Consider the following 71,417-nt stretch of genomic DNA (forward strand, 5'->3'; position numbering starts at 1 on the left):
CATATGGGTTGTAATGCATATTACTACGGTAACAATCATATTGGTTGTAATGCATATTACTACGGTAACAATCAAGTTCCCTTCGGTTGGAAAACGTTTGGGTATATTTGACGCTGATACGAACAATTCACATCTGATACTTGACATTTATTCATTATGTTCAATGCATGAAGGTACCTGGACTTATTCCTGTATCTGGCTTTGTCACATGTGCACCGGTTCACATTAACATACAGTATCTCTCATAAAAACAATGTCAATATGCCAGTTAGTTAAAAAATCTGATCTGAAATTATCAACATGTGTTTATCAAATCATATGTTATGTACAGCTAGCTACATTTATCAACAAGACCAAATCATATATTATGTACAGCTAGCTACATTTATCAACAAGACCAAATCATATATTATGTACAGCTGGCTACATTTATCAACAAGACCAAATCATATATTATGTACAGCTAGCTACATTTATCAACAAGACCAAATCATATATTATGTACAGCTAGCTACATTTATCAACAAGACCAAATCATATATTATGTACAGCTAGCTACATTTATCAACAAGACCAAATCATATATTATGTACAGCTAGCTACATTTATCAACAAGACCAATAAAGTATGGAATGGACCAGTTGAAAGATGAAACAGTAAATATTTGACCCTTGAAACATAGGTCTATTAATAAGATACTGTAGTTACTTCCCCCACCCCCCAAAACTTCTAAATCTGACTTTTATTTTTTTTATTTTTTAAAGGAGAGACAATAGATGTATTCAAATGAAGTAGCCTATACCTTTTGCCATTGGAAAAACAGACTGCAATGAAATGAACATTTATTTGAACAATAATGAGATCTTCAACAACAAATAGTTGTAACTAAGTGGTAGTAGTACTATCAACTCCAAATAAACAGCAATAATATCAGTAGCAGCATGTGTAAATATACTTACCTCTATCCAGGTAACTTACAGTACACACATCCTCTTCCAATGCTGAGCCGTGCATTGTGGTTCCTCTATCTGACAAGTTGTAAATGACAGCAGATGGGAGTTCTGGTAGCAGTGCACCTAGTCCTCCCAACCAGCTAAGTCCTTGAAAGTCTGCAAGCATATACGTGAGCAATGTAATACGTTTTGAAATTCTCTGTAACAAAGCAGTGGAGTTCCTCCCTCTCTTGGCTGCCTGCCCTAATCTTGTGGCCCAAGTGGAGGAGGTAAGGTCAACGTTGTAGCTCCTAAGACCGTCAGGTGCCTGCCCTAATCTTGTGGCCCAAGTGGAGGAGGTAAGGTCAACGTTGTAGCTCCTAAGACCGTCAGGTGCCTGCCCTAATCTTGTGGCCCAGGTGGAGGAGGTAAGGTCAACGTTGTAGCTTCTAAGAGTGTTCAGGTGTGTCATCTTTTTACCAGTTTCTCACAGCAGGAAATTAATCCTACATCAACAGGAAATGGGAATTATAATGAATGAACATTTTTGTAAGGGTTGATAAAAAAAATTGTTAGGGTAAATCAAGTCTGATATTTTAAAGTAGAAATTACAAACTTTGGTAGCCTCTTTAAAATGTTGAATAAAGTACAAGTTTGCATTTCCTGCTGTGCAGTGACCAAATTAAGATAGCACATACAGATAGGTATTAGCACCCTTGATAAAGATGAGCAAAAAAGACAGTATAAAATAACAATAAAAATACTGAGATAAACTATATATACAGAAGTATGTGGACACCCCTTTAAATTAGTGGATTTGGCTATTTCAGCCAAACATGTTGCTGACAGGTGTATAAAAATCAAGCACACAGCCATGCAATCTCCATAGACAAACATTGTCAGTAGAATGGCCTCACTGAAGAGTTCAGTGACGTTCAACGTTGCACCGTCATTGGATGCCACCTTTCCAACAAGTCAGTTTGTCAAATTTGTGCACCTGCTAGAGCTCCGTCGGTCAACTGTGTTGTTATTGTGAAGTGGAAACGTCTAGGACCAATAACGGTTCAGCGAGTAAAAATCATCCGTCCTCGGTTGCAACACTCACTACAGAGTTGCAAACTGTCTCTGGAAGCAACATCAGCACAATAACTGTTTCTCTGGAGCAGGAATCCTCACCGCCGACCCCGGACTAGAGGACGCCACTGGACTGATGGTCGAGTCTGGAGTGAGTGGCGCCTCCGGACTGGAGGGACACTCTGGCGGATCCGGACTGGAGGGAGACTCTGGCGGATCCGGACTGGAGGGAGACTCTGGCGGATCCGGACTGGAGGGAGACTCTGGCGGATCCGGACTGGAGGGAGACTCTGGCGGATCCGGACTGGAGGGAGACTCTGGCGGATCCGGACTGGAGGGAGACTCTGGCGGATCCGGACTGGAGGGAGACTCTGGCGGATCCGGACTGGAGGGAGACTCTGGCGGATCCGGACTGTGACCCGTCGTAGGAGGTTCCGGTCTGTAGACTGTCGCCGGACGCTCTGGACCGGGTACTGTCGCCGGACACTCTGGACCGGGTACTGTCGCCGGATGCTCTGGACTGGGTACTGTAGCCGGACGCTCTGGACTGGGTACTGTCGCAGGACGCTCTGGACTGGGTACTGTCGCAGGACGCTCTGGACTGGGTACTGTCGCCGGACGCTCTGGACTGGCGAGGCGCATTGTAGGCCTGGTGCGGGGTGCCGGCACTGGTGGTACCGAGCTGGGGACACGCACCTCAGAGTGAGTGCGGAAGCAGGAACAGGACACACCGGGTTGTGAAGGTGTACTGGAGACCTGGTGTGTATAGCCGGCATCAATTCTTCCGGAACTTTAACACAAGTTTCAGGCTGAGTACGAGGAACTTACACAGGTGGCATCGGACAGCTAACACGCTCCTCAGGGCGAATGCCGTGCATACTACGCCAAACCAACAGCTCTCTCTCTTCACTCTCCTCCAATTTCGTTAACAACTCCTCGAATGTCTCATAATCTCCCCTCTGTTCATTCTCCTCCAATCTGTCCAATAACTCCTCGACAATCTCAGACTCACCCCTCAACTTCGCCGACTGCTCCATGTGCCCCCCAATTTTTTTTTTTGGGGGGGGGTTTCTGTGGCCTACCTCCCCGACGTCATTGCTGTCCTCTCTTGCACCTAGGCAACTCCTCAGCCTGCGTCCAGGGTCCTGCTCTGTCCAAAATGTCCTCCCAGGTCCATTCCTCCTTAACACGCTGCTTGGTCCTTTTACGGTGGGTTATTCTGTCACGTTCATGGTATGGAGGAGACCAAGGCGCAGCGTAAGATGAATACATACCTTTTTAATGAAGACAAAGAACACTTAAACTATACAAAACAACAAACCTGTTACGGTTTTCTTCTGGTGAAAGAGAGGAGGACCAAAATGCAGCGTGCTTATCTTTATACATCTTGAATAATGAAAGATCTTACATAATGAAAGATGAAAAATACGAACAATTTACAAAACAAGAAACGTGAAAAACGAAACAGCCCTATCTGGTGCAACAAACACAGAGACAAGGAACAATCACCCACGAAATACTCAAAGAATATGGCTGCCTAAATATGGTTCCCAATCAGAGACAACGATAAACACCTGCCTCTGATTGAGAACCACTCTAGGCAACCATAGACTTTCCTAGACTACTATACTACACCACAATCCCATAACCTACAAAAACCCCAAGACAAAACACACCACATAAATAACCCATGTCACACCCTGGCCTGACCAAAATAATAAAGAAAACACAAAATACTAAGGCCAGGGCGTGACAAAACCAACCGTGAAGCTATATAATACTAGTGCAGACACAGGCAACTAGACAAAGACAATAACCCACAAATTACCCAAGGAATATGGCTGCCTAAATATGGTTCCCAATCAGAGACAACGATAAACAGCTGTCTCTAATTGAGAACCAACGTAGGCAACCATAGACATAAAAAACACCTAGACTAGAAAACCCCATAAACATACAAAAACCCCTAGACAATACAAAAACACACATCACCCTAGTCACACCCTGACCTAACCAAAATAATAAAGAAAACAAAGAATACTAAGGTCAGGGTGTGACACCCGCAGCAATGTTCCAACATCTAGTGGAAAGCCTTCCCAGAAGAGTGGAGACCGTTACAACAGCAAATGTGGAACCAACTCCATATTAATGCCCATGATTTTGGAATGAGATGTTTGGTCATGTAGTGTATATTGCAAGCAAAAATAAAAAATTAATGATTTTATTTTATACTAATACAATTGCTTGGAGAAAGACATTTTATTTAACATATAGTATAATTTCTTCCAAAAAGAGTTATCAAAATTATTGGCACCCCGGTTTCAATAACTTTCAATACCTTTTTTTATGAGATTGGACACATTGGTAGGAATCTTAAACAGAGGAGGCTGGTGGGAGGAGCTATAGGACGGGCTTAATGGAATGGAATAAATGGACCAGAGTCAAACATGTGGGTTCCATGCGTTTGATTTTATTCCATTCCAGCTATTACAATGAGCCCGTCCTCCTACAGCTCCTCTCACCAGCCTCCACTGATCTTAGACCATTCCTCCATACAGAATCTTTCCCGATCTTTTATATCATTCATCTGCACTTATGTCCTGTCCTCTTAAACTCAAACCAACAGGTTATCAATGGGGTTAAAGTCCTGAGACCGAGATGGTCAAATAACTAATTATTTGTGGATTTTGATGTGGAAGGCAGTGCTCTGTCCGTACACTCCACGCTTGATTAGAACCTAGACGCTCCTGGTGGGCTGGCGAGGCAGAGGACAGAGTGCGTCATTAGTGTAGAAAAAATAAAAGTAACAGATGGGACTTTTCTGGGTTTCATTAAAGGAATCCCTTTCTGAGAAGCTGTAGTGGTAGCCTGGCAAGCCTATTAGAAGTGGCTATGGGCGCTAAACTCTGTGACATGATTTCTGACACGTTCGCGAGTTAAGACGGAACTCAGACATTTCCAACTTGCCAACTGGTTGTAGTTATACACGTGCCACGTTCCACCAGTTAGCAAGACTGATTTTTCAGAGTTCCGACTCGTACGTGAACGCAGCAGAAATACCAGGGTTGAATGGTGCATATGTAGGAGTATCGCGTTATTCACAACCCACGCTGTTCTCAGGGCAGGCATGCCGGTTTTGTCTACAATAAGTGAGAGGTTAGGAGATTTTACACAGCAGGTTAAGGATAATTAGGTTAAGGTCAGGCAAAGTTTAGGATTAGCTAAAATGCTCAAATTCTCCCTGAAGCGACTCAGAAATATCTAATTTACAATCAGACCTGTCCTGAAATCACCCTCCGTTTCCACTAATGTGATTATGTGTGTACGTAGCAGACCAGATGTACAGTGGATGATCCCAACACCTTAGCGCCTTAACCCCTTAGTCTACAGGCCATGGTACTACTGTACATCTGTGTTTCTAAGTAACTCTGTCTTAGTGGAATTGGTTTCCATGAAACAGGCTCTGTGGCTTTAATGTGACCAATACTGGACAGAAAATCCTGTGTACTGAGACTCCATCAGGGACTGCCTGCATCCACTGTGCCAACCAGCTACACACACACAGCTATGTCTTACTATACTTGAGGACCAACAATTGATTCCAAATCAAAATCCTATTTTCCCTAACCCCTAAAACAGTCTTTAGAAGTGAGGACCAGAAAAAGTCTCAGTTCTCTGAATTTTAGTTGGTTTACTGTTCTGGTGAGGACTTCCGGTTGGTTTACTGTTCTGGTGAGGACTTCCGGTTGGTTTACTGTTCTGGTGAGGACTTCCGGTTGGTTTACTGTTCAGGCGAGGACTTCCGGTTGGTTTACTGTTCAGGTGAGGACTTCCGGTTGGTTTACTGTTCAGGTGAGGACTTCCGGTTGGTTTACTGTTCAGGTGAGGACTTCCGGTTGGTTTACTGTTCTGGTGAGGACTTCCGGTTGGTTTACTGTTCAGGTGAGGACTTCCGGTTGGTTTACTGTTCTGGTGAGGACTTCCGGTTGGTTTACTGTTCTGGTGAGGACTTCCGGTTGGTTTACTGTTCAGGTGAGGACTTCCGGTTGGTTTACTGTTCTGGTGAGGACTTCCGGTTGGTTTACTGTTCTGGTGAGGACTTCCGGTTGGTTTACTGTTCTGGTGAGGACTTCCGGTTGGTTTACTGTTCAGGCGAGGACTTCCGGTTGGTTTACTGTTCAGGTGAGGACTTCCGGTTGGTTTACTGTTCAGGTGAGGACTTCCGGTTGGTTTACTGTTCAGGTGAGGACTTCCGGTTGGTTTACTGTTCTGGTGAGGACTTCCGGTTGGTTTACTGTTCAGGTGAGGACTTCCGGTTGGTTTACTGTTCTGGTGAGGACTTCCGGTTGGTTTACTGTTCTGGTGAGGACTTCCGGTTGGTTTACTGTTCAGGTGAGGACTTCCGGTTGGTTTACTGTTCTGGTGAGGACTTCCGGGAGTACAGGCTTTACTGAATGACAACAAAGACAAAGAGCAACATGGAATTGTCTCTAATAGTTTGGGGTAGGCCTCGTCTCAGAGGACTGCTGAGCAGCTGGCATCGATCCCCACCCGTCTGGGAGAACATGCATCCGATGACGGGCCTTTAGTTGGTGGTGGAAGGTCGTTGGAAGACTGTTGCTACAAAACAGCAAGTGAGAGACAGGAGGTGAGTTGGCATCAATACTCCCATAGGCTTATGCCCATTGCTTGAAAGAACCGAGTGATTATTGCACAAGTGAGGTCATAGGTTATTCAGGAAGTGCTCATAGGCTGAAGTGAAAAGGCGAGTGACATTCCGCAAGCTTGCTACCAGTGAAGGAGAGATGTGACGTTATGCTTCCAAGGTGAACTAAAAGCTACCATATAAAACACCCGCTCTGCTAATGAGGTAACATTGTAAACACTACCATGTGATTACACGCAATGCCACCGGGATAGGAAACAATGTGAATTATATTGTGCTTACTAGATAAAAATGTGAAAATGACAAGCCATTCAGACCAGCCTTACTTACTGAACTTTCGTAAACCGCATTAAAACGTGTTCACACACACAATCTCTGAGTTCCCTAATTTCAACTAGTTCGTGAAACGCAGCAGAAGTACCTGGGTTGAATGGTGCATATGAAGGAGTATCGCGTTATTCACAACCCACGCTGTTCTCAGGGCAGGCATGCCGGTTTTGACTAGAAGTGACTGTTTGTAGCAGGTTAGGAGAACTTACGCAGGTTAGTATAATTAAAGTGGCAGGTTAGGAGAATTAGGTTAAGGTTAGGAAATGGGTTAGGATCTAGCTACAACCAGGCCTGCCCTGAGAACACCCTCTGTTTCCACTAATGTGATTGTGTGTACAGTCATTGCCAAAAGTTTTGAGAATGACACAAATATTAATTTTCAAAGTCTGCTGCCTCAGTTTGTATGATGGCAATTTGCATATACTCCAGAATGTTATGAAGAGTGATCAGATGAATTGCAATTATTTGCAAAGTCCTTCTTTGCCATGAAAATGAACTGAATCCCAAAAAACATTTCCACAGCATTTCAGCCTTGCAACAAAAGGACCAGCTGACATCATGTCAGTGATTCTCTCGTTAACACAGGTGTGAGTGTTGACGAGGACAAGGCTGGAGATCACTATGTTTATTTTTTACATGTTATTTAACCAGGTAGGCTAGTTGAGAACAAGTTCTCATTTGCAACTGCGACCTGGCCAAGATAAAGCATAGCAATTTGACACATACAACAACACAGAGTTTACACATGGAATAAACAAAACAGTCAATAATACAGTAGAACAAAAGAAAACAAAAAGTCTATATACAGTGTCACGGCTCCTCCTCTGCAGTGCAGGGGCGGTTCCTCCTGCAGGCAGAGGAGGGTCGTTAGTGATTGGAGTCACCTGGGCTCAGGGCATTTAAATGGCTTCTCTAATCACTCTTCTCTCTCTCTGCTCCTCCAGGTATGATCCTGTTTTGTTTGTTCCTTTGTAGTTTTGCATAGGTTTCAATCAGTCAGTCATTCACACACAGATTCACACATCCCTGCACTTTACAAACACCTCACATTATGATACTTTCACACCTCATTCCTTTTTCTTTGTTTAAAGTTAATAGTTTTACAATAAACAACCTTTTTGATTGGCCTTTACCTGTTGTTTGTGTCCCCTCATAGTTTGGTTTATAATAAAGAACCTTTTTGATTGGCCGATACCTGTTGTTTGTGTCCCCTCATAGTTTGGTTTATAATAAACAACCTTTTTGATTGGCCTATACCTGTTATTTGTGTCCCCTCATAGTTTGGTTTATAATAAACAACCTTTTTGATTGGCCTTTACCTGTTGTTTGTGTCCACTCATAGTTTGGTTTATAATAAACAACCTTTTTGATTGGCCGATACCTGTTATTTGTGTCCCCTCATAGTTTGGTTTATAATAAACAACCTTTTTGATTGGCCGATACCTGTTATTTGTGTCCCCTCATAGTTTGGTTTATAATAAACAACCTTTTTGATTGGCCGATACCTGTTGTTTGTGTCCCCTCATAGTTTGGTTTATAATAAACAACCTTTTTGATTGGCCGATACCTGTTGTTCGTGTCCCCTCATAGTTTGGTTTATAATAAACAACCTTTTTGATTGGCCTATACCTGTTGTTTGTGTCCCCTCATAGTTTGGTTTATAATAAACAACCTTTTTGATTGGCCGATACCTGTTGTTTGTGTCCCCTCATAGTTTGGTTTATAATAAACAACCTTTTTGATTGGCCGATACCTGTTGTTTGTGTCCCCTCATAGTTTGGTTTATAATAAACAACCTTTTTGATTGGCCGATACCTGTTGTTTGTGTCCCCTCATAGTTTGGTTTATAATAAACAACCTTTTTGATTGGCCTATACCTGTTCGTGTCCCCTCATTTTTGCCACAGGCTATGAGCCGGCCTGTGACAACAGTGAGTGCAAATGAGGTAAGATAAGGGAGTTAAGGCAATAAATAGGTCATGGTGGCGAAGTAATTACAATATAGCAATTAAACACTCGAAGGGTAGATGTGCAGAAGATGAATGTGCAAGTAGAGATACTGGGGTGCAAAGGAGCAAGACAAATAAATACTGTATGGGGATGAGGTAGGTAGATAGATGGGCTATGTACAGGTGCAGTGATCTGTGAGCTGCTCTGACAGCTGGTGCTTAAAGCTAGTGAGGGAGATATGAGTCTTCAGCTTCAGAGAATTTTGCAGTTCGTTCCAGCCATTGGCAGCAGAGAACTGGAAGGAAAGACGACCAAAGGAGGAATTGGCTTTGGGGGTGACCAGTGAGATATACCTGCTGGAGCGCGTGCTACGAGTGGATGCTGCTATGGTGACCAGTGAGCTGAGATACGGCTGGGCTTTACCTAGCAGAAAGGGCTTGTAGATAACCTGTAGCCAGTGGGTTTGGCGACGAGTATGAAGCGAGGGCCAACCAACGAGGGCATATAGGTCGCAGTGGTGGGTAGTGTATGGGGCTTTGGTGACAAAACGGATTGGCACTGTAATAGACTGCATCCAGTCTGTTGAGTAGAGTGTTGGAGGGTATTTTATAGATGACATCACCGAAGTCGAGGATCGGTAGGATGGTCAGTTTTACGAGGGTATGTTTGGCAGCATTAGTGAAAAACATCAGGGACAGACTGATATTCTGCAAAAGGTACAGGGATTGGACTGCTGAGGACTGGGGTAGTCATTTTCTCTGATGAATCCCCTTTTCGATTGTTTGGGGCATCTGGAAAACAGCTTGTACGGAGAAGACAAGGTGAGCGCTGCCATCAGTCCTGTGTCATGCCAACAGTAAAGCAACCTGAGACCATTCATGTGTGGGGTTGCTTCTCAGCCAAGGGAGTTGGCTCACTCACAATTTTGCCTAAGAACACAGCCATGAATAAAGAATGGTGCCAACACATCCTCCGAGAGCAAATTCTCCCAACCATCCAGGAACAGTTCGGTGACGAACAATGCCTTTTCCATGATGGAGCACCTTGCCATAAGGCAAAAGTGGTAACTAACTGGCTCGGGGAACAAAACATCAATATTTGGGTCCATGGCCAGGAAACTCCCCAGACCTTAATCCCATTGAGAACTTCTGGTCAATCCTCAAAAGCTGGGTGGACAAACAAAAACCTACAAATTCTGACAAACTCCAAGCATTGATTATGCAAGAATGGGCTGCCATCAGTCAGGATGTGGCCCAGAAGTTAATTGACAGCATGCCAGGGTGGATTGCAGAGGTCTTGAAAAAGAAGGGTCAACACTGCAAATATTGACTCTGCATCAACTTCATGTAATTGTCAATAAAAGCCTTTGACACTTATGAAATGCTTGTAATTATACTTCAGTATTCCATTGTAACATCTGACGAAAATATCTAAAGACACTGAAGCAGCAAACTTTGTGGATATTAATATTTGTGTCATTCTCAAAACGTTTGGCCACGTCTGTATGTAGCAGACCAGATGTACAGTGGATGATCCCACCACCTTAGCCTACAGGCCATGGCACCTTACAGTGGATGATCCCACCACCTTAGCCTACAGGCCATGGCACCTTACATTGCCAATTGTTTCAGGCATTATTGCCATTAAGCATTTCTAAGTAACTCCTTGTCTTAATGACATTGGTTTTCGATGAAACAAACTCTTTGGCTTTAGTGGTACCAGTCAGAAGATCCAGGGTACAGACACTTCACCAGGCACTGCCTGCATCAACGGTGCCAACCAGGTAGTCTCACACACAAACGTATTCAATTATAAATGGTTCAGGATGTTTTGTCTGCAGTTTTAGATCCATTGTAGATAAGATGTTGAAACGACATTGGCATCCTGACCACAGTATCTTTAACTGTGCTACAGGATCTGATTTGCTTTCCATACTGATAAATAAACACTGAAGGGATCAACATCTGATGTCATGTTGATATGCTGTACAATTAATCCAAAACCAGTCCAGTTCCATTACAACATTCATCTAAAACCAGTCCAGTCCAGTTCCATTACAACATTCATCTAAAACCAGTCCAGTCCAATTACAACAGTCATTTAAAACCAGTCCAGTCCCATTACAACAGTCATTTAAAACCAGTCCAGTCCAGTTCCATTCATCTAAAACCAGTCCAGTCCAGTTCCATTACAACATTCATCTAAAACCAGTCCAGTTCCATTACAACATCCATCTAAAACCAGTCCAGTCCAGTTCTAATTCATTGATTCTTATTAGAAGCCTGGATGATAAACATAGGTCCATTATGTAGTTGTGAATCATTTCAGTTTCAGATAGAAATGTGAGTTATAGACCTGTCATTCCCATTTAAAGACAATCCGGTAAGCGGTAGATCCGTTCTGTGCATTTTACTTTCAGCTTCAAAAAGCTGAAAATACAAAGTTTTAGGTTATTGGAAAGATATTTCACAACAGTTTAGGTGATACAATGATTCTCTAGAGTCTACAGGGAACGCAGTCAATGAGATGACAAAACAAGACAAAAGGAGAGCTAGGGGTTTTATGGATTTAATGGTCTCGTTTAAAGGTGATAGACAATACATACAAAAATACCTTTTTCCAATACAACTTGTTGCCCTACAAAAAAAAAAACTGATAAATGACCTGTTTAATTGTTTCTCAAAAAGCACAGAGAAAGCTGTTGGAAAACCGAGTGGTGTAAAAGTCATTGAGAGGCTTCAGCTGTTAGAGCAGATGATACAAAACCGTACAAATACACACAAAGCAATAAGAAAACAGAAAGATATGAAGAGAATACACCTGTTATAATACATAGGGTGAGTCCCAAATAACACCCTATTTCCCTATTTAGTGCACTACTCTTGACCAGAGCCCCATGTAGGGAATAGGGTGCCATTTGGGATGCCAGCAGATGCTTTCTGTACACCGAACCAGGGTAGAATGGAGAGAGAGAGAGATCACTGTTTAACGGAGAGCAGGGCTTGTACTCAAAAGGGCCTCAGAGCACCACAGCTGATCTACAGTCGGTTTTGACATTTAAAAATCAGATAAGCTGTGTGGTTCAAGCCCTGAATGCTGATTGGCTGACATCCATGGTATATCGGACCGTATACCACGGGTATAACAAAACATTTATTTTTTACTAGTGTAATTACGTTGATAATCAGTTTATAATTGCAATAAAGCACCTCGGGGGGTTTGTGGAATATGGACAATATATCACGGCTAAGGGCCGTATCCAGGCACTCCTCGTTGCGCATAAGAACAGCCCATAGACGCGGAGTATTGGCCGTATACCACACCCGCTCGTGGCCGATTGCTTAAAACGAACAACATTATATAGACAAGGGGGACCTGATCCTAGATCAGCACTCGTACTCAGAAATTTTGTGAGTACGAGTCCTGAAATTTGATTTGAGAGGTCAACTCCTCGACCAGACCGCATCTGAAATTGCACCCTATTCCCTACAGAGGGCACTTCTATTGACCAGGGCCAAAAGTAGTACACTATATATAGAATAGGGTGCTTTTTGGGACTCAGGCTAGGATGACCCCAGGAGACGCCATGTTTAAGAACCTCCACGGGAGGTGCAGAGGATCAACACCCCACACTGAGGGAATTACAACACACACACACACTAACTCATGTACACCAACATCCTCACACACACACACACACCAGCAAAAGCTTGAAACCCTTTCCGTAACACAAATCCAGCGGTGAACCACTTCACAACCATGACCCTGCTAGCGCAACACAACCGTCCAGTCCCTCATGTTCAGCACATTCCCTGGGTTCTAGAGCTGCCTGGGGAACAGTAGCCTACCGCACGCAGGGTTGTGTTCCAACCCTACTATAAAAACAACTGATTCTACTAATGATCTGCCCCTCAGGACCCTGGTTGGCTGTATCAGGTGTGTGAATCTAGTGCAGGGCTGGAGCAAAAGCCTACAATTACCCAGTAGATCTCCAGGAGAGTTGGTTCTCTATTCTAGTGGGTGTCAAAGCTTGAGAGAGAACATACAGGAGGCCCTTTAACGAAGAGGGAGGATGTACACAGGTCCTTTTAACCAACCTAGAGGGGGGGGGGGGGCATACACAGGAGGTCCTGCTAACCAAGAGGGAGCGATATACACAGGAGGTCCTGCTAACCAAGAGGGAGGGATATACACAGGAGGTCCTGTTAACCAACCTAGAGGGGGCAGGGGGGGGATATACACAGGAGGTCCTGTTAACCTAGAGGAAAGGATATACACAGGAGGTCCTGTTAACCTAGTGGGAAGGGATATACACAGGAGGTCCTGTTAACCAACCTAGAGGGGGCGGGGGGGGGGGATATACACAGGAGGTCCTGTTAACCTAGAGGAAGGGATATACACAGGAGGTCCTGTTAACCTAGAGGAAGGGATATACACAGGAGGTCCTGTTAACCTAGTGGGAAGGGATATACACAGGAGGTCCTGCTAACCAAGAGGAAGGGATATACACAGGAGGTCCTGTTAACCTAGTGGGAAGGGATATACACAGGAGGTCCTGTTAACCTAGTGGGAAGGGATATACACAGGAGGTCCTGTTAACCTAGAGGGAGGGATATACACTGGAGGTCCTGCTAACCAAGAGGAAGGGATATACACAGGAGGTCCTGTTAACCTAGAGGGAGGGATATACACTGGAGGTCCTGCTAACCAAGAGGAAGGGATATACACAGGAGGTCCTGTTAACCTAGAGGAAGGGATATACACTGGAGGTCCTGCTAACCAAGAGGAAGGGATATACACAGGAGGTCCTGCTAACCAAGAGGAAGGGATATACACAGGAGGTCCTGCTAACCAAGAGGAAGGGATATACACAGGAGGTCCTGTTAACCAAGAGGAAGGGATATACACAGGAGGTCCTGTTAACCAAGAGGAAGGGATATACACAGGAGGTCCTGTTAACCAAGAGGGAGGGATATACACTGGAGGTCCTGCTAACCAAGAGGAAGGGATATACACAGGAGGTCCTGTTAACCTAGTGGGAAGGGATATACACAGGAGGTCCTGTTAACCTAGTGGGAAGGGATATACACAGGAGGTCCTGTTAACCTAGAGGGAGGGATATACACTGGAGGTCCTGCTAACCAAGAGGAAGGGATATACACAGGAGGTCCTGTTAACCTAGAGGGAGGGATATACACTGGAGGTCCTGCTAACCAAGAGGAAGGGATATACACAGGAGGTCCTGTTAACCTAGAGGAAGGGATATACACAGGAGGTCCTGTTAACCAAGAGGAAGGGATATACACAGGAGGTCCTGTTAACCTAGAGGAAGGGATATACACAGGAGGTCCTGCTAACCAAGAGGAAGGGATACACACAGGAGGTCCTGCTAACCAAGAGGAAGGGATATACACAGGAGGTCCTGCTAACCAAGAGGAAGGGATATACACAGGAGGTCCTGCTAACCAAGAGGAAGGGATATACACTGGAGGTCCTGCTAACCAAGAGGAAGGGATATACACAGGAGGTCCTGTTAACCTAGAGGGGGGAATATACAGGAAGAAAAAAGGGAGGTACCATCTGAACTTATCCAAAAAGGAATGCTCATTTTAGGTTTCTGTTGCAAAACATTTTCATATGTTGGGCCCAAATGAACACAACCCAAGTTGCTGAGTCTACTGGGTGGGAAGGCTGAGATTGGCTATCAAGGTCACGTTGTAATGTGGTTGACAAACAGTGGGGGGGGGGGCAATACATTTTTTAAACATTTTTTTTTCTTCATTTTAGATCATAAAACTATAACAGCTGTATGGAAAGACTAAACGTCTGTGATTCTTTTTTTTTATTTTTTAAAGACGAGTTATGTACAATAAACTACACCTACTGTAGAACTTTCCCATTTGTCAAAACAGTAGGATGGTACAGACAGGTGTAGTAGCAAGCATCGACACGTTAAGGCCATTTAAAACTACACAGTAAAGGAAGAGGGGGGGAAATTTACAAAAAAATAAATAAATAAATCCAACTCTTCTCCAACCCAATCTTAAATCAGCATTTTAATTTCTGCTTCAGGCTCAACTGGGAAGGGGACCATAGAAACAGAGATGACATTTTTTTGTGGGGGGGGGGAACAAGGGACTGTCGTTGCACATCGTCCAGTGACAGGGTGGGGTGAGCGGGAGAGTTAAAAATCGGCTTCCTCACTAGGTTTTACCACAGTAGTCTTGATTTTGGATCTCTCAGGTCTGGAGCTAGTCAGTGTTGTAGGTCCTGGCCTCGTGAAGGAAGGGGTTTGGGGGGGGGGGGGGGGGGGGGGGGGGCGTTACCTGGGGTTACCTGTGCCTATTGAGGGCTAGTCTGATGGAGTTCTTAACCACCCGCTGGTGGTTACTGCTGGGGAGGGGAGAGGTCACGTCTGGCAGCTCCATACTGGGAAGTCTCTGGAGAATAGACACACACGAGACAGACACAGAAGCAGACACGTGCATGAACACAGACACGCATATTATAAGATGTCAAAATCAACTATTCATTTGAAGACTGCTTTCATGCATTCTAGCTAATAAAAATCAGTAAAGTACCTGTGTTCTTGATGTGTCGATAGTTGGAATAGGCATAGCCTTTACCCCTCCAAGACTTTCCTGTTAAGAGAAACAAAACAAAAAAATTAATGAAATGCAATAATTGACTGACATAAAATCTCTGAATAATGTGAGGTGTGTATTTCCAGAGTTCAGTTGGTGTTCGGGGTGCAGTGGGTTGAAAGGAGAGTACTCACGACGTTCACTCCGTCCCCTTGCTCCTGGCCGTCGCTAGACAAAGGGAACGGCTCCTTGAATGCAGAGTCATCACCGGACACCAGCTGGAGAGAGAGGGAAAGAAAGTGAGAGACTGACAACATCATGACCTCATTAATCCGTGCAAAAACATTGCCCCTCAAAAAAAAATATATTTATACAGCTCCAGTGAGACAATAGTGAAAAGGGTGATTAATAAGTGCATCGACGATGTCGTGCCCCCACAGTGACCGTACGTACATATCCCAACCAGAAACAGTGGATTACAGGCAACATCCACACGGAAGACTAGAGCTGCCGCTTTCAATGAGTGGGACACTAATCCGGAAGCTTACAGGAAATCGCGTTACGACCTCCGACAAGCCATTAAACAGGCAAAGCGGCAATACAGGACTAAGATTGAATCCCACTACGCTGGCTCTGACGCTCGGCGGATGTGGCAGGGCTTGCAAACTATCACGAATTACTAAGGGAAAGCCAGCCGCAAGCTGCCCAGCAACGTGAGCCTACCAGAGCAGCTAAATGCCGTATGATCGCTTCCAAGGCAAGCAACACTGAGCCATGCACGAGAGAACCTGGACTCGGCTACTGTCTATTATCTATCCTGTTGCCTAGTCACTTTACCTCTTCCTATACGTACATAGCGGGTAATAACACGGCTATATACAGGAAGTGGCTATGTCCTGTATATAGCCCTGTTATTACCCGCTGCTTCCTGTATATAGCCCTGTTATTACCCGCTGCTTCCTGTATATAGCCCTGTTATTACCCGCTGCTTCCTGTATATAGCCCTGTTATTACCCGCTGCTTCCTGTATATAGCCCTGTTATTACCCGCTGCTTCCTGTATATAGCCCTGTTATTACCCGCTGCTTCCTGTATATAGCCCTGTTATTACCCGCTGCTTCCTGTATATAGCCCTGTTATTACCCGCTGCTTCCTGTATATAGCCATGTTATTACCCGCTGCTTCATGTATATAGCCCTGTTATTACCCGCTGCTTCCTGTATATAGCCCTGTTATTACCCGCTGCTTCCTGTATATAGCCCTGTTATTACCCGCTGCTTCCTGTATATAGCCCTGTTATTACCCGCTGCTTCCTGTATATAGCCCTGTTATTACCCGCTGCTTCCTGTATATAGCCCTGTTATTACCCGCTACTTCCTGTATATAGCCATGTTATTACCCGCTGCTTCCTGTATATAGCCCTGTTATTACCCGCTGCTTCCTGTATATAGCCCTGTTATTACCCGCTGCTTCCTGTATATAGCCCTGTTATTACCCGCTGCTTCCTGTATATAGCCCTGTTATTACCCGCTGCTTCATGTATATAGCCCTGTTATTACCCGCTACTTCCTGTATATAGCCCTGTTATTACCCGCTACTTCCTGTATATAGCCCTGTTATTACCCGCTGCTTCCTGTATATAGCCCTGTTATTACCCGCTACTTCCTGTATATAGCCATGTTATTACCCGCTACTTCCTGTATATAGCCCTGTTATTACCCGCTACTTCCTGTATATAGCCATGTTATTACCCTCTACTTCCTGTATATAGCCCTGTTATTACCCGCTGCTTCCTGTATATAGCCCTGTTATTACCCGCTGCTTCCTGTATATAGCCCTGTTATTACCCGCTACTTCCTGTATATAGCCCTGTTATTACCCGCTACTTCCTGTATATAGCCATGTTATTACCCGCTACTTCCTGTATATAGCCCTGTTATTACCCGCTACTTCCTGTATATAGCCATGTTATTACCCTCTACTTCCTGTATATAGCCCTGTTATTACCCGCCGCTTCCTGTATATAGCCCTGTTATTACCCGCCACTTCCTGTATATAGCCCTGTTATTACTCGCCACTTCCTGTATATAGCCCTGTTATTACTCGCTACTTCCTGTATATAGCCCTGTTATTACCCGCTACTTCCTGTATATAGCCCTGTTATTACCCGCTACTTCCTGTATATAGCCCTGTTATTACCCTCTATGTCCTGTATATAGCCCTTTTATTACCTGCTACTTCCTGTATATATGTTATTTTTACTCATTGTTATCCACTTTGTATTTATTCCTCATGTCACTATATTTGATCTTTATCTCTGCATGGTTGGAAAATAAGGCATAAGAAAGCATTTCACTGTTAGTCTACGAAGCATTTGACAGGATTTAGTCTGGATGTGACATATCCCTCCAGGGACCACTCCCCCTCACCAGATCTGCAGGGTCTCGTATCCTCTTGGGGGGTCCGTCCTGTGTGGGGGAGTGAGGTCTCTTGGCTGCAGCGGTGGCTCCGTTCTGGTTCTGCTCTGTCGGGCCGGATGTATCTCTAGAGGAGCCCAGGCAGGGTACAACGCTCCTGCCTACTACTGTAGGAATGGTGCTGCCTGCTGGAGGACTCGCCTGGGGGTGAAAAACCCAATGAATGATTGAACATTCAAGTTGTGTTCTGTGTCAAAATCACAAAGTGGCATTCACACCAACAAAGGACATTTTGTATTTTTTTTAAAATTGGGTATTGTGTGGGGCTGTCGTGTGTATTTCTTGAATCCCGTTAACGGGGAGGGGGAAGGGGTAAACAGGGGTTCTCACCACTTGGACTCCGTCCCCTTGCTCCCTGCCGTCGCCAGATGGAGGGAACGGCTCCTTGAAGGTCAACACATCAGCCAGCTGTACACAAAGGACAGAGACGATAAGAGTGTGTGTGTGCACCATGACCGGTGCACATCGTTTCTGTTCAAACTGACAGGAGTCATTGTTTTCTACGGGAGCTCTAGCAAACCTGCAATAGGTTTCCATGTAGAGGTTCTGTTGAGTAATCTAGATGTAACCGGTGTTCTGGGGAGTCGGGGGAATTCATTTTACAATACAAATTCAACTCACCGGCTCTGCGCTGTCTTTCAGCCTCTTGGACTGATCCTCCAGCGTAGGGGAGTGGAGTCTCTTGGATCCGTTCTGGTGCTGCTCTGTAGTGCCGAGAGAGACCACGCTCCTACCCACTACCGTAGGAATGGTGCTACCGACTGGGCCCGTTGGGGCAGAGGGCTTGGACTCTAGAGGGAGAGAGGAGGAAAGGAGAAAGAGAAGGCAAGGGAGAAAGAGAGCAAGACAGAAAGGAGAGAGAGAAATGAGGGGGGGGGGGGGGGGGGGAGTGAGGGGGAGAGAGAATGATTGAGAGGGAGACAGGTTAATAAGCCAATCAACGACATTTCAACACTTCTTTAGTGTCATTTTTCACAGCCGTGACTATCAACAACACTAGTATGTAGACCACGTATATCTGAGAGGAGAGACGAACGCTGGACACTCACTTGATCCAATGACGGGGATGGACAACCCCTTCTCCTGATCGGTCCTGGGTGGCGAGACGTCTGGCACCGAGGAGCTGCTCTCCACAAACAGAGAGGCTGGCAGCTTGGGGGGTGTCAAACTGCACGGGACAGAACAACAAGATGATTGGCGTGTCAAACTGCACGGGACAGAACAAGATGATTGGCTGGCAGCTTGGGGGGGTGTCAAACTGCACGGGACAGAACAACAAGATGATTGGCTGGCAGCTTGGGGGGGGGGGGGGGTCAAACTGCACGGGACAGAACAAGATGATTGGCTGGCAGCTTGGGGGGGGGGGGGGGGGGGGTCAAACTGCACGGGACAGAACAAGATGATTGGCTGGCAGCTTGGGGGGGGGGGGGGGGTCCAAACTGCACGGGACAGAACAACAAGATGATTGGCTGGCAGCTTGGGGGGGGGGGGGGTGTCAAACTGCACGGGACAGAACAACAAGATGATTGGCTGGCAGCTTGGGGGGGGGGGGGGGGTGTCAAACTGCACGGGACAGAACAAGATGATTGGCTGGCAGCTTGGGGGGGGGGGGGGGGGGGGGGGGTCAAACTGCACGGGACAGAACAAGATGATTGGCTGGCAGCTTGGGGGGGGGGGGGGGGGGTCAAACTGCACGGGACAGAACAAGATGATTGGCTGGCAGCTTGGGGGGGGGGGGGGGGTCCAAACTGCACGGGACAGAACAACAAGATGATTGGCTGGCAGCTTGGGGGGGGGGGGGGGGGGGGGGTGTCAAACTGCACGGGACAGAACAACAAGATGATTGGCTGGCAGCTTGGGGGGGGGGGGGGGGGGGGTGTCAAACTGCACGGGACAGAACAAGATGATTGGCTGGCAGCTTGGGGGGGGGGGGGGGGGGGGGGGGGGTGTCAAACTGCACGGGACAGAACAACAAGATGATTGGCTGGCAGCTTGGGGGGGGGGGGGGGGGGGGGGGGGGTACGGGACAGAACAAGAGGAATATTGTTATATTCATAATTGCACTATTAAGTTAAACATGTTATGATGACCTGAAACAAGGAACATCAAATAATAAAAATACACATTTCATTTCTTTTCTCAATTGTGGAAAGAAAATGTATCTGGGAATAATACATTTTTCAGGAAACAAAATCCTAAAACTTCTAGTGTCAAACGGTACCATTATGTTCAGTAGTGATGAGGTACAAGCATAAACTACATGTGACCGATCTTCTGCTGTAGCCTTGAACATATTATAAACATGGGTGGCTCGAGTCCTGAATGCTGATTGGCTGACAGCTGTGGTACATCCGACCGTATACCACGGGTATGACAAATCATGTCTTTTTACTGCTGTAATTACGTTGGGAACCAGTTTATAATAGCAATAAGGCACCTTGGGGGTTTGTGGTATATGGCCAATATACCACGGTTAAGGGCTGTATCCAGGCACTCCACTTTGCGTCGTGCGTAAGAACAGCCATTAGCCGTGGTATATTGGCCATATACCACACCCCCTCGTGCCTTATCGCTTAATTATACAAGTCTCCCTGGTTCTCCGTGAGGAGTACCCACCTGTCGTCTGTGTCTGAGGCGGCCGGCCTGGACGGCTTGCAGACGGAGGTGGGAGAGCTGAAGGGAGTCCCGGAGTCAGTGTCTCTGGAACTGTCCAGCTGACTGCCGTCGAGAGAGGACCGCTTGGAACTCCCGCCGTTGGAGTTCCGGTTCAGCTCCACTATGCTCTGTAGGGAGGGCAGTGGGGAAAGATGGGTGTGGAGAGAGGGAAGCCAGAGGGACAAGGAGAGAGAACTTAAATACAAAGCCAATCACAATGATGGTGTTTTATTCAAATGCATTTCTTAAAATAAATAAATAAATAAACAAATATCTAAACTACACACGGGCTTTTCTCAATGTAGCTCCCCTCAATATCCTCTCTCCTGGCCCCCTTTTCAAAACGCATTGAGAACAAGGGGCGAGGGGAGGGCCCTTGAAATAGGGTTGAGAAGGAGACAAGGAATGGCAGAAAAATGAATGGAGTCTAGAGCCTCTGCCTGAAGAGAGCATCCATCCTACCCTCTTCTTCCTCTGCACCAGCTCAACAGGAAGGTACTGGTGGAGCTGCTTCTTCTTCACGTGTGTCGCTTCGATCTTCATCCCATCCTTCAGCATGTTGATGTTGTTGGCCTGCCTGTAAACTGCAGAAAGGGGTCATGGGGTCATTTAGAGCTCTCTACCAGCATATACAGATGTCAAAGGGATAGTTCACTCAAATGATTAAATTACACATTAGTTTCCTTAGCATAGAAGCAGTTCTACGGACACAATTTGACAGCAATTCATGCTTTGGTTTAGTTTCCCTGGCACGGTTACCACATGCTAACGTTTTAGCATTTGTAGCACAAATCCCATTCAAGTCATCGGACCGCTATTAGCATTTTTCATATTCAAATCATCCAAAAGTATCTAGAATTGATTGTGAAGCTCAACGAAATCACTTATAGATGATTTGAACATGACGCGCCAAAAATGCTAATAATCAGCCCCATGACTTGAATGGGATTTGTGCCACAAATGCTAAAACGTGAGCATGTGGTAACAGTGCCGGGGACACTAAACCAAAGCATGGACTGTTGTCAGCAGTCTGTTACAGCCGAAGGAAACCAATAGGTCCTTTGGTAATTTGGGTGAACTAACCGTGCGAGCGTGTGTGTGGTATTACCTGTATCTGTGAAGGACTGGATGTCGTAGGTCAGGTCGATGTTGACACTCTCAGCGTTCTCCACTTTCTTGAAGATGATCCCAATGAACCACATGGAGACAAACTCGTTCCTGTTGGAAGACAACACTAACATCAGCTGGGTACAAGGAGATAAACTGGTTCCTGTTGGAAGACCCACCCCTAACATCAGCTGGGTACAAGGAGATAAACTGGTTCCTGTTGGAAGACCCACCACCACCATCAGCTGGGTATATTTGTCTGACATTTACCAAACATCTAAAAATGCTTCAATCTGATCATCCAAGACAGACAAGATCCAAATCATCTCCATGTGCTCCCTGGTGGTAGCTTGGGTCAGTTCGCCCTGTGGGGTGTCTCACTAAAAAACAAACACCCTTGACTGCTTTGCACTAGCACTTCTCCGACTAGCACCAACTTTGCTTGTCGCTACTTTGAGGAAAAACGTAATTACTATGACTAAGGTGTGGTTGTCTCACCTAGCTACCTTAAGATCGATCCAATAACTAAGTCGCTATGGATAAGAGTTTTCGCTAAATTACTAAAAATGTATATGTAAAAATGCTAACTAGCGTTAGCGTAACGAAGCAGATCCCCATAGCCTTCCAGTCATTGTGCTAATTCTAGTTAGCAATTGCGCTAGCGCTAATTAGCAACGTCCTTCAAACTGCACGCAAAATTATATTCACGAGTTCATCTGACTCTGCGTCAGTAGATAAAGGGCCTCAGTGCCAAAACCTCAAAGTATTCCATTAAGTGAAATATCCACCTACGCAGGGCACAAGGCCATGCAATATAAACTCGCTCAGTGCAAAAAGGTTTTAAAAAAAAAAAGGTTTCCGTCTTGTGCCCTAATGAACACAACCCCAATATTTCTGGTGCCTTCACACTTCAAAAGGTGTGGAGCCTAAAGACTCACTCGCTACAGCTCTCCTTGTTCCCGGGGAAGGATGTGGGGTTGACGTGTGCCAGGGTGATGTACTCATTCCTCTCCAGGTTCCCCACCAGGACACGGATCTTAGACTCCACCAGACCAATCCTAGAGGGAGAGGAACAGACAGGAGGTTGATAACATTACTGTGGTCAGAGACATATCTTTAGATTTGGGCCACCTTTTAAAATGGACGCCTTTGAGCATTCCATTTATCCAGTCACGACGAGAACTTGGAATATTGTACAAAGCACGGTTTAGGTTTCTGAAAAGGCAAAGCTCTTCGAGACTTACCCAGAAAGACTCACAGCTGTAAATAGCAACCAGAGGTGATTCTAACGTATTGACACAGGGGTGCAAATACATAGTGGCGTGAAAAAGGCATTTGCTCCCTTTCTGATTCCCTCTATTTTTGTATATTTGTGATACTGAATGTTATAAGATCTTCAATCAAAACATAATATTATATAAAAGGGAACCTGAGTTTACAAATAACCCCCCCAAAATATACTTACTTAATAAATAACAAAATTGTGCAGTGCAAATCACCGGTGTGAAAAAGTAATTGCCCCCTTACACTAACTGGTTGTGCCTCCTTTAGCTGCAATGACAGCAACCAAATGTTTCCTATAGTTGTTGATCAGTATCTCACATCGCTGTGGAGGAATTTTGGCCCACTCTTCCATGCAGAACTGCTTTAACTCAGCAACATTTGTGGGTTTTCAAGCCTGAACTGCTCGTTTCAAGTCCTGCCACAACATCTCAATTGGGATTAGATCTGGACTTTTGACTAGGCCATTCCAAAACCTCAAAGTTGATGCTTTTTAGCCCTTTTCATGTAGTCTTGATTGTGTGTTTTAGATCACTGCATAAACCAGATGTGCTCCAGCTCAGACGGACGGCCTGATATTGGCCTCCAGCTCACAGACGGATGGCCTGATATTGGCCTCCAGCTCACAGACGGATGGCCTGATATTGGCCTCCAGCTCACAGACGGCCTGATATTGGCCTCCAGCTCACAGACGGATGGCCTGATATTGGCCTCCAGCTCACAGACGGATGGCCTGATATTGGCCTCCAGCTCACAGACTGACGGCCTGATATTGGCCTCCAGCTCACAGACTGACGGCCTGATATTGGCCTCCAGCTCACAGACGGCCTGATATTGGCCTCCAGCTCACAGACGGCCTGATATTGGCCTGATATTCTCCTGTAGAATTCTCTGATACAGAGCAGAATTCATGGTTCCTTTTATTAAAGCAAGCTGTCCAGGTCCTGAGGCAGGAAATGATTGCCCAAACCATCACACTAGCACCACAACGCTTGATCGTTGGTATGAGGCCCTTACTGTGGAATGCAGGGTTTGGTTTTCGCCAGACATAATAGAACCCATCTCATCCAGCAAGTTGACTCAAGTTTGGCAAAAAAAAAAAAACACCTGGAAGCACCTGGATGATCATCAAGACTCTAGGAAGAATGTTCTATGGACAGGTGAGTCAAAAGTATAATGTTTTTGGACGACATGGGTCACATTATGCCTGGCAAAAAACAAACACTGGAAAACAACAAAAAACAATTTCATTCAGGCCCTGCAACATTTTAATTATTCGCTTACCTCCTCATGCCTTTTGCGCACAATGTATATAGACTTTTTTTTTCTACTGTGTTATTGACTTGTTAATTGTTTACTCCAGGTGTAACTCTGTGTTGTCTGTTCACACTGCTATGCTTTATCTTGGCCAGGTAGCAGTTGTAAATGAGAACTTGTTCTCAACTGGCCTACCTGGTTAAATAAAGGTGTTCTCAACTAGCCTACCTGGTTAAATAAAGGTGTTCTCAACTAGCCTACCTGGTTAAATAAAGGTGAAATAAAAAATAAAGTCAATGCCTTCCATCTTTGAGGACAAGTATTTCCATTGTCAGAGCAGACACTCGACCATCTCGTCAATATAATAGAAAAGAGTTGCTTTTACCCGTTTGACTCGTTTGCCCGGGGTAAAATGCCCTGGGGTAAAATGCCCGGGGTAAAATGCCCGGGGGTAAAATGCCCTGGGGTAAAATGCCCGGGGGTAAAATGCCCGCCGGGGTAAAATAAACAGATATTTTGTAGGACCTTAGGAGCGCCACATTCCCATGTAAAACAAAACACTTACCATTCTAATTGGTTTTCTTCTGTGGAAGCACTGGCAGTCAGAACAATATAATGCCTGTTAAAGACAAAAACACATTGGCTGCAAATAAACACCTACTATTTCAACATTCATAACCAATTACAGTTCTAAACATTAAAAAAATATATATAAATACGTACTTGTACTTCAGGAAAAAGTTGGGTGGCTGGAACAGTTTGGACCAGTCGGTTTTCCCCTGAAGGATGTCATCTGTAACACTGAGACCTGTTGGTGGAACACATTTAGTCATCTCCTGTGGACAGACGCATGTAACATAGGATGGTGTCATAGCATCCATCAACAGAATGTGGGATGCAGCGATTAACGAGGAACTTCCTTCCGGTTGCACAGACCCCCCCCCTCACTGATCATTTAGACAAATCAGGACTTCACATCTTCTGGATTTCAGAAGTGGAAGGAACATTTGGCCATTGCTTTCCTGAGAGTCTCTGTTTAGGGGAGGGAGAATTCTCTAGGCTGGTTAGGGTCTCCTCTCATACAGACACCCGCAGAACATAATCAAACATCTGACACAATTACACAAGATTCTACTTCTAGGTTTCCCAGATGAGACATTTAGAATGAACACCATGTTCTATCATACAGGACCACTATACAGAATTAGCACAAAGCCTTCCTCACTGCACGGTGCAATAATAGGATGTAAAAGAAAGCATTGAGATGAATCCTGCTGCATATAGAGAGAAATATTGATTTATTTTTTGGGCCATTTAGCCGACACATTTATCCAAAGCGACTCGCAGTCACATCTGCCTACATATTTATGTATTGGTGGCCTGAACCAGGATCAGTTGTGCCTTTTAGCTCATAATGAACACAATATTATGGACAGAGGGATGGTGGTGGGGGGGGCTGATCCTAGATCAGGAGTTAGGTACCCACCGTATTTGAACTCCTCGCTCATGATGGTGCGTGTGGAAGAGGAGACGTTGTAGGTAGAGTTCTGCTGGGGGTAGGCTGGCGTGATGATGGGCATCAGGTGGTACCGGTCTGACGGATTCACCTGGAGACGGGTGGAGAGGAGAGTTGACACAGGGCAAGAGCAGCTTCATCTCCCACAGACACACACAGCATCTTCAAAATAAGCATTTTATAAATTTGTGTATCTCAAACACACACACACAAACTCAACAGCAGACACCTACTCGTGGATCCCAAACAGGCAGATTCAGATTGCTGTCTTCGGGCTGTTTCAAAAGCACAGGATTTGGCCATTCCCTACAAAACAGATTGAGTAAATTGATAGCCTTTCAAAACAATGGAGATTTCAAAGCAACAATGTTTCTTTATCATAGCGGGTCATCGACTACACAGGCTACCCATATCATCATCACCCATTTAAACCAATCAGAGCCCACATCATCATCCCCCATTTAAACCAATCAGAGCCCACATCATCATCACCCATTTAAACCAATCAGAGCCCACATCATCATCACCCATTTAAACCAATCAGAGCCCACATCATCATCACCCATTTAAACCAATCAGAGCCCACATCATCACCACCCATTTAAACCAATCAGAGCCCACATCATCATCACCCATATAAACTAATCAGGGCCCATACACACAGTGCCTCAGAGTAGTGCTGATCTAGAGTCAGGTCTCCCTTATACATTGTGATTTAAAAAAAAGGCACAATCCTAGATGAGTTATCCTGCTCTGAGATGCTTTGTGAGTCCTGGATGTGGAATGTAAATTGAGGGTAATGGGGCTCCTTGTGTACCATTTGGAGAAGACGAGGAAGAACTTGTGTACGAGAGTGGCGGCCACAGCGTTGGGGTAGAGCTGGCAGGTCCTGGCTACCAGCATGGCCCAGGAGACTCCACCCAGGAAGCCCAACATGTTGGAGTAGATCCCACGGCCTGGGGGACAGGGAAGGGAGGGGGACAGGGGTAATCATATATGCCATTTACCAGATGCTTTATTGCAAAGCAACTAACATTCACGTGTGCATAAAATGTGTTAACAAAATGAGTCATATTCAGTAGGTTCAAAACAGAAAAAATCTGCCAGAAAAGACCAGCCAAGAAAAGACCAGCCAGAAAAGACCAGCCAGAAAAGACCAGCCAGAAAAGACCAGCCAGAAAAGACCAGCCAGAAAAGGGGAAGTACAAGAAAAAAAGCTACATTTAGTTTCCCCAGTCTTAAAATATATCTAGAAATGTTACGTGTGCCTTAATGAACACATCACACAGTGCCCTACAGCACGTCCCCGGGTCCCACAGTGCCCTACAGCACATCCCCGGGTCCCACAGTGCCCCACAGGGTCCCACAGTGCCCCACACAGTGCCCCACAGTGCCCCACAGCGCGCCACACAGTGCCCCACAGCGCGCCACACAGTGCCCCACAGCGCGCCCCACAGGGTCCCACAGTGCCCCACACAGTGCCCCACAGTGCCCCACAGCGCGCCACACAGTGCCCCACAGCGCGCCACACAGTGCCCCACAGCGCGCCACACAGTGCCCCACAGCGCGCCACACAGTGCCCCACAGCGCGCCACACAGCACGCCACAGCGCGCCACACAGTGCCCCACAGTGCCCCACAGCGCGCCACAGCGCGCCACACAGTGCCCCACAGCGCGCCACACAGCGCGCCCCACAGCGCGCCCCACAGTGCCCCACAGCGCGCCACACAGTGCCCCACAGCGCGTCACAGTGCCCCACAGCGCGTCACACAGTGCCCCACAGCGCGTCACACAGTGCCCCACAGCGCGTCACAGTGCCCCACAGCGCGTCACACAGTGCCCCACAGCGCGTCACACAGTGCCCCACAGCGCGTCACACAGTGCCCCACAGCGCGTCACACAGTGCCCCACAGCGCGTCACACAGTGCCCCACAGCGCGTCACACAGTGCCCCACAGCGCGTCACACAGTGCCCCACAGCGCGTCACACAGTGCCCCACAGCGCGTCACACAGTGCCCCACAGCGCGTCACACAGTGCCCCACAGCGCGTCACACAGTGCCCCACAGCGCGTCACACAGTGCCCCACAGCGCGTCACACAGTGCCCCACAGCACGTCACACAGTGCCCCACAGCACGTCACACAGTGCCTCACAGCACGTCCCCGGGTCACACAGTGCCCTACAGTAGAGTGCTGTCTGCAATGGTGGTTATAATAGATGTGTAGAGGGGTCCTCTGTAACCCAGCTGGTTATAATAGATGTATAGAGTGGTCCTCTGTAACTCAGCTGGTTATAATAGATGTATAGAGAGGTCCTCTGTAACTCAGCTGGTTATAATAGATGTATAGAGAGGTCCTCTGTAACCCAGCTGGTTATAATAGATGTATAGAGAGGTCCTCTGTAACTCAGCTGGTTATAATAGATGTATAGAGAGGTCCTCTGTAACTCAGCTGGTTATAATAGATGTATAGAGAGGTCCTCTGTAACTCAGCTGGTTATAATAGATGTATAGAGAGGTCCTCTGTAACTCAGCTGGTTATAATAGATGTATAGAGAGGTCCTCTGTAACCCAGCTGGTTATAATAGATGTATAGAGAGGTCCTCTGTAACTCAGCTGGTTATAATAGATGTATAGAGAGGTCCTCTGTAACTCAGCTGGTTATAATAGATGTATAGAGAGGTCCTCTGTAACTCAGCTGGTTATAATAGATTTATATAGTGACTTTCTATCAGCCCATGTAGTCACAGCTGTTTACACAGTAAGGGGGAAACTCGCCTCATCCACCACCAATGTGTAGCATCCACCCCAGTGATACACGCTCACCACACATCAGCTATCAGCGGAGAGGTGAGGAGTGATACATGCCAATTAGGAATGAGGTGGATTATTAGGTGGCCATGGGAATTTAGCCATGACCCCCGGGGTCAACACCCCTACTCGTACAATAAGTGCCATGTGAGTTTTAGTGACCACAGAGAGTCAGGACACCCATTTCACGTCCCATCCCGAAAGATGGCACCCTACACAGGGAAACGTCCCCTTCACTGCCCTGGGATCTTCTTAGACCAGAGGCAAGAGTTCCCCCTATTGGCTCTCCGACACCACATCCAGCAGCTTCTGGTCTCCCATCCAGACCGACCCTGCTTAGCTTCAGAGGCAAGCCAGCAGTGGGATGCAGGGTGGTATGTGCTTGCAATGCTAGGGTAGTGTGTTCCATTCTCAGGACCACCCGTACGGAAAATGTATGAACCCATTACTTTAAGTCACTTTGGATAAAATCGTATTGCTAAATATCATACATTACAGCCTATAATATTAAATGGTAGATATTAAATGACCTCAATATCCTAAATTATTAAAATGGTAAATATAAAATGACAAATATATGACATTCTATTCTAGGTGCTGACTCACGTTTGGCCCACAGCTTGATAGCCCTCAGGGTTAGTCTGAAGTTCTCCTTGTTTGGTACCAAGTACAGGATCTCATCTGTCACTCTGCAGCCTGGAGGACGAGAGAGAAGAAATCACTAGTCTCAGAAAAGTCTAATTGCTCACAACAAGAGTAAAGGGAGGGATGTTAGTTCCACACTGATGTCATTCCAAAGCTGGTGCTGTAGTTGGGTAACAGAGTTTAACATGGCTACAGATATGATGTTATTCTATAACATCAGAGTTTAACATGACTACAGGTATGGGTATCATGTATGTAGTACCATAGAACCTAGTACGTAGTAATATATGTAGTACCAAGTATTACTACATACTAGGTTCAATGTGGTACCATGTACTAGGTTATATGTAGTACCACGTACTAGTACTTGGTTCTATGTAGTACCATGTGCTAATACGAGGTTATGTGTAGTACCATGTATTACTATGTCCTAGTACTAAGTAGTACCATGTATTACTATATACTAGTACAGTATGTAGTACCATGTATTACTATGTCCTAGTATTAAGTAGTACCATGTATTACTACATACTAGTACAGTACTATGTAGTACCATGTATTACTACATACTAGTACAGTACTATGTTCTATGTACCATGTAATATTCCTACGTACAGTGCCTTCAGAAAGTATTCATACTCTCTTAACTGTTGTTGTTCAGTATATTACTGTTGATGGATTCCATTAAAATGTAACATGTTTGAAGATAAACTGTAGTTTGTCTCCTGTTTGGTGAATGATTACTGTGAGTATTAATGGAGTTCAGGACATGAAACTGTGTGTATGCTAATTTTGAAAGGTTGACCTAATCAGATAAGAGGAAATTGCCTATGATCAGAGAGCAGGGTCAGACCCAGGACAATGAAGATGAACCGGGTGTGATTCTGACTATCTGGCTAAACAAAGAGAGGACCATGGACACTCCACAGGAGAAAGGAGGGAAACTCATTGGGATTACAAAATGTATAGCTGTGGAGGTGACACCTACAAGGAGGGAAGACTACGAGATCTTTTGTGAACTTTCTAAATGTATGTACTCAGCTGATGGCATCATTTGTATTAAAACAAAACTTCTCTTGCGCTTTTAGTCTCATTGCAAAGAGGTTGCAATAGCATTTCTGTTTTGAACCCTATGTACTAGTCCTGTGTGGCTTTGCAGGTAGAGAATAGTGCTTGAACACCAAGGGTTGTGGGTACAATTCCTGTGTAAAACGTATGCTTGCATAAGTTGCTCTGGATAAAAGCATCAGCTAAATGTAATGTATTATTACTACTAGCGCCACAGGAAGAGAGCGCATTAGCGCCACAGGAAGCGAGCATTAGCGCCACAGGAAGCGAGCATTAGCGCCACAGGAAGCGAGCATTAGCGCCACAGGAAGAGAGCATTAGCGCCACAGGAAGAGAGCATTAGCGCCACAGGAAGAGAGCATTAGCGCCACAGGAAGAGAGCATTAGCGCCACAGGAAGAGAGCATTAGCGCCACAGGAAGAGAGCATTAGCGCCACAGGAAGAGCGCATTAGCGCCACAGGAAGAGAGCGCATTAGCGCCACAGGAAGAGAGCGCATTAGCGCCACAGGAAGAGAGCGCATTAGCGCCACAGGAAGAGAGAGCATTAGCGCCACAGGAAGAGAGAGCATTAGCACCACAGGAAGAGAGAGCATTAGCACCACAGGAAGAGAGAGCATTAGCACCACAGGAAGAGAGAGCATTAGCACCACAGGAAGAGAGAGCATTAGCACCACAGGAAGAGAGAGCATTAGCACCACAGGAAGAGAGAGCATTAGCACCACAGGAAGAGAGAGCATTAGCACCACAGGAAGAGAGAGCATTAGCGCCACAGGAAGAGAGAGCATTAGTACCATTGAGACTGCGGATACAGCGGATGTCCAGGTTCCTCAGGTGGGAGTCTCCTCTCAGATCCAGGTTATCTGGGATGGACTGCAGAGCCAGCCGCGCAAACAGCAGGTCAATCTGCCCAGCAACAAGACAGAGCAGGTACACTTTAATTACACTGGGCTTAAATTCAGTAGAAGTACAGAACTAGGATCAGGTGGGACCACCTGCTAATTCAGTAGGACTTTAAAAAAGGGGGGGGGGGGGGGGGAAAGAGGCCAAACGTGATCCTAGATCAGTACTCCTATTGAAGGTTTGTGAATTCTAAAATGTTGAAGTACAATACTACTTATAGTCTGTATCTACTACAGGATATTGTGATTTTGGGTGATGATTAAATAGTGATTATGTTATAATTATGTTTATGCCAATAGTATACTATAGCTACCTATGCTTTCTGTTCAAATATGCAAAAAAGACACGCAATCTTGGGTCTGACGCATGGTGAGAAACGAGCTGCATCATAAACCTCTCATTTCCAGGGTCTGTTCTTAACTTCAAGACTGTGTTGAGGTTGATCTACAGCCTGACCTGGGTTCTGTTCTAGTTCAATATGAACGTAAAGGTGTTGGATGTGAATGTTGAATGAATGTGTTCGCTCCATCGTTAAAGATTTGGGTTGGTGAAAATCCACTCTGATGGTATACCCATCTCACAGAGTGTTGAAGTAGACACCATTTGTACATCCAAAACCCCCTTTACCTCGATGCCGTCAAACTTGAATTTGATCACAGGTACAAAGGCATCCTCCACCGCCTGAAAGAATAAGTGTCATGTTTAAAGCAATTTGACAGGCCAAGTCAAAGGTACAGCAGAACAGAGATGATAGCCATAATATACATTAAGGAGATAACTTGAGGACTGGCAATTTTGGTGGTCATGCCTCGGCCTCCGGCACATTTACAGTGTCAACGTAGGTTACAATCCGGTCTACTGCCTTTTGACACAATCGCTCTTAATTTTCCCCTACACTGTCATCCTCTCGCACACTGTTCAATAAAATAGGAGATTCCTTTCTTTTATTTTTACTATACGAATATTATCCTGAGAATGTTTATTTTATTTAACCTCACCCGTAGGTCTTTGATCTCTTCGTGCAGTTTGAGCTTCGCAAAGAATGAGTCGAAGAAGTCTGTCCTCTCCACGTGTCGCGGCGATACACACAAGGCATCAATATCCGCCCCTGCAACGCAAACGCACACAAACAAAACTTAGCTACACATTTGACAGCACACAACAGGTGTCTCATGCAGACATGCACGTGTTCTCTTTAAGAAGTCAGGATAGGACATTACCTTTAGTGTGAACTCCAAGCCGGTAAGACCCAAAGGTGAAGATCTTCCCCCCCACATTGGTTATCGTCGATGGTGGGAGGTTCTGAGGGGAATTAATGTCAATATCAGTCAACATGTATTACACATCATTCTCCCATTGATATCATAGCAGAGTAGGAATGATGTGCTCTCTGTAAAGCAACCACTAATGCACACACAGTTCAGTCATCGTTGTTCTTCCTAGGAACCTACCTTCGTTTCACTGATCTCGGCAATCCATTCCTTGACAAATGTATTCAACTTTCCAAGAACTGCGAGTCTGTGGGAAGTAGCATAATGTCAATCAATTCACCTGTCCACTACGAAACCCAGCATATCCCAAACACACATACGAAACCCAGCATATCCCAAACACACATGAAAAGAACGTAAACCTGTAACTCTTTAACCTGGAAAACATTTCAGCAAAATAAAGGGAATCTAAATGAACAAATACCACTCAACTTCAACCAGCGTCTGTATTCACTTAAAGTCTCAGTGCACGAGTGCGGCTGATACGGGATCAGTTCTATGTTTTAGATCTTAATGAATACGATTATAAGGAGAGGTGGGGGCTGATCCTAGATCAGCACACTTCCTCTGAGACACTTTTTTAATACGGGCCCAGGTGTGTAAGTAAACACATTTTGTTTTTTTACTTAGTTGGGTTAAGTCTGACAAAGACATCCGGGTGGAAACATTGCACAATAAAAAATACAAATAAACTATGGGAGTATTCATCTCTGTGCAGGCATTTTTTCTTTATTTCATGAGAACAACATCTCACCTGTGGTTGAGTTCGTCCTCATCCTCAAACACCCCAAAGGGTTTCATGGCCTCGCTGAGCTTGTGTGTGTACTGATGGTCCACCTCCCTGGGGAAGGCCATGCTAATGGATGAGGTAATGCCATAGTGTTTCTGAGGCTGCTGCCCGCCATGCATACTGTTACTGTTCCTGTACAAGTCAACAGAGAGGAGGAATAGTATGTTATAGATATGATAGATGCCCTGTTGAATTGTTCAAAGTTGTTTGCAGCCTAGCCGACTAAACGCAAAAGTGAAGGAAGTTCCTGATTAACTCCACCAACGGAATTGAGCGGACCAGGCTTTGTGGAATTCAGCCCTGACTACATTGATTCACCGGAAGTCAATACTTTCTTGAGCAATCTGTTTACTCGTTATCACGTAGCTACCTAAATGTTAGCAATATATTTTTTTGCTTTGTTTCCCCAAGCCACCAAATTTACTCTATAGTGAGCTACATGCCATAAACAATATTCGCATTTGAAGAGCCATCCTATGTTTAGTGCACACACTGGATGAAAAGTAAACACAAAGACACAAACCGGGGACTAACTTAAAGTTACTTTGATGGTGCTTCATTCATTTCCGATTCATTGAGCTGGTCTGGATAGATTAAGCACAAATAGGTAACTAACGAGGTCAGTATCTGTCTGCCATGACGCCGGGACGCAGGCGTCAGCTCCAAATTACCAGGTATAGGTCACTAGAGACAGGGACGTTTACAACAAAATAAACCAGCCAGCTAATGTTAGCGCATTTGTAAGCAAGTTAGTTAGCAACAACGTTGGCTATTAAGTTGGGTAGCTAGCACACGTTAACGAAAATACATCTATATGACCATCTAGTTATAAAACAGGAACTCAAAGGCTGGAACGTTAACGTCGTTAGCTAACAAGTTAGCTAGCGCTGATTATAAACAAAATACCGTTAATCAACAATTAGCTAGATAACGTTAGTTAGCTATAATGAAATACAAAACAACGACATATAAAAACCCATCGAGTCATCAAGCTACTTTAGAAATATATATGATGTCGGGGAGCAAGTTAGCAAAGTTAACAGATGCACCAAATAGCTAGGCCTTTGTTAGCTACGCTAACTCCCTCAGCCTCGCATTGTTGTGATGATAGCCGTTCGTTAGCAACTAGCTAGCAGTGTTAGCCTAGCTAGCTAACGTTACATATTCGATCATATTTCTACAACAGCACACATGTTGAAGAGTGAACAACATTACAATGTCTTAAGCATATGTGCAACTTACGCTGACATTTCTTTCATGACCCACCGATAACTTTCTCTTTTCCTTAGAACAAACTTGTAGAAAACATGTAAACTCAGCCAGCAGCAGCCCCGACCCTATTTATAACAATAGCTAGTTAGTTACACTCCAATATGGCGCTCAAGCAGTCTCTGTATCCCGACAAGCTTTGCGCAGTGAGATTCTGTCGTCGTTTCCGGTCATAAATCCATAAACATCCGCAGTGGACTTTTTTGTTTTTGTGTACTGACTTTGAGTTGTCACAATAACATGATATATGCGGTAGTTATACTCACTTCCCACCATATGGGTATAGAACTTGTTCATCAATAATCCATTGAGTTTTTGAGGGAACATTTTGAAAAAGCCATGTAAACAAATGTCAAATTACATTATTTTGTTATAATAAAGTGTATGATGCCATGCTACTGCAGTGTATGAGGATGGCATGGGACCTGGTCTTCATTACGTTTGTGAGCATACTACAGTATTTGAAACGACTGTAATGACAAAGAATGTATTTTAAAAGACTGTAACACCTAGTGTTTGTGAGCATTGTACTGCATCTTCCCTTTTGTGGCATAGGCTGCATTAGGCTCTTTTTAGCCATAGTTCGAGTCCCTGCTGCAGCTCTCATTTTCTCCTACTACATTAGTGGCAGCAATGGGATCACGTCCAGTGGTCTTACATGGAGTTGGGGAAACATTCTCACTGCACTTGGGGGCTATGTGCACAAGGATATTTCTTAAGAGAGGGAATACTGTAAAATGTATCTAAGTGGTTAGAGCGTTGGGCCACTAACCAAAAGTTTGCTAGATCAAATCCCCGAGCTAACAAGGTAAAAATCTGTCGTTCTGAGCAAGGCAGTTAACCCACTGTGCCTAGGCCGTCATTGTCTATAAGAATTTGTTCTTAACTGACTTGTCTAATTAAATATTCTCATTAGTTTTTTTATTCTCCAGCTACATGACCATTTAGTGGGGTTCAAGGCCTCACAGACACCTTCCCTCTTCTGACAGAGCAATACACCGTAGGTCTCCCAGACCATAGGCACACTTGTTATTAGCCACTGCTGTAATAAAGTGAATCCTCCTGGGGTAGGTCAGAGCCAGTGTATCAGATGGGGAGCTGTGAAACTCACTGCTCAGCCTGAAGTGTCGCCCCTCGTGCTGTTGAAGAATGCCCTTTTCAATAGCATGATGGGTTGGAATGCTTCAAGAGGAAAGTCAAGTGTGTTTGGGTGGGCAGAGATTCTCGGTTCAAGTCTCATTATGAGCTGAATCAGGGGGAAGTGGTATTGGCTAAACTAGCAACATTATGTTCTTTACACTTGCTTACCTAGGCAGTTAGGGTTCAAACCAATTATGTATGGTTTTGAACCCACAGACATAGCCCATCCAACTACCTCATCCCCATATTGTTATTTATTTTTTGCTCCTTTGCACCCCAGTATCTCTACTTACACATTCATCTTCTGCACATGTATCAGTCCAGTGTTTTATTTGCTAAATTGTAATGACTTTGCCACTACGGCCTATTTATTGCCTTACCTCCCTAATCTTACCTCATTTGCACACACAGTATATAGATTGTTTCCCTATTGTGTTATTGACTGTACATTTGTTTATTCCATGTGTAACTCTGTGTTGTTGTTTTTGTCGCACTGCTTTGCTTTATCTTGGCCAGGTCGCAGTTGTAAATGAGTACTTGTTCTCAACTGGCCTACCTGGTTAAATAAAGGTGTTCTCAACTGGCCTACCTGGTTAAATAAAGGTGTTCTCAACTGGCCTACCTGGTTAAATAAAGGTGTTCTCAACTGGCCTACCTGGTTAAATAAAGGTGTTCTCAACTAGCCTACCTGGTTAAATAAAGGTGTTCTCAACTGGCCTACCTGGTTAAATAAAGGTGTTCTCAACTGGCCTACCTGGTTAAATAAAGGGGAAATAAATTTTAAAAAATAAATAAAATGTCTCAAGCCCACCTGTACAGTACATTGGATGGTATTTTTTTAAAGTAATAATTGTAGGGTCTATGTCAGAGATCAATGTTTATGTTACTGTTTAGAATTGTGCATTGGCACCAATGTTCCCTCTAATCAGAGTACATGCACATGACAGAGCCTTAATCTACACAGACCAATGTGGCATAGCCAATCACATCTGCAGTAGGTCTATATGCAAACAGACTATTGTCATATATGGATCTGTGCTATTTCCTCTGAACTGGACTGTGTTTACAGCTGTGGTCCAGAGTAGATGCGCTTGTTTTGAGATCAAAGAAAGAACTGCATGTAGCCACTTGTGCACATTTTGTTAATATCCTTTGCTAGTTAGTGAGTTATTAGCCCAGTTATAGATCATTAGTAGTCAACAATAGGGGAGTGATTGTTAGTGAGTTATTAGCCCAGTTATAGATCATTAGTAGTCAACAATAGGAGAGTGATTGTTAGTGACTTATTAGCCCAGTTATAGATCATAATTAGTCAACAATAGGGGGGTGATTGTTTCCTAAAAGAGCACAAAACATGTACATTTCTAGATATCTCTGAAAAGCAAGTCAAGTAAAGAGCTTTTTTTTGTCTTAAAGGGGCAGTGTTGTATTTTGAGACAGGCTTGAATGGGCAGAGGGTAGCTTTTATTTGTCTGATTCGTTCAATATTGGTATTGGAATAATAATGCATTTTATTTTATAAAGTGGTTTCTTGCCTTAAACAACACAACATTTTCAGTCACCTTGTCTGAAGGTCAAGCCGTGCACTTTTTCCCCCAAAAGTCTCATGGAATGTAGGCATTGAACACAACACATTGGCTGCTGCTGTCGGCTGTACGATAGAATAGCTATTAAAGTGTTATGGGATGCATTTTCTTCGTTGTTGTTTTATGGTAGGCCACTCTGGTAGGTCTACATTACGATCAAATAGCCACAGTAGCCTACTTGGCCCCTGGATTTTATACTTATTTTGTTCTGTGACATTTCTAGGAAGGAAAGAAGGATGAATGCCATCGAAAGGTATTCGAACCCCCCCCCCGGAAGATGCCAAGACAGTCTGGGTGGTGACTTCCGGCTTGCTGAAGAAAGTTGAGCTGGGGAGGTTTGCTGGCTCCTGGGTTTTGCAAAATGGATAGCCAGGGAAGGAAAGTGGTGGTTTGTGACAATGGAACCGGGGTAAGTTTATGAATGGAAAGCTGCATATGACCGAGTTCTATTAATGCTGTATTTTTCCAAGGCAGAATGGCAGGATAACATTTTTATCTGAAGCAGGAAGTGGATGATGTGTTGCTAGCGCCCTAACGTTAGCTAGTTAAGTCGGTGGGTAACGCTAGGCAGGAATGTCTGTCCGTTTTTACAATTATCTACCGCTGGCTAGCTATGTTGTCATCTCCCAATACATTCAATAACAATAAATTTCACGGTGCAAAAATTAAATCGGCCTGTTAGCTCAAACCTATTAAATCGTTTGACCCAGCTTTCGTGTTAGTTAGTTAGTTAGCTGGTAAGCTAGTCTAGTTAGGTCAGCTAACCAGCGTTAGCCAATTAACTACATTTTCACTCAATGTTGATGTCGACATGTTTTGAATGTTTAGTAAATTCACATTTGTTTCTACTGGTCCTTATGCCTCAGGTTATAACGACAGAATTAGTTAAGCTAGTTCACGTTAACCATAACCCATGCCTGTGTGTTAATAGCTAGCTGGCAATGTCCGGTAAGATTTCCAATATTTTTTTATGGAACGCTATAAAATAGTTTTATCTGGGAAACAGCATCGGGGCTGTGCTCCTGACAACTGTTTCTAGGGATTCTGAGGTCCCTCCGTCATTTAGGACATAGGTAGTAAAAATAGCTTACAGTACTCGGATCCTTCAAATCTGGACACACCAAAGGGTGGTTGTTTTTGGATTGTACTTCTGACTCTCAGCGATTTGAAGCGACGCTGGCATAGTGTGTATGCAGCTAAAAAGTGCTCACTGTGAAGGGCTGAAGAAATGAGTCAAGCGGAAGTGAGACTAGTTTCTTAACCACAGCTAGGATTCTAAGATACACACACCACACACATTCACTGCTAGGCTAGAGCTTGTGACCCTTACTCAAGTCTACTGAAGCGAAGGTCACAAATATTATCAGTAATTGCTTTCTGATGCCCGAAGAAGTGTGGACTATAATTTTGCCTTAACTTAATCTCTCATTACTTCTGGGTAACTGAGATTAGGCATAATAACTAGGCTATTTTGCTTTGGGGAGTTCAAATAAAGCCTATGTCTTCCACATTTGCCTCATCTCTCCACATCCTCTCCACCCGTGCTCACTCTCTCTTCCTCCTGTCTTTTAATTCAAACCAGTCCAATACAAACAATATTTATTCACATGGAAGGAACAGACCAGTATTGCCAGGGCAATATACAGTGTTAATATATATATATTTGAATATATTATCTCTTTCTCGCTCTCTGTATCTTTATTTTTAATCCCCAGGAGGCCTTTTGGTAGGCTGACATTGTATATAAGAATTTGTTCTTAACTGACTTGCCTAGTAAAATATTTTAACTAAAGAAAATATATAAATCTCTCTCTCTCTCTCTGTCTCTCTCTCAGTTTGTGAAGTGTGGCTATGCAGGCTCCAACTTCCCCGAGCACATCTTCCCTGCCTTGGTGGGCAGGCCAATCATTCGCTCCACAGCCAAAGTGGGCAACATTGAGATTAAGGTAATACTACAAAGCTCTCCTCTCCTGTGCAACACTCCAACGTGGGTTCAAAAGTTACCCCGACACAACAACCCTATTCCTGGACCACGAAGCATGGACCAGGCTTAATCTCATCTATGTCTGTCATACTGACTCCCTGAGTCTAGTAACACCTATTTTAAAATGACATCCCTTCCTCTCTCTTTGTTTTACTGGCTGACTCTCTACTTTATGCTCCACCTCCTTCACCTGTCATCACATGATGAAGTAGAATATTCAGAAGATGGTAAGTGGTGTGAATTCCTGGCTGGCGTGTGCAGGCCCATGTCCTCCCTGGTTGCCTAACGGGGAGAGAGAGAGTGATGCTGTGTTTTTTACTACATAGCTACTACATTTGGAGTGCCTTTTATTTGTTGTTGTTTTCTATATTTAATTTGTCTCTAATTGGTGTTTTATTTGGCTAAATATTTGGCTAATTATAACATTTTAAGTTCTTCTGTGGAAAAAAATTGATTCCTATTGACTAGGCGGACAGAAATCTAGCGATTTTTAAGAGTCCACTCATTTCACTGTTTTGTTGTTCCTGTTTTTCATCTCAAGTTAGTTTAGCAGAAGGAACTTGAATGCTACATGGCCTGTGTCTGAAATGACATCCGGTTCCCTATATAGGGTCAGCGTTCCCATTAAGCCCACGTGCCCATTAAGCCCACGTGCCCATTAAGCCCACGTGCCCATTAAGCCCACGTACCCATTAAGCCCACGTACCCATTAAGCCCACGTGCCCATTAAGCCCACGTGCCCATTAAGCCCACGTGCCCATTAAGCCCACGTGCCCATTAAGCCCACGTGCCCATTAAGCCCACGTGCCCATTAAGCCCACGTACCCATTAAGCCCACGTACCCATTAAGCCCACTTCCAGCTTTGGATTCAAATGTATAATAAAAAACTAGTTTTATAATCAACTTTTCCCGCTGTTTTATGTTTCAGCCAATTAATCTGGTTGTTATATCCATAACAGTTTGTATTCTTAGCCAATCAGATGTTTCATTATTCAGTTAGAGTTGTGTTCCCCTAGTGGCCAATTTCAAAACTGAAGAAAAAAACCTTGGTGTTGAGTCAACCCTCAGGTAACCGATTGTTCAGACGTTTTTTTTTGGTACCTTCTCAGATAAGTGATCATACTTTCATTTAAAATTTAAGAAATGAATGTGCCTATATGCACATGCAGTGGTGGAAAAAGTTCTAAATGGTCCTACTTGAGTAAAAGTGAATATACCTTTAATAGACAATGGCTCAAGTCACCTAGTAAAATACTACTTGAGTAAATAAATATACTTAAGTATTAAAAGTAAATGTTAGTGCTAAAATATAGTATCATAAAAGTATAAATCATTTCAAATCAGCAATGAATATAAATGTTCTCCCACAACAAAACACATTTATTTTGGGGAAGCATATTAGATTGTGAGTTGGGACATAAAGGTTCTGTATGTGAACAACTTCTAAGACCCATACATTCAGCTGTTCCCAACTCCCTTCACTCGCGCTAGAGGGAGATTGTCCCGGCTGGTGCTAGCTCATGTACAGATCACACTGCTGGTGCTAGCTCATGATGATATCCCTAATCAATGTTGATATCCCTAATCAATGATGATATCCCTAATCAATGTTGATATCCCTAATCAATGTTGATATCCCTAATCAATGATGATATCCCTAATCAATGATGATATCCCTAATCAATGATGATATCCCTAATCAATGTTGATATCCCTAATCAATGTTGATATCCCTAATCAATGTTGATATCCCTAATCAATGTTGATATCCCTAATCAATGATGATATCCCTAATCAATGATGATATCCCTAATCAATGTTGATATCCCTAATCAATGTTGATATCCCTAATCAATGATGATATCCCTAATCAATGTTGATATCCCTAATCAATGATGATATCCCTAATCAATGATGATATCCCTAATCAATGATGATATCCCTAATCAATGATGATATCCCTAATCAATGATGATATCCCTAATCAATGATGATATCCCTAATCAATGATGATATCCCTAATCAATGATGATATCCCTACTCAATGATGATATCCCTAATCAATGATGATATCCCTAATCAATGATGATATCCCTAATCAATGATGATATCCCTAATCAATGATGATATCCCTACTCAATGATGATGAGCATAACTGTCTTTTGTCGTCGTTTTAAGTTGATTAAAACACAAAACACTACAGTTGTGCATCTTGTGCATCTAACCCTGGTGCCTTCACCAAGATTAGAAACCTCGGTGCTCTCTCCAAGATGTTTGGAGTGGACAGGTAGTCGTTGATGCAGAGAGAGAAGATGATGATCAGGGTTGAGTGACATCAGTGGTGGAAGACCTACAAGTGGTGGACGAACATGCAAACAAACGAGGGACAATGAGATGACTATCGGGCGACTACTCGTGCACTTTTGGCTGGGGGCCTTGTCATATTGTGTTTTATGCTCCCCCACCTGTACCTTTAATACAACAGTAGAGGGAGATTTTAAACTGTCTTCAGATATGGTTTAGGAAGACAAGTTGAACTTATTAACAACAATAATAGTGCAGCAAATGTCAATCAGCTTTCAGATAATGAATTGAAAGTTGTGATGGTGTGTTTGTGTGATGATGGTGTGATGATGGTGTGTTTGTGTGATGATGGTGGGTGTGTGTGTGTGTGTGTGTGTGATGATGGTGTGTGTGTGTGATGATGGTGTGTGTGTCTGATGATGGTGTGTGTGGACATGGTGTGTGTACATGGTGTGTGTGTGTGTACATGGTGTGTGTGTGTGATGGTGGTGTGTGTGATGGTGCGTGTACATGGTGTGTGTGTGATGGTGTGTGTGTGCGTGTGTGATGGTGCGTGTGTGATGGTGTGTGTGTGGTGGTGTGTGTGATGGTGTGTGTGTGTGTGATGGTGTGTGTGTGTGTGTGTGATGGTGGTGTGTGTGATGGTGGTGTGTGTGTGTGTGATGGTGCGTGTACATGGTGTGTGTGATGGTGGTGTGTGTGATGGTGCGTGTACATGGTGTGTGTGTGATGGTGTGTGTGTGTGGTGGTGCGTGTACATGGTGTGTGTGATGGTGCGTGTACATGGTGTGTGCGTGTACATGGTGTGTGTGGTGGTGCGTGTACATGGTGTGTGTGATGGTGTGTGTGTGATGGTGTGTGTGTGATGGTGGTGTGTGATGGTGGTGTGTGTGTGTGATGGTGGTGTGTGATGGTGGTGTGTGTGTGTGTGTGGTGGTGTGTGTGATGGTGCGTGTACATGGCTGTTGATTGGCAGAACAGACAGGATGGAAGCAGCAGGTCTTCATTGAAAACACATGGCACTGCCAGACGGGGGCTCCTTCAGTGCCAAAACACACACTGTATCAACTGTTTCTTTAACCTGGTCCTAGATCTGTTTGTCCCAACCATTGACCATAGCAGTTGGCACAAGTCAAACCAAAACAAACAGATCTGGGACCAGGCTACGGTTTCTAAACGTGTCAAGTAGCTTCCGTGGGCAACAGTTTTCTGCGCTGATGACCATCAGGCTCAGTGTGTGCCAGTGAACTAGGAAACGTTGTACTGTGTGACTAACACTTGGCTAACCAATCATGTAGTGATTCCCAATGCCTGGTTTGCATGTAACTCTGACTGAGCCTTGCTCAAATGAGACTGAATCTGAACTTGACCTGCATGCACAGATTGTCAGGCAAACTTCTCATTGACGTCGATGGTGTCCGTGTAAGTTACTTGCATGTTTCTCACGTTTAGGATTGTAGCCCTGTGCTCTGGTCAGAAAGGGAACAGGTTTTAAGAGTGAATGCATGGAAACATGCTGTTTTTTAAAGAATGCATGCTGGGTAATTGCTGACGGATGTGACTTGCCTCTTTTTTTTTTTTTGAGCGCTGCTGCGTATGTGTATATCCCATTACTGTATGTCTTTAGGCCGTCGTGGAGCCGTCATGGAGGCAGTGTTTACATGCCCCTCTGTTACTGCTGGTGAAAGGTGACGGTACAGCTAAGCTAACTGTCTGATTTCTCCAGGGCCGTATTCATGAGGCCCTCCACCGATCGAACCCAAACTATCCCACGGAGAACAACACCTCAACTTTTCCAATAAGAAAAAAAACGCTTGTTTCTGTTTACTGTTGCAAAATGCTTTGTCACGTCGTGTGCTAATGAACACGACCCAGGGGTGTCTATCTGAACCTTAAACCCCTCAACGTCTATAGGACCTGATGGTGGGCGACGAGGCCAGCGAGCTGCGCTCCATGCTAGAGGTCAACTACCCCATGGAGAACGGCATCGTCAGGAACTGGGACGACATGAAGCACCTGTGGGACTACACCTTCGGGCCTGAGAAGCTCAACATCGACTCCAGGAACTGCAAGATCCTGCTCACCGAGCCGCCCATGAACCCCACCAAGAACCGAGAGAAGATCATCGAGGTGTGTATGTCGGAGGGGGTGGGGGGTGTGTAGCAAGTTGACTCCAAGTGCATAGCAACAGCTAGCTACCACTCTGACCTCATTACCGTATGAGAACTAATGTAGGAACATCTGTGTGAGGTTCAGTGGGTTCAGCATTAACAGAGGTCTAAAGCTGTGTGAGGGTCAGTGGGTTCAGCATTAACAGAGCTCTATAAAGCTGTGTGAGGGTCAGTGGGTTCAGCATTAACAGAGCTCTATAAAGCTGTGTGAGGGTCAGTGGGTTCAGCATTAACAGAGCTCTATAAAGCTGTGTGAGGGTCAGTGGGTTCAGCATTAACAGAGGTCTAAAGCTGTGTGAGGGTCAGTGGGTTCAGCATTAACAGAGGTCTAAAGCTATGTGAGGGTCATTGGGTTCATCATTAACAGAGCTCTAAAGCTGTGTGAGGATCAGTGGGTTCATCATTAACAGAGCTCTAAAGCTGTGTGAGGGTCAGTGGGTTCATCATTAACAGAGCTCTAAAGCTGTGTGAGGATCAGCATTAACAGAGCTCTAAAGCTGTGTGAGGGTCAGTGGGTTCATCATTAACAGAGCTCTAAAGCTGTGTGAGGGTCAGTGGGTTCATCATTAACAGAGTTCTAAAGCTGTGTGAGGGTCAGTGGGTTTAGCATTAACAGAGCTCTAAAGCTGTGTGAGGGTCAGTGGGTTCAGCATTAACAGAGCTCTATAAAGCTGTGTGAGGGTCAGTGGGTTCAGCATTAACAGAGCTCTATAAAGCTGTGTGAGGGTCAGTGGGTTCAGCATTAACAGAGCTCTATAAAGCTGTGTGAGGGTCAGTGGGTTCAGCATTAACAGAGCTCTAAAAGCTGTGTGAGGGTCAGTGGGTTCAGCATTAACAGAACTCTAAAGCTGTGTGAGGGTCAGTGGGTTCAGCATTAACAGTGTGTTACACATTTTCATCATTACAGAAGCAGTCCAGCTGTAAGACTGTATTTGACGGCAGTCTTTTAAAGTTGTCTCTCTGTCTCTGGTAGGTGATGTTTGAGACGTATCAGTTCTCAGGGGTCTACATTGCTATCCAGGCTGTGCTGACGCTCTACGCCCAAGGTACTAGACTAGAGGAACACACAGCCTCTTCAACTCTCTCTGGTTCACTTTAAGCCCCAACTCAACACAGCTTACTCCCTCCCATTCAGAGGGCTTGTGAAACGTATCGGAGGGGTGTTAATTATGTTACTCTGTGTGTCTAACCTCTGTGTGTGTGTGTGTGTGTGTCTGACCTTTGTGTGTGTGTGTGTGTGTCTAACCTCTGTGTGTGTGTGTGTGTGTGTCTGACCTTTGTGTGTGTGTGTCTGACCTCTGTGTGTGTGTGTCTGACCTCTGTGTGTGTGTCTGACCTCTGTGTGTGTGTGTCTGACCTCTGTGTGTGTGTGTCTGACCTCTGTGTGTGTGTGTCTGACCTCTGTGTGTGTGTGTCTGACCTCTGTGTGTGTGTGTCTGACCTCTGTGTGTGTGTGTCTGACCTCTGTGTGTGTGTCTGACCTCTGTGTGTGTGTCTGACCTCTGTGTGTGTGTCTGACCTCTGTGTGTGTGTCTGACCTCTGTGTGTGTGTCTGACCTCTGTGTGTGTGTCTGACCTCTGTGTGTGTGTCTGACCTCTGTGTGTGTGTCTGACCTCTGTGTGTGTGTCTGACCTCTGTGTGTGTGTGTGTGTGTGTGTCTGACCTCTGTGTGTGTGTGTGTGTGTGTCTGACCTCTGTGTGTGTGTGTGTGTGTGTGTGACCTCTGTCTGTGTGACCTGTCTTTGTGACCTGTGTGTGTGTGTGTGTGTGAGACCACTGTCTGTGTGCGTGTCTGATTTCTCTGTGTGCGTGTCTGATTTCTCTGTGTGCGTGTCTGACCTCTCTGTGTGTTTCTGCCCTCAGGCCTGCTGACAGGTGTTGTGGTGGACTCTGGGGACGGTGTGACACACATCTGTCCGGTGTACGAGGGCTTCAGCTTGCCCCATCTGACACGACGCCTGGACATCGCTGGGAGGGACATAACCCGCTACCTCATTAAGGTACCTCTGACCCCTCACCTCTGACCCCTGGATCTCATACACATTGATTGCCCCCTCATTCACTGTTTTGGTTAAATGGAGTACAACTATGGAAAGAAGAGAAGGAAACGCGGCAGGTTAGGAGACGCGGCAGGTTAGGAGACGCGGCAGGTTAGGAGACGCGGCAGGTTAGGAGACGCGGCAGGTTAGGAGACGCGGCAGGTTAGGAGAATGGAACGCGGCAGGTTAGGAGAATGGAACGCGGCAGGTTAGGAGACGCGGCAGGTTAGGAGAATGGAACGCGGCAGGTTAGGAGACGCGGCAGGTTAGGAGAATGGAACGCGGCAGGTTAGGAGAATGGAACGCGGCAGGTTAGGAGACGCGGCAGGTTAGGAGACGCGGCAGGTTAGGAGAATGGAACGCGGCAGGTTAGGAGACGCGGCAGGTTAGGAGACGCGGCAGGTTAGGAGAATGGAACGCGTCAGGTTAGGAGACGCGGCAGGTTAGGAGAATGGAACGCGGCAGGTTAGGAGACGCGGCAGGTTAGGAGACGCGGCAGGTTAGGAGAATGGAACGCGGCAGGTTAGGAGACGCGGCAGGTTAGGAGAATGGAACGCGGCAGGTTAGGAGACGCGGCAGGTGAGGAGAATGGAACGCGGCAGGTTAGGAGACGCGGCAGGTTAGGAGACGCGGCAGGTTAGGAGACGCGGCAGGTTAGGAGACGCGGCAGGTTAGGAGACGCGGCAGGTTAGGAGACGCGGCAGGTTAGGAGACGCGGCAGGTTAGGAGACGCGGCAGGTTAGACGCGGCAGGTTAGGAGAATGAGACGCGGCAGGTTAGGAGACGCGGCAGGTTAGGAGACGCGGCAGGTGAGGAGACGCGGCAGGTTAGGAGAATGGAACGCGGCAGGTTAGGAGACGCGGCAGGTTAGGAGACGCGGCAGGTTAGGAGAATGGAACGCGGCAGGTTAGGAGACGCGGCAGGTTAGGAGACGCGGCAGGTTAGGAGACGCGGCAGGTTAGGATAATGGAACGCGGCAGGTTAGGAGAATGGAACGCGGCAGGTTAGGAGACGCGGCAGGTGGGGAAACACGTCAGGTTAGGAGAATGGAACGTGGCAGGTTAGGAGACGCGTCAGGTTAGGAAACGCGTCAGGTGGGGAAACGCGTCAGGTTAGGAAACGCGTCAGGTTAGGATAATTGGGTGATGGTTGTCCCCGATGCGACTGGAACATGCAGCTTTTGGTCTGTAGTTGTACTCCAGCTACGGTCCTCATTCACTGTCCCAGTGCAGGTAGCCTAGTGGTTAGAGCGTTGGGCCAGTAACCAGCAGGTAGTCTAGTGGTTAGAGAGTTGGGCCAGTAACCAGCAGGTAGCCTAGTGGTTAGAGCGTTGGGCCAGTAACCAGCAGGTAGCCTAGTGGTTAGAGCGTTGGGCCAGTAACCAGCAGGTAGCCTAGTGGTTAGATTGTTAGGCCAGTAACCAGCAGGTAGCCTAGTGGTTAGAGTGTTGGGCCAGTAACCAGCAGGTAGCCTAGTGGTTAGAGTGTTGGGCCAGTAACCAGCAGGTAGCCTAGTGGTTAGAGTGTTGGGCCAGTAACCAGCAGGTAGCCTAGTGGTTAGAGTGTTGGGCCAGTAACCAGCAGGTAGCCTAGTGGTTAGAGAGTTGGGCCAGTAACCAGCAGGTAGCCTAGTGGTTAGAGTGTTGGGCCAGTAACCAGCAGGTAGCCTAGTGGTTAGAGTGTTGGGCCAGTAACCAGCAGGTAGCCTAGTGGTTAGAGTGTTGGGCCAGTAACCAGCAGGTAGCCTAGTGGTTAGAGCGTTGGGCCAGTAACCAGCAGGTAGCCTAGTGGTTAGAGTGTTGGACCAGTAACCAGCAGGTAGCCTAGTGGTTAGAGTGTTGGGCCAGTAACCAGCAGGTAGCCTAGTGGTTAGAGTATTGGGCCAGTAACCAGCAGGTAGCCTAGTGGTTAGAGTGTTGGGCCAGTAACCAGCAGGTAGCCTAGTGGTTAGAGTGTTGGGCCAGTAACCAGCAGGTAGCCTAGTGGTTAGAGTGTTGGGCCAGTAACCAGCAGGTAGCCTAGTGGTTAGAGCGTTGGGCCAGTAACCAGCAGGTAGCCTAGTGGTTAGAGTGTTGGGCCAGTAACCAGCAGGTAGTCTAGTGGTTAGAGTGTTGGGCCAGTAACCAGCAGGTAGTCTAGTGGTTAGAGCGTTGGGCCAGTAACCAGCAGGTAGCCTAGTGGTTAGAGTGTTGGGCCAGTAACCAGCAGGTAGCCTAGTGGTTAGAGTGTTGGGCCAGTAACCAGCAGGTAGCCTAGTGGTTAGAGTGTTGGGCCAGTAACCAGCAGGTAGCCTAGTGGTTAGAGAGTTGGGCCAGTAACCAGCAGGTAGCCTAGTGGTTAGAGTGTTGGGCCAGTAACCAGCAGGTAGCCTAGTGGTTAGAGTGTTGGGCCAGTAACCAGCAGGTAGCCTAGTGGTTAGAGTGTTGGGCCAGTAACCAGCAGGTAGCCTAGTGGTTAGAGTGTTGGGCCAGTAACCAGCAGGTAGCCTAGTGGTTAGAGTGTTGGGCCAGTAACCAGCAGGTAGCCTAATGGTTAGAGAGTTGGGCCAGTAACCAGCAGGTAGTCTAGTGGTTAGAGAGTTGGGCCAGTAACCAGCAGGTAGCCTAGTGGTTAGAGTGTTGGGCCAGTAACCAGCAGGTAGCCTAGTGGTTAGAGAGTTGGGCCAGTAACCAGCAGGTAGCCTAGTGGTTAGAGAGTTGGGCCAGTAACCAGCAGGTAGCCTAGTGGTTAGAGAGTTGGGCCAGTAACCAGCAGGTAGCCTAGTGGTTAGAGCGTTGGGCCAGTAACCAGCAGGTAGCCTAGTGGTTAGAGTGTTGGGCCAGTAACCAGCAGGTAGCCTAGTGGTTAGAGTGTTGGGCCAGTAACCAGCAGGTAGTCTAGTGGTTAGAGAGTTGGGCCAGTAACCAGCAGGTAGCCTAGTGGTTAGAGTGTTGGGCCAGTAACCAGCAGGTAGCCTAGTGGTTAGAGCGTTGGGCCAGTAACCAGCAGGTAGCCTAGTGGTTAGAGTGTTGGGCCAGTAACCAGCAGGTAGTCTAGTGGTTAGAGTGTTGGGCCAGTAACCAGCAGGTAGTCTAGTGGTTAGAGCGTTGGGCCAGTAACCAGCAGGTAGCCTAGTGGTTAGAGTGTTGGGCCAGTAACCAGCAGGTAGCCTAGTGGTTAGAGCGTTGGGCCAGTAACCAGCAGGTAGCCTAGTGGTTAGAGCGTTGGGCCAGTAACCAGCAGGTAGCCTAGTGGTTAGAGCGTTGGGCCAGTAACCAGCAGGTAGCCTAGTGGTTAGAGCGTTGGGCCAGTAACCAGCAGGTAGCCTAGTGGTTAGAGCGTTGGGCCAGTAACCAGCAGGTAGCCTAGTGGTTAGAGTGTTGGGCCAGTAACCAGCAGGTAGTCTCGTGGTTAGAGTGTTGGGCCAGTAACCAGCAGGTAGCCTAGTGGTTAGAGCGTTGGGCCAGTAACCAGCAGGTAGTCTCGTGGTTAGAGTGTTGGGCCAGTAACCGAGTTGACAAGGTAAAAATCTGTCATTCTGCCACTGAGCAAGGCAGTTAACCCACTGTTCCCCGGGTGCTGAAGACGTGGATGTTGATTAAGGGTGATTCAGCGGGGTTGGGTTTAATGTGGAAGACACATGTCAGTTGTACAACTGACACGGTATCCCCCTTTCCCTAATAAGCTTGGTGGAAACACCTCTCTACGTCTCTGATCTCCAGCTGTTGTTGCTGAGGGGCTATGCGTTCAACCACTCTGCGGACTTTGAGACGGTGCGTATGATGAAGGAGAAGCTGTGCTACGTGGGTTACAACATCGAACAGGAGCAGAAACTGGCTCTGGAGACCACCGTGCTGGTCGAGTCCTACCAGGTCAGTACCACTGTGCTACCGGGTCAGTACCACTGTGCTACCGGGTCAGTCCTACCAGATCAGTACCACTGTCCTACCGGGTCAGTACCACTGTGCTACCGGGTCAGTACCACTGTGCTACCGGGTCAGTACCACTGTCCTACCGGGTCAGTACCACTGTCCTACCAGATCAGTACCACTGTGCTACCGGGTCAGTCCTACCAGGTCAGTACCACTGTCCTACCGGGTCAGTTCTACCAGGTCAGTACCACTGTGCTACCGGGTCAGTCCTACCAGGTCAGTACCACTGTCCTACCGGGTCAGTTCTACCAGGTCAGTACCACTGTCCTACCGGGTCAGTTCCACTGTCCTACCGGGTCAGTCCTACCGGGTCAGTTCTACCAGGTCAGTACCACTGTCCTACCAGGTCAGTCCTACCAGGTCAGTACCACTGTCCTACTGGGTCAGTCCTACCGGGTCAGTCCCACTGTCCTACCGGGTCAGTCCTACCGGGTCAGTCCTACCGGGTCAGTCCCACTGTCCTACCGGGTCAGTCCTACCGGGTCAGTACCACTGTCCTACCGGGTCAGTACCACTGTCCTACTGGGTCAGTCCTACCAGGTCAGTACCACTGTCCTACCGGGTCAGTCCTACCGGGTCAGTCCCACTGTCCTACCGGGTCAGTCCTACCGGGTCAGTCCTACCGGGTCAGTACCACTGTCCTACCGGGTCAGTACCACTGTCCTACTGGGTCAGTCCTACCAGGTCAGTACCACTGTTCTACCGGGTCAGTACCACTGTCCTACCGGGTCAGTACCACTGTCCTACTGGGTCAGTCCTACCAGGTCAGTACCACTGTCCTACCGGGTCAGTCCTACCGGGTCAGTCCCACTGTCCTACCGGGTCAGTCCTACCGGGTCAGTCCTACCGGGTCAGTCCTACCGGGTCAGTACCAATGTCCTACCGGGTCAGTACCACTGTCCTACCGGGTCAGTACCACTGTGCTACCGGGTCAGTACCACTGTGCTACCGGGTCAGTCCTACTGGGTCAGTTCTACCAGGTCAGTACCACTGTTCTACCGGGTCAGTACCACTGTCCTACCGGGTCAGTACCACTGTCCTACTGGGTCAGTCCTACCGGGTCAGTCCCACTGTCCTACCGGGTCAGTCCTACCGGGTCAGTCCTACCGGGTCAGTCCTACCGGGTCAGTACCAATGTCCTACCGGGTCAGTACCACTGTCCTACCGGGTCAGTACCACTGTCCTACTGGGTCAGTCCTACCAGGTCAGTACCACTGTCTTACCAGGTCAGTCCTACCAGGTCAGTACCAATGTCCTACTGGGTCAGTCCTACCGGGTCAGTACCACTGTCCTACCGGGTCAATACCACTGTCCTACTGGGTCAGTCCTACCAGGTCAGTACCACTGTCCTACCAGGTGAGTCGTACCAGGTCAGTCCTACTGGGTCAGTTCTACCAGGTCAGTACCACTGTCCTACCAGGTGAGTCGTACCAGGTTAGTCGTACCAGGTCAGTAACTAACCTCTGTGCTGGTTGAGTCCTGCACGGTCAGTGTAAATAGACCCTGAATGTGACCAATTCAGAACTTTTGGACCACATTTTTGGACCCTAAATAACAGGCCAGTATCAATAGCGTTTAGCAGCTGTTTTGTTGTTGTCTGGAGCTTCAGTCTAAAATAACATATTTATGGTGCATAGAACCCCCCCAATGACCCCCACAGAATATACCCCCACAGAATATACCCCCACACGACTCTGAGAATATACCCCCACACCACACGACTCTGAGAATATACCACCACACCACACGACTCTGAGAATATACCACCACACCACACGACTCTGAGAATATACCACCACACCACACGACTCTGAGAATATACCACCACACGACTCTGAACAGCTGATGAGTAACAGAATATACCCCCACACGACTCTGAGAATATACCACCACACGACTCTGAGAATATACCACCACACGACTCTGAGCAGCTGATGAGTAACAATATACCACCACACCACACGACTCTGAGAATATACCACCACACGACTCTGAGAATATACCACCACACGACTCTGAGCAGCTGATGAGTAACAGAATATACCACCACACAACTCTGAGAATATACCACCACATGACTCTGAGAATATACCACCACACGACTCTGAGAATATACCACCACACGACTCTGAGCAGCTGATGAGTAACAATATACCACCACTCGACTCTGAGCAGCTGATGAGTAACAGAATATACCACCACACGACTCTGAGAATATACCACCACACGACTCTGAGAATATACCACCACACGACTCTGAGCAGCTGATGAGTAACAGAATATACCACCACACGACTCTGAGAATATACCACCACACGACTCTGAGAATATACCACCACACGACTCTGAGCAGCTGATGAGTAACAGAATATACCACCACTCGACTCTGAGCAGCTGATGAGTAACAGAATATACCACCACACGACTCTGAGAATATACCCCCACACGACTCTGAGAATATACCACCACACGACTCTGAGAATATACCACCACACGACTCTGAGCAGCTGATGAGTAACAATATACCACCACTCGACTCTGAGCAGCTGATGAGTAACAGAATATACCACCACACGACTCTGAGAATATACCACCACTCGACTCTGAGAATATACCACCACACAACTCTGAGTAGCTGATGAGTAACAGAATATACCACCACACCACACCACTCTGAGTAGCTGATGAGTAACAGAATATACCACCACACGACTCTGAGCAGCTGATGAGTAACAATATACCACCACACGACTCTGAGTAGCTGATGAGTAACAGAATATACCACCACACGACTGAGTAGCTGATGAGTAACAGAATATACCACCACATGACTCTGAGCAGCTGATGAGTAACAGAATATACCACCACACGACTCTGAGTAGCTGATGAGTAACAGAATATACCACCACACCACACGACTCTGAGCAGCTGATGAGTAACAGAATATACCACCACACGACTGAGTAGCTGATGAGTAACAGAATATACCACCACATGACTCTGAGCAGCTGATGAGTAACAGAATATACCACCACACGACTCTGAGCAGCTGATGAGTAACAGAATATACCACCACATGACTCTGAGCAGCTGATGAGTAACAGAATATACCACCACACCACACGACTCTGAGCAGCTGATGAGTAACAGAATATACCACCACACAACTCTGAGCAGCTGATGAGTAACAGAATATACCACCACACGACTCTGAGCAGCTGATGAGTAACAGAATATACCACCACACGACTCTGAGCAGCTGATGAGTAACAGAATATACCACCACACCACTCTGAGCAGCTGATGAGTAACAGAATATACCACCACACGACTCTGAGCAGCTGATGAGTAACAGAATATACCACCACACGACTCTGAGCAGCTGATGAGTAACAGAATATACCACCACACCACTCTGAGCAGCTGATGAGTAACAGAATATACCACCACGCGACTCTGAGCAGCTGATGAGTAACAGAATATACCACCACACGACTCTGAGCAGCTGATAAGTAACAGAACTGGATTGGTCTCTATATGTTAATGTCGGTGGAGCTTCAGAGGAACCAGGAAGTGCTGAGCAGCTTCCAGAGAGTGGGTGGAATATTCCTTCATGATATTGCTTTTCTTTCATAAGAAGGGAACTCATTATAAAACACACACATCTTAAGAGTGTGTGTGTAGTGTGTGTGTGAGAGACAAGGTGGGTAGTGTGTCTGTGGGGGCGTGACATCATATCCTTTGTGGCCACAGGGCGGCGGTGGCTGGGCAGCTCTCAACTTCCTCCCACGGCCTGAGCTGAATAGAGCCTTTACACACGCACACACACACGCACGCAAGCTACAAAGACACACACAACGCATAAAATACAGATGAACACGTTTTACAGTAAATGCGCACACACACACACACACACACTCACCACCACACGTGATCATCAACAAGACACTACTACACATTCACCACACGTAAGCCTGAACAACATACACACACCACCCTCTGACTTTCAATCTCCCTCCCCCTTCCCTCCCTCCCTCCCCCCCTCCAGCTCCCAGACGGCAGGGTGATCAAGGTGGGAGGGGAGCGTTTCGAGGCTCCAGAGGCTTTGTTCCAGCCCCATCTCATCAACGTAGAGGGAGTCGGGGTGGCAGAGCTGCTCTTCAACACTATCCATGCAGCAGACATCGACACCAGGTAACTAACACACACAGACCGACAATACACACACAGACCGACAATACACACACAGACCGACAGTACACACACAGACCGACAATACACACACAGACCGACAATACACACACAGACCGACAATACACACACAGACCGACAATACACACACAGACCGACAGTACACACACAGACCAACAGTACACACAGACCGACAGTACTCACACAGACCGACAGTACACACACAGACCGACAATACACACACAGACCGACAGTACACACACAGACCGACAATACACACACAGACCGACAGTACACACACAGACTGACAGTACACACACAGACTGACAGTACACACACAGACTGACAGTACACACACAGACCGACAGTACACACACAGACCGACAGTACACACACAGACCGACAATACACACACAGACCGACAATACACACACAGACCGACAGTACACACACAGACACAGACCGACAATACACACAGACCGACAATACACACAGACCGACAATACACACAGACACAGACTGACAATACACACACAGACCGACAATACACACACAGACCGACAGTACACACACAGACCGACAGTACACACACAGACCGACAGTACACACACAGACCGACAGTACACACACAGACCGACAGTACACACACAGACCGACAGTACACACACAGACCGACAGTACACACACAGACCGACAGTACACACACAGACCGACAGTACACACACAGACCGACAGTACACACACAGACACTCATACACACAGACCGACAGTACACACACAGACCGACAGTACACACACAGACCGACAGTACACACACAGACCGACAGTACACACACAGACCGACAGTACACACACAGACTGACAGTACACACACAGACCGACAATACACACAGACCGACAATACACACAGACCGACAATACACACAGACACAGACTGACAATACACACAGACCGACAATACACACACAGACACAGACCGACAATACACACAGACCGACAATACACACACAGACACTCATACACACACAGACCGACAATACACACACACAGACACTCATACACACACAGACCGACAATACACACACACACACACTGACAATACACACACACACTACTTTTTTTATCGACACCTGTTTTAATCTCCCCTCTCTCTCTCTGCCTCCCCCCTCTCTCACCTCTCTCTGCCTCCCCCCTCTCTCACCTCTCTCTGCCTCCCCCCTCTCTCACCTCTCTCTCTCTGCCCCCCCCTCTCTCTTCCTCCCCCCTCTCTCACTTCTCTCTCTCTGCCTCCCCCCTCTCTCACCGCTCTCTCTGCCTCCCCCCTCTCTCACCTCTCTCTCTGCCTCCCCCCTCTCTCACCTCTCTCTCTCTGCCCCCCCCCCCCCCCATCTCTCACCTCTCTCTCAGGTCTGAGTTCTATAAACACATAGTGTTGTCAGGTGGGTCCACCATGTATCCAGGTCTTCCATCTCGACTAGAGAGGGAGCTCAAACAGCTCTACCTGGAACGCGTGCTGAAAGGCGACGTGGACAAACTCTCGGTGAGAACAACTCTTTTAAAATATATTTTTTATTTTTATTTAACTCTCTATTCGTAAATGTAAGTCAATAACAGATTGTTATTTGCAATGATGACCTGTCTAAAGGTCCAACCGGTCCCTAATGGACCTGAAGGGTGGGAGGAAGGATGTATGTTGAAAAGTATTGGGACATGGCCCACTTCCTCAACATGGTGCAGTGTTGTAGTTAACCCACTAGGGGGAGACAGAAGAAGCATCTCTTAAGTAGTCAGCTCATAGTACACAACAGAAGTAGAACATATAGTCGCTGCTCTACAAATCACCTTGCATCCTGAATTACTAGGCGTTATATGATGAGGCCAAGATTCATCCATCCTGTGCCAAACTCCTCCCCAAACTCCTCCCCTCGGACATAATGCTGAATTGTCTCCCTCTGTAGAAATTTAAGATCCGCATCGAGGACCCGCCACGGCGTAAGCACATGGTGTTCCTGGGCGGGGCCGTGCTGGCGGACATCATGAAGGACAAAGATAACTTCTGGCTGACCAGGGAGGAGTACCAGGAGAAAGGTGTCAGGGTGCTGGAGAAACTGGGAGTCACTGTCAGATAAAGACCTCCGCAATGTTAATGACCACACACACACACATATACACACACACACACCACACACACACACACACACACACACACACACACACACACACACACACACACATATCCATATATTCACCCAAACACTGAAGGGTCATCATAGAGAAGCACCTAGAATGGTGTATGTCTAAAACACACACACACACGGTTTCCTCCCCCATGGCAGACTAGATATCTATTTATCCTTCTTCCTCTTCTAAACAACAGAATCACGGCATCACCGTAGGGAGTGATGACGCTCTCCTCCTGTTGTCTGATGGTCTAGTATAGTTTAGCTCAGGGTTGGTAGTAGAGTTCAGGACACCACTCCTCCAGCCCTCCTCCTGTCGCCTGATGGTCTAGTATAGTTTAGCTCAGGGTTGGTAGTAGAGTTCAGGACACCACTCCTCCAGCCCTCCTCTCCTCCTGTCGTCTGATGGTCTAGTATAGTTTAGCTCAGGGTTGGTAGTAGAGTTCAGGACACCGCTCCTCCAGCCCTCCTCTCCTCCTGTCGCCTGATGGTCTAGTATAGTTTAGCTCAGGGTTGGTAGTAGAGTTCAGGACACCACTCCTCCAGCCCTCCTCTCCTCCTGTCGTCTGATGGTCTAGTATAGTTTAGCTCAGGGTTGGTAGTAGAGTTCAGGACACCGCTCCTCCAGCCCTCCTCTCCTCCTGTCGTCTGATGGCCTAGTATAGTTTAGCACAGGGTTGGTAGTAGAGTTCAGGACACCACTCCTCCTGTTGTCTGATGGTCTAGTATAGTTTAGCTCAGGGTTGGTAGTAGAGTTCAGGACACCACTCCTCCAGCCCTCCTCCTCTCCTCCTGTCGTCTGATGGTCTAGTATAGTTTAGCTCAGGGTTGGTAGTAGAGTTCAGGACACCACTCCTCCAGCCCTCCTCCTCTCCTCCTGTCGTCTGATGGTCTAGTATAGTTTAGCTCAGGGTTGGTAGTAGAGTTCAGGACACCACTCCTCCAGCCCTCCTCCTCTCCTCCTGTCGTCTGATGGCCTAGTATAGTTTAGCACAGGGTTGGTAGGAATTTTGGTAGTAGAGTTCACGGTGAATATCAAGTCTCCTGAAGATAGAAATTCACATTTTCACAACACGGGGAAAGCAATATGGTGGAAAGTGAGTCAAGGAGTCTATTTCCTCACTGTGCTATTTTTTACCCTGACTAGTGCAGATCAGGGTTGAGGTCAATTTCAGTTTAGAATTTTTTATTTTTTTAAGAAAGTGAAAACAGAATGGTCCCCAACCTTAATGCAGACGAGGAGACGAGGAGAACAACGTTAGACTATTGAGACCCACCCCTAGAACAGTTAAACCTCTCCTTACCAATCACTTCAAACTTCCATGTCCTCTTCATAAAGGAGTCGCTAGAAGCTGTCCCTAATCGCTGATGCAGGGTCAGATGGTATCATAAAGGAGTAGCTAGAAGCTGTCCCTAATCGCTGATGCAGGGTCAGATGGTATCATAAAGGAGTCGCTAGAAGCTGTCCCTAATCGCTGATGCAGGGTCAGATGGTATCATAAAGGAGTAGCTAGAAGCTGTCCCTAATCGCTGATGCAGGGTCAGATGGTATCATAAAGGAGTAGCTAGAAGCTGTCCTTAATCGCTGATGCAGGGTCAGATGGTATCATAAAGGAGTAGCTAGAAGCTGTCCCTAATAGCTGATGCAGGGTCAGATGGTATCATAAAGGAGTAGCTAGAAGCTGTCCCTAATCGCTGATGCAGGGTCAGATGGTATCATAAAGGAGTAGCTAGAAGCTGTCCCTAATCGCTGATGCAGGGTCAGATGGTATCATAAAGGAGTAGCTAGAAGCTGTCCCTAATCGCTGATGCAGGGTCAGATGGTATCATAAAGGAGTAGCTAGAAGCTGTCCCTAATCGCTGATGCAGGGTCAGATGGTATCATAAAGGAGTCGCTAGACGCTGTCCCTATTCGCTGATGCAGGGTCAGATGGTATCATAAAGGAGTCGCTAGAAGCTGTCCCTAATCGCTGATGCAGGGTCAGGTGGTATCATAAAGGAGTCGCTAGAAGCTGTCCCTATTCGCTGATGCAGGGTCAGATGGTATCATAAAGGAGTAGCTAGAAGCTGTCCCTAATCGCTGATGCAGGGTCAGATGGTATCATAAAGGAGTAGCTAGAAGCTGTCCCTAATCGCTGATGCAGGGTTAGATGGTATCATAAAGGAGTAGCTAGAAGCTGTCCCTATTTGCTGATGCAGGGTCAGATGGTATCATAAAGGAGTAGCTAGAAGCTGTCCCTATTTGCTGATGCAGGGTCAGATGGTATCATAAGGAGTAGCTAGAAGCTGTCCCTAATCGCTGATGCAGGGTTAGATGGTATCATAAAGGAGTCGCTAGAAGCTGTCCCTATTTGCTGATGCAGGGTCAGATGGTATCTCATTTCCCAAATGGTTAAAGGGATAGTGTGAGATTTTGGGCAATTAAGACTTTTTTTTCAGATGAACTTGTGGACACCAAAACAGGCTGAAGTTTCAGGCAGTCTTTTCAAACAGCTCTTACACTAAAAGGCCATCATCATCATTTTAACATTTCCACAGTATTATTCCATCCTCATAGTATGGAAATAGATTATATATAAAAAAACAACAACAAGTAAATCACTTTTTTTGACTGCACTGGTCCTTTAAGGTCAGGGTACGGTTAGGGTTGACTGATCCTAAATCTGTGGTTATTTAGAGGCAACCTACCATAAGTTTTCTAGGACGTCATAATCAGGATGTATCTCAAACAGGCATTGGCCAGTCCAGTATACAGGCATTGGCCAGTCCAGTATACAGGCATTGGCCAGTCCAGTATACAGGCATTGGCCAGTCCAGTATACAGGCATTGGCCAGTCCAGTATACAGGCATTGGCCAGTCCAGTATACAGGCATTGGCCAGTCCAGTATACAGGCATTGGCCAGTCCAGTATACAGGCATTGGCCAGTCCAGTATACAGGCATTGGCCAGTCCAGTATACAGGCATTGGCCAGTCCAGTATACAGGCATTGGCCAGTCCAGTATACAGGCATTGGCCAGTCCAGTATACAGGCATTGGCCAGTCCAGTATACAGGCATTGGCCAGTCCAGTGTACAGGCATTGGCCAGTCCAGTGTACAGGCATTGGCCAGTCCAGTATACAGGCATTGGCCAGTCCAGTATACAGGCATTGGCCAGTCCAGTATACAGGCATTGGCCAGTCCAGTATACAGACATTGACCAGTCCAGTATACAGGCATTGGCCAGTCCAGTATACAGGCATTGGCCAGTCCAGTATACAGGCATTGGCCAGTCCAGTACACAGGCATTGGCCAGTCCAGTACACAGGCATTGGCCAGTCCAGTACACAGGCATTGGCCAGTCCAGTACACAGGCATTGGCCAGTCCAGTATACAGGCATTGGCCAGTCCAGTATACAGGCATTGGCCAGTCCAGTACACAGGCATTGGCCAGTCCAGTACACAGGCATTGGCCAGTCCAGTACACAGGCATTGGCCAGTCCAGTATACAGGCATTGGCCAGTCCAGTATACAGGCATTGGCCAGTCCAGTATACAGGCATTGGCCAGTCCAGTATACAGGCATTGGCCAGTCCAGTACACAGGCATTGGCCAGTCCAGTACACAGGCATTGGCCAGTCCAGTACACAGGCATTGGCCAGTCCAGTATACAGACATTGGCCAGTCCAGTATACAGGCATTGGCCAGTCCAGTATACAGGCATTGGCCAGTCCAGTATACAGGCATTGGCCAGTCCAGTATACAGGCATTGGCCAGTCCAGTATACAGGCATTGGCCAGTCCAGTATACAGGCATTGGCCAGTCCAGTATACAGGCATTGGCCAGTCCAGTATACAGGCATTGGCCAGTCCAGTATACAGACATTGGCCAGTCCAGTATACAGGCATTGGCCAGTCCAGTATACAGACATTGGCCAGTCCAGTATACAGGCATTGGCCAGTCCAGTATACAGGCATTGGCCAGTCCAGTATACAGGCATTGGCCAGTCCAGTATACAGGCATTGGCCAGTCCAGTATACAGGCATTGGCCAGTCCAGTATACAGGCATTGGCCAGTCCAGTATACAGGCATTGGCCAGTCCAGTATACAGGCATTGGCCAGTCCAGTATACAGGCATTGGCCAGTCCAGTATACAGGCATTGGCCAGTCCAGTATACAGGCATTGGCCAGTCCAGTATACAGACATTGGCCAGTCCAGTATACAGACAAACCTAGTATTCGTGGAGAACCGATCATGTTTTTATATGATGATTTGTATATCATGATTTATTCATTTCTCTTTTTGGGAGAGGGATGTCTTGATTCTTCTGTTGGATGTATACAGATCCTCTTTATCTTACTTTTTAATTTAGATTTTTTTTTTACATAATTTTATTTTTTTGTGGTGAACGACCATTTTAAAACGAAGCATATGTCATATGAAAATTCCTCCTTGTTTTTAATGAAGAATTGATGATGATGATGATAGTGAAGATGATTATAAGGGACATGACCCCCTGACCTTAGTGACGGTAGTGGGGTTCAAAGGTCGGGGGTTCAGGAGTGGGGTTGTGTGAGGGTCATGATATATAAAACATGGTTCAATCTGAAAGTTGTGCTTATTAGGTCTGTTCCAGTCGAGCTGCACACCACAACCAATGGTTCTATGCCACGTCATGGACTTCACCGTCGGGTATCAGATTGCTACATCCTATGGTATCTGTTTCCCAGACACAGATTTGTCCTGGACTAAACATTCTCCATGGAGATTTTTCATTGGAATACATTTTGAAACAGGTACCAGACTTAAATCTGTCCGGTTAACTGGACCTAGATGTGGTCAGCACCTATCCAGACACTGAAGGTTTAATCTGTCTGGTTAACTGGACCTAGATGTGGTCAGCACCTATCCAGACACTGAAGGTTTAATCTGTCTGGTTAACTGGACCTAGATGTGGTCAGCACCTATCCAGCCACTGAAGGGTTAATCTGTCTGGTTAACTGGACCTAGATGTGGTCAGTACCTATCCAGACACTGAAGGGTTAATCTGTCCGGTTAACTGGACCTAGATGTGGTCAGCACCTATCCAGACACTGAAGGGTTAATCTGTCTGGTTAGCTGGACCTAGATGTGGTCAGCACCTATCCAGACACTGAAGGGTTAATCTGTCTGGTTAACTGGACCTAGATGTGGTCAGCACCTATCCAGACACTGAAGGGTTAATCTGTCTGGTTAGCTGGACCTAGATGTGGTCAGCACCTATCCAGCCACTGAAGGGTTAATCTGTCTGGTTAGCTGGACCTAGATGTGGTCAGCACCTATCCAGACACTGAAGGGTTAATCTGTCTGGTTAACTGGACCTAGATGTGGTCAGCACCTATCCAGACACTGAAGGGTTAATCTGTCTGGTTAACTGGACCTAGATGTGGTCAGCACCTATCCAGCCACTGAAGGGTTAATCTGTCTGGTTAACTGGACCTAGATGTGGTCAGCACCTATCCAGACACTGAAGGGTTAATCTGTCTGGTTAACTGGACCTAGATGTGGTCAGCACCTATCCAGACACTGAAGGGTTAATCTGTCTGGTTAACTGGACCTAGATGTGGTCAGCACCTATCCAGACACTGAAGGGTTAATCTGTCTGGTTAACTGGACCTAGATGTGGTCAGCTGATAGGTTAAACAGCGTAATCAGCCTGGAACATGTCCTCTGAGACGAAGTAAAAAGCTGGTATTTAAGTTCACTAGTCCGGCTCTCACCATCACAACATGATTACCCCCCCCCCCCCCCCCACACAAGCCTAGTATAATATTAGTTGTTTTCATAATGTTCTATCCGGTGCCAAGAGCAGTGGTTGTTATCTGGATCTTTCATCTTTTTATTTTATGTTTCTGTCTTTTTATTTTCTTATTGTTCATAGTGTAAACTGCCTGACGTCGCTGATTTTAAATAAAGTCAATTGATTTATAAGTAAGTTCTTGTTGTCTGGCTCTTTCTTCTGAAGGACAAAACAGACCGAAAGGTTAACAGCAGACGGTGACCTTCCCATCTCCTCCGACCACGGAAACATCGGACATCATACTGTTCATTCTCCAACGGAGAGCGAGAGAAGAGAGTGAGGCGCATCATCTATATTATTAAAAAGAAACCACTTACGACTTGAGGTGGACCCAGAGATCTCAAAATGGTGTCCAAAGTAGAATGGGACAGGAGAGAGACGGGAGCATTATTACTTCCATCATATATGGGTTTACAGGTCACCCCCGTGGTAAATACAACACACACACACTGGCCCCAGGGGGGCGAGCTGCCGGAGGAAGGAAGGAAGCAATTTCTAATCCATAAACAAAGTAGCACTTAGGGAAAAAGACCAAAGGGAGAGAAGAGAGGAGGAACTGAGCCCAGAGCAGAGGGACTGAATAGGAGGAGGGCCGTGTTCTCGAGGGTCAAAACCCTAATGTGACTTGACTCCTCTACAAATGAACAATGAGGTAGATATTTATGATGCAAGGGTCTGTGTAGATCAGTCGGCCTGTAATGTTGAACAAGCCTGAGGAAATGTAAACCTGGTTAACTAATCCTTTAACACTACCAGAGAATAAAAGGCTGTATCTTCTGGTCTCAAATACAGATCTCACACCTGACACATTACACACAGACTGACACTCCTGGGTTGTGTTCATTTGGCATCGCATGGAAGAAAACCGATCGAAAACGGCCTGAAGTTGTCCAATAAGAAACGTTTGTTTTTCGTATTCTGTTTTGCTATGATGTGCCATAATGAATATGACCCCGATCTCAGTCCCCCCGACTCTCCTCTCTGTCGACCCTTCTCTCTTGTCCAGGTACTGTTCAGTAGGCACGAAACTGAAGAAAACCCTACAGGCTACTCTCGGTGTGAATAGTTTTCAGGACAGTGATTTTGGCTCAATTTGAGACCAGGGTTATTAGTCCCAAAGCGATCTCCATTGGGCGCGTTCGATGCAGATCACTTTTGTCAAGTGCCTTTCAAAGTTATGTGGATAAACATTGTCCCACTTGCAGACGAACCTCGACCCCCAGACTTCCTGCATTGGCTAACGAAGTTTGACGCGATGGTACACCAGAGGCTTGGCATTTGGGAGGAAGGGTAATGGGAAGGAGATTACACACAGACTGACATCCCATAGAATCAGATGATTCACTTTATAATATGCTCACATAAACTCATAGCACGTTTAAGGCATTATACTGGTCGGTGTTCCCCATGATGGAGGACTGTTACCCACGATGAAGGAGTGTTACCCATGATGGAGTGTTACCCATGATGAAGGAGTGTTACCCATGATGGAGTGTTACCCATGATGAAGGAGTGTTCCCCATGATGGAGGACTGTTACCCACGATGAAGGAGTGTTACCCATGATGGAGGAGTGTTACCCATGATGAAGGAGTGTTACCCATGATGGAGGAGTGTTCCCCATGATGAAGGACTGTTACCCATGATGAAGGAGTGTTCCCCATGATGAAGGAGTGTTACCCATGATGAAGGAGTGTTACCCATGATGAAGGACTGTTACCCATGATGAAGGACTGTTACCCACGATGAAGGAGTGTTACCCATGATGGAGTGTTACCCATGATGAAGGAGTGTTACCCATGATGGAGTGTTACCCATGATGAAGGAGTGTTCCCCATGATGGAGGACTGTTACCCACGATGAAGGAGTGTTACCCATGATGGAGGAGTGTTACCCATGATGAAGGAGTGTTACCCATGATGGAGGAGTGTTCCCCATGATGAAGGACTGTTACCCATGATGAAGGAGTGTTCCCCATGATGAAGGAGTGTTACCCATGATGAAGGAGTGTTACCCATGATGAAGGACTGTTACCCATGATGAAGGACTGTTACCCATGATGAAGGAGTGTTACCCATGATGAAGGAGTGTTACCCATGATGAAGGAGTGTTCCCCATGATGAAGGAGTGTTCCCCATGATGAAGGAGTGTTACCCATGATGAAGGAGTGTTCCCCATGATGAAGGAGTGTTACCCATGATGAAGGAGTGTTACCCATGATGAAGGAGTGTTCCCCATGATGAAGGAGTGTTACCCATGATGAAGGAGTGTTACCCATGATGAAGGAGTGTTCCCCATGATGAAGGAGTGTTACCCATGATGAAGGAGTGTTACCCATGATGAAGGAGTGTTCCCCATGATGAAGGAGTGTTACCCATGATGAAGGAGTGTTACCCATGATGAAGGAGTGTTCCCCATGATGAAGGAGTGTTACCCATGATGAAGGAGTACTACCCATGATGAAGGAGTGTTCCCCATGATGAAGGAGTGTTACCCATGATGAAGGAGTACTACCCATGATGAAGGAGTACTATATGTCTGGAGTGGAGCAGTGACAATCACTCCATAGAAAGTGAATGAACATATTGTGCCTGTGACACTTTTATAAAAGGTGCAGACATGCTTATAACAAGTTATAAGGCATTATACCAGTTGGCTCTTACGTAACGTGTTACCAAACAACCTTCCCCATTAGAAGCTTTCAGACAACAACAGATGGGTCAAATCACCTTCTACAGCAACACGCTATGGGACAACACATTCATTCAACCCTTTAGGTTTGATAGGAGCATTGACATGACATACCTGACAACACATTCATTCAACCATTTAGGTTTGAGAGGAGCATTGACATGACATACCTGACAACACATTCATTCAACCCTTTAGGTTTGAGAGGAGCATTGACATTGCATACCTGACAACACAGCATTGTATTGCTATGGGACAACACATTCATTCAACCCTTTAGGTTTGAGAGGAGCATTGACATTGCATACCTGACAACACAGCATTGTATTGCTATGGGACAACACATTCATTCAACCCTTTAGGTTTGAGAGGAGCATTGACATTGCATACCTGACAACACATTAATTCAACCCTTTAGGTTTGAGAGGAGCATTGACATTGCATACCTGACAACACATTCATTCAACCCTTTAGGTTTGATAGGAGCATTGACATGACATACCTGACAACACATTCATTCAACCCTTTAGGTTTGATAGGAGCATTGACATGACATACCTGACAACACATTCATTCAACCCTTTAGGTTTGATAGGAGCATTGACATGACATACTTGACAACACATTCATTCAACCCTTTAGGTTTGATAGGAGCATTGACATTGCATACCTGACAACACAGCATTGACATGACATACCTGACAACACATTCATTCAACCCTTTAGGTTTGATAGGAGCATTGACATGACATACTTGACAACACATTCATTCAACCCTTTAGGTTTGATAGGAGCATTGACATTGCATACCTGACAACACAGCATTGACATGACATACCTGACAACACATTCATTCAACCCTTTAGGTTTGAGAGGAGCATTGACATTGCATACCTGACAACGCAGCATTGTAACAAATGGACACGTTAGTTGACAGGGTTGCACTCATTAGGACATGCAACTGAAAACGTTTTTAAAAACGTTTAAAAAAACGCTTCTTATTGGAGTCCAGGTAGTCTCTTCCCGTTGCAGTCTGTTGTTCTTCCGTTCAGTACCTAATGAATACTTCTACCTTGTGTAGAATAGACTGGCCTCTGGGACAGAATCATGTCCACTCGTCTCATTTCTAAATCAGAAACATTTTGTCAGAACATCGCCCCCTCTTGAACGGACCCCAGTCCTCTTGTAATTAGTGTTGGGCTTTAACGTTGTGGATGGAGTGTTGGGAGTGGATAGCTGCAGTGTCAATCATACGAGAAAAGGTGTGTGACTGGTGAGAAGGGGGCGGGACAAAGGTGAAACTGCTTCTTATAGGTCCTCAGTGAGAGTACACGGTGCTGATAAGCTAATAATAATAAATAATCTATCGACTCATTCTCTCAATAGAAAAGTCCTATTGAGTTTGACTTCCTTTCTCATATATTAGAAACATATACAGTTGATTTCCTGCAGGTACATTTCAACTTTGATCCTGTATCAAATGTTAGTAACACCCATGTCTCAAAGTAGTGCTTCACAAACATCTACGATTGTCAGACGTTTTCAAACCTCAAGTGGTGAGATAAATCCCAAATTGACACACCTCAGATTTGACAGAAACTTAAAAAAAAAAAAAAGGCTAAGTATGCATCCCAAATGGCAGCCTATTCAGTTTATAGTGCACTACTTTGACCAGGACCCTATGAGAATAGGGTGCCGTTTGGGACTCATTCTAAATGTGTTCCTGGCTTTAGAGGAAGGTATCTAGGCACTGTCTATCTATTTCCTACCAACTGTCTGTCTGGCACTGTCTATTTATTTCCTACCAACTGTCTGTCTGTGCACCCTGTGGCCCTGTGGTATCTAGACACTATCTCCTACCAACTGTCTGTCTGTATGTCTGTCCACCCATGCGGTATCTAGACACTATCTCCTACCAACTGTCTGTCTGTCTGTCTGTCCACCCTGTGGCCCTGCGCTATCTAGACACTATCTCCTACCAACTGTCTGTCTGTCTGTCTGTCCACCCTGCGGTATCTAGACACTATCTCCTACCAACTGCCTGTCTGTCTGTCTGTCTGTCCACCCTGTGGTATCTAGACACTATCTCCTACCAACTGTCTGTCTGTCCACCCTGCGGTATCTAGACACTATCTCCTACCGACTGTCTGTCTGTCTGTCTGTCTGTCTGTCGGTCCACCCTGCGGTATCTAGACACTATCTCCTACCAACTGTCTGTCTGTCTGTCTGTCTGTCTGTCTGTCTGTCTGTCTGTCCACCCTGCGGTATCTAGACACTATCTCCTACCAACTGTCTGTCTGTCTGTCCACCCTGTGGCCCTGCGGTATCTAGACACTATCTCCTACCAACTGTCTGTCTGTCTGTCTGTCTGTCTGTCCACCCTGCGGTATCTAGACACTATCTCCTACCAACTGTCTGTCTGTCCACCCTGCGGTATCAAGACACTATCTCCTACCAACTGTCTGTCTGTCCACCCTGCGGTATCAAGACACTATCTCCTACCAACTGTCTGTCTGTCCACCCTGCGGTATCTAGACACTATCTCCTACCAACTGCCTGTCTGTCTGTCTGTCTGTCCACCCTGTGGTATCTAGACACTATCTCCTACCAACTGTCTGTCTGTCTGTCTGTCTGTCTGTCTGTCTGTCTGTCTGTCCACCCTGCGGTATCTAGACACTATTTCCTACCGACTGTCTGTCTGTCTGTCTGTCCACCCTGCGGTATCTAGACACTATCTCCTACCAACTGTCTGTCTGTCCACCCTGCGGTATCTAGACACTATCTCCTACCGACTGTCTGTCTGTCTGTCTGTCCACCCTGTGGTATCTAGACACTATCTCCTACCAACTGTCTGTCTGTCTGTCCACCCTGTGGCCCTGCGGTATCTAGACACTATCTCTTACCAACTGTCTGTCTGTCTGTCTGTCTGTCCACCCTGTGGTATCTAGACACTATCTCTTACCAACTGTCTGTCTGTCTGTCTGTCCACCCTGTGGCTGGTGGGGCAATTCAGAGAGAAAATAAATACAATTAAAAATGATCTTTGGATTCAAAACGTTAAAACTCGATGTGTCCCTGTCGATTCTCACCGGAGAGGTTAAAGTTGAACCTCGGTGTAGTAGGCTCCACACCAACTTCCTGGACACAAATGAAAGATAGTGCTGGACTAAGAAGCTATTTCAATATGGATTCTCCATTGAGTATGTTTTTAAGTCCAGGACTAGACTTAATCTGTGGGAAGGTTTCCTGGTTGATTGTAGGGTCCAACTCAAACCTTTATAAATGCTGATATTGCAGTTTATGTAAAGATGGTGTAAATGAAATGTACTGGGGTAGTGAAGAGGTAACATTTGTTACTAACACCAAAGGAGGCTTTAGTCAACACACACACACGTGCACGCATGCACACGCACACGCACACACACACACACACACACACACACTACTACAGCAGCTTTAGGCTTATCTCCTAGTTGTTGCTCTAAGGACTTGGGACAGAAGGCCAGTTCAGTTTAGAGGGGGCTGGGATCGGCCCTGGTGGCATATAAACAGAACTATCTAAAAAAAAAAAAGGACCTGGGTTCAAATGCTATTTGAAATCATTTCAAAGACTTAAAACTGTGCTTGATTGATCTTGCCTGGATTAATGAACCAATTGGAGTCTAAACGCTGCAAACCCCGCCCATCTGGCACTTCAGGCCGGCTAGAACAAACACTGAAATTATTTTTTATAAAATGTCAAATACTATATGAACCCAGGTCTAATATCAAACAGGCTCTCCTAGCAAACAACCACACAGGACAACAACGTACGCAAACTAAACAATTCAAGTTGTTCAACACCAAGTCGGTGTAAATAGTAGAAAGTACCTGGTTGTATGTGATACATGACATATTAGTCAGCTATAAAAAATAAAAAGAGTCCCTCCCTCAAACAGGAATGGAGGGAACAAGAAAGAGGAGAGAGAGAAGGACAGACAAGACAGTCACGTGGAAAGAGGAGAGAGAGAAGGACAGACAAGACAGTCACGTGGAAAGAGGAGAGAGAGAAGGACAGACTAGACAGTCACGTGGAAAGAGGAGAGAGAGAAGGACAGACTAGACAGTCACGTGGAAAGAGGAGAGAGAGAAGGACAGACAAGACAGTCACGTGGAAAGAGGAGAGAGAGAAGGACAGACAAGACAGTCACGTGGAAAGAGGAGAGAGAGAAGGACAGACAAGACAGTCACGTGGAAAGAGGAGAGAGAGAAGGACAGACAAGACAGTCACGTGGAAAGAGGAGAGAGAGAAGGACAGACAAGACAGTCACGTGGAAAGAGGAGAGAGAGAAGGACAGACAAGACAGTCACGTGGAAAGAGGAGAGAGAGAAGGACAGACAAGACAGTCACGTGGAAAGAGGAGAGAGAGAAGGACAGACAAGACAGTCACGTGGAAAGAGGAGAGAGAGAAGGACAGACAAGACAGTCACGTGGAAAGAGGAGAGAGAGAAGGACAGACAAGACAGTCACGTGGAAAGAGGAGAGAGAGAAGGACAGTACACAAGAAGGAGCTTTATGAATCTTTACACCATTTCAAAATGGCAGCCACAACACACCACCGCTGTATATACACATCTGTCTGTAGAGTAACAAAACCACAAAACCAAAATGGGGCATAGGACCGCTCTTCTTCTCCCTCTCCCCCTCCTTCCCCTCTCCCCTCCACGTGTTTTTGGGGTTTATGTCATTGAGGCTTCATGCCTGCCCCCGCAGCTCCCGCACGCCACCCCGGCCCGGTGGCAGGCGTGAAGGGGCGGGTACAGACAGAGACACGGCGCCACTAGGGACAACCCCAGCAGAGCTGCCCAGCGTGTGCCCAGCCTCCCCTCGCCACCCCCCTCACAGGAGCAGGGGTCTGAGTAGTCCCCCTCCGGGTCAGACATGCAGTGGTACAGCAGTGTGTCGGCCAGCCACATGCAGCTGACCCGCCGGACGCACGCCCTGATCGGGTCCGGCGCGTCCTGGCAGCGCCCCCGTCGGTTGTTACCGCCGTAGAACGTTTCGCCGCAGTATTGGCACTGCAGGCGCTCGCCAACCCCGCCCTCCTCAGACTTCTTGTCCTGTCCATCAGACGAGCCAGGGAGGAGGGGCTGGGGCTGGGTAGAGACCACGCCCCCACCAAAGCCCTGATCCCCTGGACGGCGGTGTTGCGAACCCAAGCCGGCGTAGTGGTGCCTCTTGGGTAAAGGTCTGAAGGTAGGTTTGGGGTCGGAGGAATCTACCGGTGTGGAAACCAGGGGATAACTATAGTGGTGTTTGTGTGGCTCGCTCTTAGCGAAGTGGACATAGGACTCAGAGTCGTCTGGCGGGCGGATGTATTTGTGGCGCACGGTGGCGTGGCGGTAGTCCTCATAGCCCGTGAGCCAGGAGCGTTCTAGTTGGTCCATGTGGAGTTCCGAGCGGGAGGAGGATTCCGAGGGGAGCTCCCAGGAACGTTCCCGAGGGTTGATCCTGACGATCTCCTCGTCGTCCTGGAAGGTGACGTGGCGAGGGATGCGGGGCAGAGGCTGCAGGGAGGAGAGCGAGAGGAGAGAGAGGAGAGAGAGGAGAGGGAGAGAGGAGAGAGAGAGAGAGAGAGGGAGAGAGCGGAGAGGGAGGGGGAGAGAGAGAGAGGGAGGGAAAGAGAGGAGAGGGAGAGAGAGAGGAGAGGGAGAGGAGAGGGAGAGAGGAGAGGAGAGAGAGAGAGGAGAGGGAGAGAGAGAGAGAGAGAGAGAGGGAGGGAAAGAGAGGAGAGGGAGAGAGAGAGAGAGGGAGAGGAGAGGGAGAGAGAGAGAAGAGGGAGAGAGAGGTGAGGGAGAGAGGAGAGGAGAGAGAGGGAGAGAGAGGAGAGGGAGAGAGGAGAGGGAGAGAGGAAGGGAGAGAGAGGAGAGGGAGAGAGAGAGGAGAGGGAGAGAGAGGAGAGGGAGAGAGAGAGAGGAGAGGGAGAGCGAGAGAGGAGAGGGAGAGAGAGAGAGGAGAGGGAGAGAGAGAGAGGAGAGGGAGAGAGAGGAGAGGGAGAGAGAGAGAGGAGAGGGAGAGCGAGAGAGGAGAGAGAGAGAGGAGAGGGAGAGACGAGAGGGAGAGAGAGAGGGGGGATGAACAAATGCCTAGAATTGAACAAATGTCATTGGATAACTAGCTACAGACATGGTGTGGATGATGCTGTGTAACTTTCCTATTTATAGTTCCACTGTGTACATTTTACTACACAGTATTTCTAAATATATGCATTACTATTAGTAATATGCAGTGATGAAGTGGTAAACAATGGGAAAGGGAAGTGTGGAAAGCAACCGAGATTGCGTCATCTGTGGATCTGTTGGGGCGGTATGCAAATTGGAGTGGGTCTAGGTGTTCTGGGATGATGGTGTTGATGTGAGCCATGACCAGCCTTTCAAAGCACTTCATGGCTACAGACGTGAGTGTTACGGGTCGGTAGTAATTTAGACATGTTACCATGGCGTTCTCGGGCACAGGGACTATGGTGGTCTGCTTGAAACATGTTGGTATTACATACTGGGTCAGGGAGACACATCCAGTGTCAACATCATCCCATCCTTTACTCTCCTCCCATTGGCTTACCAGATCTAGGAAGTAGTGGTCTGACAACCTATAGGGTTCGTAGAGGTCGTTTCCCAGGATGCAGTTGTTGTGTAAGTGGGATGAGTCAGCGAGGGGGGAGGAGTCCAGTGGCTGCAGACAGGGCTCCAGTCTCTCGGAGGAGGAGTTAGACGAGCTGTCTGTGGCATTCTGATTGGACAAAAGACAAAACCACAGAAGAGTCAGTAAAGCTCTGATTGGAC

At 46.5% G+C, this 71,417-nt stretch overlaps 3 protein-coding genes and 2 long non-coding RNA genes across 9 annotated transcripts in view; 1 reads left to right on the forward strand and 4 right to left on the reverse strand.

The window, feature by feature from the left end:
* Positions 1 to 11,503: 11,503 nt before the first annotated feature.
* papolg (poly(A) polymerase gamma) lies at positions 11,504 to 34,710 on the reverse strand. 3 transcript variants are annotated; one of them, XR_005053262.1, is made up of 25 exons: positions 34,554 to 34,710; positions 33,276 to 33,443; positions 32,702 to 32,768; positions 32,471 to 32,552; positions 32,249 to 32,358; positions 31,878 to 31,931; positions 31,142 to 31,253; positions 29,243 to 29,332; positions 26,645 to 26,783; positions 26,061 to 26,133; positions 25,798 to 25,918; positions 25,035 to 25,119; positions 24,877 to 24,930; positions 22,712 to 22,831; positions 21,775 to 21,884; positions 21,129 to 21,250; positions 20,628 to 20,794; positions 19,061 to 19,179; positions 18,633 to 18,802; positions 18,342 to 18,419; positions 17,964 to 18,152; positions 15,730 to 15,813; positions 15,533 to 15,592; positions 14,490 to 15,391; positions 11,504 to 14,273 (listed from the first exon to the last, which is right to left on the reverse strand). XR_005053262.1 is itself a non-coding variant. In XM_036988142.1 (24 exons), the coding sequence occupies exons 1-24, from the start codon at positions 34,568 to 34,570 to the stop codon at positions 15,284 to 15,286; spliced, it is 2,499 nt and encodes an 832-aa protein (XP_036844037.1). In that variant the 5' UTR covers positions 34,571 to 34,710; the 3' UTR covers positions 11,504 to 15,283. The 3 variants fall into 3 exon arrangements, 1 of the variants encoding a protein (XP_036844037.1); XR_005053261.1 differs by having other exon boundaries at positions 11,504 to 13,245; positions 13,333 to 15,391; XM_036988142.1 differs by having other exon boundaries at positions 11,504 to 15,391.
* A 2,847-nt stretch (positions 34,711 to 37,557) lies between these two features.
* LOC110531497 (actin-related protein 2-A) lies at positions 37,558 to 58,040 on the forward strand. Of its 2 annotated transcripts, none has more exons than XM_036988150.1 (10): positions 37,558 to 37,715; positions 39,142 to 39,252; positions 43,510 to 43,725; positions 44,740 to 44,812; positions 45,631 to 45,767; positions 49,507 to 49,656; positions 53,765 to 53,910; positions 55,315 to 55,447; positions 55,866 to 56,071; positions 56,113 to 58,040. In XM_036988150.1, exons 1-9 carry the CDS (start codon positions 37,668 to 37,670, stop codon positions 56,034 to 56,036), a joined length of 1,185 nt encoding a protein of 394 aa, XP_036844045.1. In that variant the 5' UTR covers positions 37,558 to 37,667; the 3' UTR covers positions 56,037 to 56,071; positions 56,113 to 58,040. The 2 variants fall into 2 exon arrangements, with proteins under 2 accessions (XP_036844045.1, XP_036844048.1); XM_036988153.1 differs by having other exon boundaries at positions 56,121 to 58,040.
* Positions 58,041 to 60,439: 2,399 nt separating this feature from the next.
* Positions 60,440 to 62,894, reverse strand: LOC118966057. The gene is made up of 2 exons (XR_005053264.1): positions 61,722 to 62,894; positions 60,440 to 61,662 (listed from the first exon to the last, which is right to left on the reverse strand). It is a non-coding gene; the product is annotated as an uncharacterized LOC118966057 (long non-coding RNA).
* Positions 62,895 to 64,492: 1,598 nt separating this feature from the next.
* LOC118966058 lies at positions 64,493 to 66,822 on the reverse strand. The gene is made up of 2 exons (XR_005053265.1): positions 65,042 to 66,822; positions 64,493 to 64,903 (listed from the first exon to the last, which is right to left on the reverse strand). It is a non-coding gene; the product is annotated as an uncharacterized LOC118966058 (long non-coding RNA).
* A 2,310-nt stretch (positions 66,823 to 69,132) lies between these two features.
* Positions 69,133 to 71,417, reverse strand: part of LOC118936686 (sprouty-related, EVH1 domain-containing protein 2-like) — a 34,400-nt gene continuing 32,115 nt past the window's right edge. For both annotated transcript variants that reach the window (XM_036988175.1, XM_036988180.1), the window contains exons 5-6: positions 71,197 to 71,364; positions 69,133 to 70,142 (exon numbers count right to left, since the gene is read on the reverse strand). In XM_036988175.1, coding sequence (XP_036844070.1) covers positions 69,315 to 70,142; positions 71,197 to 71,364 — 996 coding nt within the window. In that variant the 3' untranslated portion in view covers positions 69,133 to 69,314. The remainder of the gene's footprint in view (positions 70,143 to 71,196; positions 71,365 to 71,417) is intronic.

This window comes from Oncorhynchus mykiss, chromosome 1 (genome assembly GCF_013265735.2).
Source record: "Oncorhynchus mykiss isolate Arlee chromosome 1, USDA_OmykA_1.1, whole genome shotgun sequence".
Taxonomy (NCBI): Eukaryota; Metazoa; Chordata; class Actinopteri; order Salmoniformes; family Salmonidae; genus Oncorhynchus; species Oncorhynchus mykiss.

Coding starts and splice junctions, on each gene's coding strand:
- papolg (XM_036988142.1), bottom strand. Junction 32,553..32,701: donor CCGAGATCAGTGAAACGAAG/GTAGGTTCCTAG, acceptor AATTCCCCTCAG/AACCTCCCACCATCGACGAT. Junction 15,593..15,729: donor AAGGGGACGGAGTGAACGTC/GTGAGTACTCTC, acceptor TTCTCTTAACAG/GAAAGTCTTGGAGGGGTAAA.
- LOC110531497 (XM_036988150.1), top strand. CDS start 37,668: ATGGATAGCCAGGGAAGGAAAGTGGTGGTTTGTGACAATGGAACCGGG. Junction 45,768..49,506: donor TAACCCGCTACCTCATTAAG/GTACCTCTGACC, acceptor TCTGATCTCCAG/CTGTTGTTGCTGAGGGGCTA. Junction 55,448..55,865: donor GCGACGTGGACAAACTCTCG/GTGAGAACAACT, acceptor CTCCCTCTGTAG/AAATTTAAGATCCGCATCGA.